This window comes from Heptranchias perlo, unplaced genomic scaffold (assembly GCF_035084215.1).
Source record: "Heptranchias perlo isolate sHepPer1 unplaced genomic scaffold, sHepPer1.hap1 HAP1_SCAFFOLD_552, whole genome shotgun sequence".
Taxonomy (NCBI): Eukaryota; Metazoa; Chordata; class Chondrichthyes; order Hexanchiformes; family Hexanchidae; genus Heptranchias; species Heptranchias perlo.
Genome location: NW_027139573.1, coordinates 76,625 through 148,713, shown reverse-complemented (window position 1 = coordinate 148,713; position 72,089 = coordinate 76,625). Strand labels below are relative to the sequence as shown.

General features: G+C 51.3%; 1 protein-coding gene across 1 annotated transcript; it reads left to right on the top strand.

The window, feature by feature from the left end:
* The first annotated feature begins 23,655 nt into the window (after positions 1-23,655).
* LOC137315668 (major histocompatibility complex class I-related gene protein-like) lies at positions 23,656-47,267 on the top strand. Its single transcript, XM_067980179.1, has 5 exons — positions 23,656-23,744; positions 34,408-34,668; positions 39,306-39,581; positions 42,062-42,334; positions 46,702-47,267. Exons 1-5 carry the CDS (start codon positions 23,693-23,695, stop codon positions 46,890-46,892), a joined length of 1,053 nt encoding a protein of 350 aa, XP_067836280.1. The 5' UTR covers positions 23,656-23,692; the 3' UTR covers positions 46,893-47,267.
* Positions 47,268-72,089: the final 24,822 nt, after the last annotated feature.

The following is a 72,089-nucleotide window of genomic DNA, read 5'->3' as shown; positions in this document are numbered from 1 at the left end:
CCCCCACACCCACCCTCCCTCCACTCCACAACACCCACCCCTCACTCCCCCCACCTCCAACACACTCACTCCCCCCTCTCCCTCCCCCCCCCACTCCACACACACCCACCCCCCCTCCCCACCCTCCCCACACCACACCACCACCCCCTCTCCCTCCCTCCCTCCCACTCTCTCACACACACTCACTCCCCCCTCTCCCTCCCTCCCTCCCACTCTCACACACACACTCACTCCCCCCTCTCCCTCCCTCCCTCCCACTCTCACACACACACTCACTCCCCCCTCTCCCTCCCTCCCTCCCACTCCTCACACACACACACTCCCCCCTCTCCCTCCCTCCCTCCCACTCTCACACACACTCACTCCCCCCTCTCCCACCTCCCTCCCTCCCACTCTCTCATACACACTCACTCCCCCCTCTCCCTCCCTCCCTCCCACTCTCACACACACACTCACTCCCCCCTCTCCCTCCCTCCCTCCCACTCTCTCATACACACTCACCCCCCTCTCCCTCCCTCACCCACTCCACACACACACTCACTCCCCCTCTCCCTCCCTCCCTCCCACTCTCCACACACACTCACTCCCCCCTCTCCCTCCCTCCCTCCCACTCTCTCATACACACTCACTCCCCCCTCTCCCTCCCTCCCCTCCACTCTCACATACACACTCACTCCCCCTCTCCCTCCCTCCCTCCCACTCTCACACACACACTCACTCCCCCCTCTCCCTCCCTCCCTCCCACTCTCTCATACACACTCACTCCCCCCTCTCCCTCCCTCCCTCCCACTCTCACACACACACTCACTCCCCCCCTCTCCCTCCCTCCCTCCCACTCTCCACACACTCACTCCCCACTCCCCCCTCCCTCCACTCCACACCACCACTCCCCCCTCTCCCTCCCTCCCTCCCACCTCACACACACACTCACCCCCACTCCTCCCTCCCTCCCACTCTCACATACACACTCACTCCCCCCTCTCCCTCCCTCCCCCCACCCACACCACACACACCCCCACTCCCACCCACCACCCCACCACACCACCACCCTCCCCCCCACACCACCCACCACCCCACACACCACCCCCCCCACCCCCCCCCCTCCCACTCCCACACACACACCACACCCCCACTCCCTCCCACCCTCCCACCCACACTCACACACACACACACCCCCCCTCCCCACCCCTCCCACCCACACCTCACACACACCACCACCCCCCCTCTCCCACCCTCCACCCACCCCACTCACACACACACTCACTCCCCCCACTCCCTCCACCCACCACTCACACACACCACACCCCCCTCTCCCACCCTCCCTCCCCCACTCTCACACACACACCACTCCCCCACCCTCCCACCCTCCCACCTCCCACACACTCACACCCCCTCCCCACCCTCCCTCCCACTCACACACCACCACTCCCCCCTCTCCCTCCCTCCCTCCCACTCACACACACACACCACTCCCCCCTCTCCCTCCCTCCCTCCCACACTCACACACACACCACTCCCCCCTCTCCCTCCCTCCCTCCCACCCACTCACACACACACACACTCCCCCCTCTCCCTCCCTCCCTCCCACACTCACACACACACTCCCACACCCCCCCCCTCCACCACACCCACACCCACTCCCCCCACCCACCCACCTCCCACCCACACACACCCACACCCCCCCTCACCCTCCCTCCCTCCCACTCACAAACACACTCACTCCCCCCTCTCCTCCCCCCACCCACCCACCCACCACACCCCCACACCACCACCCCCCCACTCCACCCACCCACCCCCACACCACCCACACACCCCCCACTCCCACCCACCCCCTCCCACCCACCTCACACACACACACTCACCCCCCTCTCCCACCCCTCCCTCCCACTCTCACACACACACCACTCCCCCCTCACCCTCCCTCCCTCCCACTCCACACACACACTCACACTCCCCCCTCACCCTCCCTCCCACTCTCACACACACACTCACTCCCCCCCCTCTCCCACCCCCCTCCACTCACACACACACTCACATCCCCCCCACTCCCACCCTCCCTCCCACTCTCAACACACACACTCCCCCCTCTCCCACCCTCCCACCCACTCACAACACACTCACTCCCCCCTCCCACCTCCCTCCCACTCTCACACAACACACTCACCCCCCTCTCCCTCCCTCCCTCCCACTCACACACACACACACTCCCCCCTCTCCCTCCCTCCCTCCCACTCTCACACACACTCACTCCCCCCACCTCCCTCCCTCCCTCCCACTCTCACACACACACCTCACCCCCCCTCTCCCTCCCTCCCACCCACTCACATACACACTCACTCCCCCCTCTCCCCTCCCTCCCTCCCACTCTCACATACACACTCACTCCCCCCTCCCTCCCTCCCTCCCACCTCACACACTCACATCCCCACCTCCCTCCCCCCACTCACTCACACCCTCCCCCCACTCTCCACACACACTCACTCAACCCCCTCCTCCCCCTCCCTCCCTCCTCCCACTCTCACATACACACTCACTCCCCCCTCTCCCTCCCTCCCTCCCACTCTCACATACACACTCACTCCCCCCCTCTCCCTCCCTCCCTCCCACTCTCTCATACACACTCACTCCCCCCCTCTCCCTCCCTCCCTCCCACTCTCTCATACACACTCACTCCCCCTCTCCCTCCCTCCCTCCCTCCCACTCTCTCATACACACTCACTCCCCCCCTCTCCCTCCCTCCCTCCCACTCTCTCATACACACTCACTCCCCCCTCTCCCTCCCTCCCTCCCACTCTCTCATACACACTCACTCCCCCCCTCTCCCTCCCTCCCTCCCACTCTCACATACACACTCACTCCCCCCTCTCCCTCCCTCCCTCCCTCCCACTCTCACATACACACTCACTCCCCCATCTCCCTCGCTCCCTCCCACTCTCACAGACACACTCACTCCCCCCTCTCCCTCCCTCCCTCCCACTCTCACAGACACACTCACTCCCCCCTCTCCCTCCCTCCCTCCCACTCTCTCATACACACTCACTCCCCCCTCTCCCTCCCTCCCTCCCACTCTCTCATACACACTCACTCCCCCCTCTCCCTCCCTCCCTCCCACTCTCACAGACACACTCACTCCCCCCTCTCCCTCCCTCCCTCCCACTCTCTCATACACACTCACTCCCCCCCTCTCCCTCCCTCCCTCCCACTCTCACATACACACTCACTCCCCCCTCTCCCTCCCTCCCTCCCACTCTCACATACACACTCACTCCCCCCTCTCCCTCGCTCCCTCCCACTCTCACAGACACACTCACTCCCCCCTCTCCCTCCCTCCCTCCCACTCTCACAGACACACTCACTCCCCCCTCTCCCTCCCTCCCTCCCACTCTCACATACACACTCACTCCCCCCTCTCCCTCCCTCCCTCCCACTCTCACACACACACTCACTCCCCCCTCTCCCTCCCTCCCTCCCACTCTCACACACACACTCACTCCCCCCTCTCCCTCCCTCCCTCCCACTCTCACATACACACTCACTCCCCCCTCTCCCTCCCTCCCTCCCACTCTCTCATACACACTCACTCCCCCCTCTCCCTCCCTCCCTCCCACTCTCACATACACACTCACTCCCCCCTCTCCCTCCCTCCCTCCCACTCTCTCATACACACTCACTCCCCCCTCTCCCTCCCTCCCTCCCACTCTCATACACACTCACTCCCCCCTCTCCCTCCCTCCCTCCCACTCTCACATACACACTCACTCCCCCCTCTCCCTCCCTCCCTCCCACTCTCACATACACACTCACTCCCCCCTCTCCCTCCCCCCTCCCGCTCTCTCTCCCTCCCTCCCTCCGTCCCGCTCTCTCTCCCTCCCTCCCGCTCTCTCTCCCTCCCTCCCTCCCTCCCGCTCTCTCTCCCTCCCTCCCTCCCCGCTCTCTCTCCCTCCCTCCCTCCCGCTCTCTCTCACTCCCTCCCTCCCACTCTCTCTCCCTCCCTCCCTCCCACTCTCCCACTCCCCCCGCTCGCACACTCACCGTCAGTCTCTCACACACACAATCTCACACTCGCTCAATCTCACACTCACATCCACTGTCACAATCTCACACTGACTCACACACACAGTCGCACACTCACTCGCACACACTCACTCACTCTCTCACACTCAGTCAGTCTCAGACCTTCTCCCTCTGAACAACCGTCTCTCTCCCCCTCACCTGTCCTCCTCTCTCCCCCTCACCTGTCCTCCTCTCTCTCCCTCACCTGTCCTCCTCTCTCCCCCTCACCTGTCCTCCTCTCTCTCCCTCACCTGTCCTCCTCTCTCCCACTCACCTGTCCTCCTCTCTCTCCCTCACCTGTCCTCCTCTCTCTCTCCCTCACCTGTCCTCCTCTCTCTCCCCCTCACCTGCCCTCCTCTCTCCCCCTCACCTGTCCTCCTCTCTCTCCCCCTCACCTTTCCTCCTCTCTCTCCCTCACCTGCCCTCCTCTCTCTCTCCCCCTCACCTGTCCTCCTCTCTCTCCCCCTCACCTTTCCTCCTCTCTCTCTCCCCCTCACCTGTCCTCCTCACCTTTCCTCCTCTCTCTCCCCCTCACCTTTCCTCCTCTCTCTCCCTCACCTGCCCTCCTCTCTCTCCCCCTCACCTGTCCTCCTCTCTCTCCCTCACCTGTCCTCTCTCTCTCCCCCTCACCTGTCCTCCTCTCTCTCCCCCTCACCTTTCCTCCTCTCTCTCGCTCACCTGCCCTCCTCTCTCTCCCCCTCACCTGTCCTCCTCTCTCTCCCCCTCACCTTTCCTCCTCTCTCTCCCCCTCACCTTTCCTCCTCTCTCTCTCCCCCTCACCTGTCCTCCACCCTCTCCCCCTCACCTTTCCTCCTCTCTCTCCCCCTCACCTTTCCTCCTCTCTCTCCCTCACCTGCCCTCCTCTCTCTCCCCCTCACCTTTCCTCCTCTCTCTCCCTCACCTGTCCTCCTCTCTCTCTCCCTCACCTGTCCTCTCTCTCTCTCTCCCTCACCTGTCCTCCTCTCTCTCCCCCTCACCTGCCCTCCTCTCTCTCCCCCTCACCTGTCCTCCTCTCTCTCCCTCACCTGTCCTCTCTCTCTCCCCCTCACCTGTCCTCCTCTCTCTCCCCCTTACCTTTCCTCCTCTCTCTCGCTCACCTGCCCTCCTCTCTCTCCCCCTCACCTGTCCTCCTCTCTCTCCCCCTCACCTTTCCTCCTCTCTCTCCCCCTCACCTTTCCTCCTCTCTCTCTCCCCCTCACCTGTCCTCCTCCCTCTCCCCCTCACCTTTCCTCCTCTCTCTCCCCCTCACCTTTCCTCCTCTCTCTCCCTCACCTGCCCTCCTCTCTCTCCCCCTCACCTTTCCTCCTCTCTCTCCCTCACCTGTCCTCCTCTCTCTCTCCCTCACCTGTCCTCTCTCTCTCTCTCCCTCACCTGTCCTCCTCTCTCTCCCCCTCACCTGCCCTCCTCTCTCCCCCTCACCTGTCCTCCTCTCTCTCCCCCTCACCTTTCCTCCTCTCTCTCCCTCACCTGCCCTCCTCTCTCTCTCCCCCTCACCTGTCCTCCTCTCTCTCCCCCTCACCTTTCCTCCTCTCTCTCTCCCCCTCACCTGTCCTCCTCTCTCTCCCCCTCACCTTTCCTCCTCTCTCTCCCCCTCACCTTTCCTCCTCTCTCTCCCCCTCACCTGTCCTCCTCTCTCTCCCCCTCACCTGTCCTCCTCTCTCTCCCCCTCACCTTTCCTCCTCTCTCTCCCTCACCTGTCCTCCTCTCTCTCTCCCTCACCTGTCCTCTCTCTCTCCCCCTCACCTGTCCTCCTCTCTCTCCCCCTCACCTGTCCCCCTCACCTTTCCTCCTCTCTCCCCCTCACCTGTCCTCCTCTCTCCCCCTCACCTGTCCTCCTCTCTCCCCCTCACCTGTCCTCCTCTCTCCCCCTCACCTGTCCTCCTCTCTCTCCCCCTCACCTGTCCTCCTCTCTCTCCCCCTCACCTGTCCTCCTCTCTCTCCCCCCTCACCTGTCCTCCTCTCTCTCCACCTCACCTGTCCTCCTCTCTCTCCCCCTCACCTGTCCTCCTCTCTCTCCCCCTCAACCTGTCCCCCTCACCTTTCCTCCTCTCTCCCCCTCACCTGTCCTCCTCTCTCTCCCCCTCACCTGTCCCCCTCACCTTTCCTCCTCTCTCCCCCTCACCTGTCCTCCTCTCTCCCCCTCATCTGTCCTCCTCTCTCTACCTCACCTGTCCTCCTCTCCCTCCCCCCTCACCTGTCCTCCACTCTCTCCCCCTCACCTGTCCTCCTCTCTCTCTCCCCCTCATCTGTCCTCCTCTCTCCTCCTCACCTGTCCTCCTCTCTCTCCCCCTCACCTGTCCTCCTCTCTCTCCCCCTCACCTGTCCCCCTCACCTTTCCTCCTCTCTCCCCCTCACCTGTCCTCCTCTCTCTCCCCCTCACCTGTCCCCCTCACCTTTCCTCCTCTCTCCCCCTCACCTGTCCTCCTCTCTCTCCCCCTCACCTGTCCCCCTCACCTGTCCTCCTCTCTCCCCCTCATCTGTCCTCCTCTCTCCACCTCACCTGTCCTCCTCTCTCTCCCCCTCACCTGTCCTCCTCTCTCTCCCCCTCACCTGTCCCCCTCACCTTTCCTCCTCTCTCCCCCTCACCTGTCCTCCTCTCTCTCCCCCTCACCTGTCCCCCTCACCTTTCCTCCTCTCTCCCCCTCACCTGTCCTCCTCTCTCTCCCCCTCACCTGTCCCCCTCACCTGTCCTCCTCTCTCCCCCTCATCTGTCCTCCTCTCTCCACCTCACCTGTCCTCCTCTCTCTCCCCCTCACCTGTCCTCCTCTCTCTCCCCGTCACCTGTCCTCCTCTCTCCCCCTCATCTGTCCTCCTCTCTCTACCTCACCTGTCCTCCTCTCTCTCCCCCTCACCTGTCCTCCTCTCTCTCCCCCTCACCTGTCCTCCTCTCTCTCCCCCTCACCTGTACTCCTCTCTCTCCCCCTCACCTGTCCTCCTCTCTCCCCCTCACCTGTCCTCCTCTCTCTCCCCCTCACCTGTCCTCCTCTCTCTCCCCCTCACCTGTCCTCCTCTCTCTCCCCCTCACCTGTCCTCCTCTCTCTCCCCCTCACCTGTCCTCCTCTCTCTCCCCCTCACCTGTCCTCCTCTCTCTCTCCCTCACCTGTCCTCCTCTCTCTCCTCCTCACCTGTCCTCGTCTCTCTCCCCCTCACCTGTCCTCCTCTCTCTCTCCCCCTCACCTGTCCTCCTCTCTCTCCCCCTCACCTGTCCTCCTCTCTCTCTCCCCCTCACCTGTCCTCCTCTCTCTCCCCCTCACCTGTCCTCCTCTCTCTCCCCCTCACCTGTCCTCCTCTCTCTCCCCCTCACCTGTCCTCCTCTCTCTCCCCCTCACCTGTCCTCCTCTCTCTCCCCCTCACCTGTCCTCCTCTCTCTCCCCCTCACCTGTCCTCCTCTCTCTCCCCCCTCACCTGTCCTCCTCTCTCTCCCCCTCACCTGTCCTCCTCTCTCTCCCCCTCACCTGTCCTCCTCTCTCTCTCTCCCTCACCTGTCCTCCTCTCTCTCCCCCTCACCTGTCCTCCTCTCTCTCTCCCCCTCACCTGTCCTCCTCTCTCTCCCCCCTCACCTGTCCTCCTCTCTCTCCCCCTCACCTGTCCTCCTCTCTCTCCCCTCACCTGTCCTCCTCTCTCTCTCCCTCACCTGTCCTCCTCTCTCTCCCCCTCACCTGTCCTCCTCTCTCTCCCTCTCACCTGTCCTCCTCTCTCTCCCCCTCACCTGTCCTCCTCTCTCTCTCCCTCACCTGTCCTCCTCTCTCTCCCCCTCACCTGTCCTCCTCTCTCTCTCCCCCTCACCTGTCCTCCTCTCTCTCCCCCTCACCTGTCCTCCTCTCTCTCCCCCTCACCTGTCCTCCTCTCTCTCTCCCTCACCTGTCCTCCTCTCTCTCCCCCTCACCTGTCCTCCTCTCTCTCTCTCCTCACCTGTCCTCCTCTCTCTCCCCCTCACCTGTCCTCCTCTCTCTCTCTCTCCTCTCTCTCTCCCTCACCTGTCCTCCTCTCTCTCCCCCTCACCTGTCCTCCTCTCTCTCTCTCCTCACCTGTCCTCCTCTCTCTCCCCCTCACCTGTCCTCTCTCTCTCTCTCTCCCCCTCACCTGTCCGCCTCTCTCTCTCCTCACCAGTCCTCCTCTCTCTCCCCCTCACCTGTCCTCTCTCTCTCTCCCCCTCACCTGTCCTCCTCTCTCTCCCCCTCACCTGTCCTCCTCTCCCTCCCCCTCACCTGTCCTCCTCTCTCTCCCCCTCACCTGTCCTCCTCTCTCTCCCCCTCACCTGTCCTCCTCTCTCTCCCCCTCACCTGTCCTCCTCTCCCCCCCTCACCTGTCCTCCTCTCTCTCCCCCTCACCTGTCCTCCTCTCTCTCCCCCTCACCTGTCCTCCTCTCTCTCCCCCTCACCTGTCCTCCTCTCTCTCCCCCTCACCTGTCCTCCTCTCCCCCCCTCACCTGTCCTCCTCTCTCTCCCCCTCAACTGTCCTCCTCTCTCTCCCCCTCACCTGTCCTCCTCTCCCCCCCTCACCTGTCCTCCTCTCTCTCCCCCTCACCTGTCCTCCTCTCTCTCCCCCTCACCTGTGCTCCTCTCTCTCCCCCTCACCTGTCCTCCTCTCTCTCCCCCTCACCTGTCCTCCTCTCTCTCTCTCTTCTCTCTCTCTCCCCCTCACCTGTCCTCCTCTCTCTCCCCCTCACCTGTCCTCCTCTCTCTCCCCCTCACCTGTCCTCCTCTCTCTCCCCCTCACCTGTCCTCCTCTCTCTCCCCCTCACCTATCCTCCTCTCTCTCCCCCTCACCTGTCCTCCTCTCTCTCCCCCTCACCTGTCCTCCTCTCTCCCCCTCACCTGTCCTCCTCTCTCTCCCCCTCACCTGTCCTCCTCTCTCTCCCCCTCACCTGTCCTCCTCTCTCTCTCCCTCACCTGTCCTCCTCTCTCTCCTCCTCACCTGTCCTCGTCTCTCTCCCCCTCACCTGTCCTCCTCTCTCTCCCCCTCACCTGTCCTCCTCTCTCTCTCCCCCTCACCTGTCCTCCTCTCTCTCCCCCTCACCTGTCCTCCTCTCTCTCTCCCTCACCTGTCCTCCTCTCTCTCCCCCTCACCTGTCCTCCTCTCTCTCCCCCTCACCTGTCCTCCTCTCTCTCCCCCTCACCTGTCCTCCTCTCTCTCCCCCTCACCTGTCCTCCTCTCTCTCCCCCTCACCTGTCCTCCTCCTCTCTCTCTCTCTCCTCTCTCTCTTTCTCCTTCTCTCTCTCTCCGTGACGGAGCCTCTGACCGTCTCCCCAGAGTGCACCGGGGCCGCGGGCGGACCGCTTTCCGAGCCGCGCGGCCTTGTGGGTAATGAGCACCGCCATTGCTGCTCCCAGACTGACCAAAACACCAGACAGACAGAGGGGAATCTCACCATCAGTCACCGCTGTAAGCAATAATCTGTGTTGAGTATGATGCAATGAGACACCCTAGAGTGTCATGAACTGTAATTATGTCCAATGTGTTCATTGAACTGTACTTGACGTAACCTGCAAATTGTATAATCTGTATTGTGTACATTTGGAAAGCGATATGACAACTGTTTTGTATGTACTGCTGCAAATTTTTATGAATAAAGTATATTTTTTGAAAAAAAAAAAAAAAAAAATCAGTCACCGCTCCCAGACTGACCAAAACACCAGACAGACAGGGGGGAATCTCACCATCAATCACCACTCCCAGACTGACCAAAACACCAGACAGACAGGGGGGAATCTCACCATCAGTGACCGCTCCCAGACTGACCAAAACACCAGACAGACAGAGGGGAATCTCACCATCAGTCACCGCTCACAGACTGACCAAAACACCAGACAGACAGGGGGGAATCTCACCATCAGTCACCGCTCCCAGACTGACCAAAACACCAGACAGACAGGGGGGAATCTCACCATCAGTCACCGCTCCCAGACTGACCAAAACACCAGACAGACAGGGGGGAATCTCACCATCAGTGACCGCTCCCAGACTGACGAAAACACCAGACAGACAGGGGGAATCTCACCATCAGTGACCGCTCCCAGACTGACCAAAACACCAGACAGACAGGGGGGAATCTCACCATCAGTGACCGCTCCCAGACTGACCAAAACACCAGACAGACAGGGGGGAATCTCACCGTCAATCACCGCTCCCAGACTGACCAAAACACCCGACAGACAGAGGGGAAGCTCACCATCAGTGACCGCTCCCAGACTGACCAAAACACCAGACAGACAGGGGGGAATCTCACCATCAGTGACCGCTCCCAGACTGACCAAAACACCAGACAGACAGGGGGGAATCTCACCGTCAATCACCGCTCCCAGACTGACCAAAACACCCGACAGACAGAGGGGGAATCTCACCATCAGTGACCGCTCCCAGACTGACCAAAACACCAGACAGACAGAGGGGAATCTCACCATCAGTGACCGCTCCCAGACTGACCAAAACACCAGACAGACAGGGGGGAATCTCACCATCAGTGACCGCTCCCAGACTGACCAAAACACCAGACAGACAGGGGGGAATCTCACCATCAATCACCGCTCCCAGACTGACCAAAACACCAGACAGACAGAGGGGAATCTCACCATCAGTGACCGCTCCCAGACTGACCAAAACACCAGACAGACAGGGGGGAATCTCACCATCAATCACCGCTCCCAGACTGACCAAAACACCAGACAGACAGGGGGGAATCTCACCATCAATCACCGCTCCCAGACTGACCAAAACACCAGACAGACAGGGGGGGAATCCCACCATCAGTGACCGCTCCCAGACTGACCAAAAAACCAGACAGACAGGGGGGAATCTCACCATCAATCACCGCTCCCAGACTGACCAAAACACCAGACAGACAGGGGGGAATCTCACCATCAGTCACCGCTCCCAGACTGACCAAAACAGCAGACAGACAGGGGGGAATCTCACCATCAATCACCGCTCCCAGACTGACCAAAACACCAGACAGACAGGGGGGAATCTCACCATCAGTCACCGCTCCCAGACTGACCAAAACACCAGACAGACAGGGGGGAATCTCACCATCAGTGATCGCTCCCAGACTGACCAAAACACCAGACAGACAGAGGGGGAATCTCACCTTCAATCACCGCTCCCAGACTGACCAAAACACCAGACAGACAGAGGGGAATCTCACCATCAGTGACCGCTCCCAGACTGACCAAAACACCAGACAGACAGAGGGGAATCTCACCATCAATCACCGCTCCCAGACTGACCAAAACACCAGACAGACATGGGGGAATCTCACCATCAATCACCGCTCCCAGACTGACCAAAACACCAGACAGACAGAGGGGAATCCCACCATCAATCACCGCTCCCAGACTGACCAAAACACCAGACAGACATGGGGGAATCCCACCATCAATCACCGCTCCCAGACTGACCAAAACACCAGACAGACAGGGGGGAATCTCACCATCAATCACCGCTCCCAGACTGACCAAAACACCAGACAGACAGAGGGGAATCTCACCATCAGTCACCGCTCCCAGACTGACCAAAACACCAGACAGACATGGGGGAATCTCACCATCAATCCCCGCTCCCAGACTGACCAAAACACCAGACAGACAGGGGGGAATCTCACCATCAATCACCGCTCCCAGACTGACCAAAACACCAGACAGACATGGGGGAATCTCACCATCAATCACCGCTCCCAGACTGACCAAAACACCAGACAGACAGGGGGGAATCTCACCATCAATCACCGCTCCCAGACTGACCAAAACACCAGACAGACAGAGGGGAATCCCACCATCAATCACCGCTCCCAGACTGACCAAAACACCAGACAGACATGGGGGAATCTCACCATCAATCACCGCTCCCAGACTGACCAAAACACCAGACAGACAGGGGGGAATCTCACCATCAATCACCGCTCCCAGACTGACCAAAACACCAGACAGACAGAGGGGAATCTCACCATCAGTCACCGCTCCCAGACTGACCAAAACACCAGACAGACATGGGGGAATCTCACCATCAATCACCGCTCCCAGACTGACCAAAACACCAGACAGACAGGGGGGAATCTCACCATCAATCACCGCTCCCAGACTGACCAAAACACCAGACAGACATGGAGGAATCTCACCATCAATCACCGCTCCCAGACTGACCAAAACACCAGACAGACAGGGGGGAATCCCACCATCAATCACCGCTCCCAGACTGACCAAAACATCAGACAGACAGGGCGGAATCTCACCATCAATCACCACTCCCAGACTGACCAAAACACCAGACAGACAGAGGGGAAACTCACCATCAATCACCGCTCCCAGACTGACCAAAACACCAGACAGACAGAGGGGAATCTCACCATCAATCACCGCTCCCAGACTGACCAAAACACCAGACAGACAAGGGGGAATCTCACCATCAGTGACCGCTCCCAGACTGACCAAAACACCAGACAGACAGAGGGGGAATCTCACCATCAGTGACCGCTCCCAGACTGACCAAAACACCAGACAGACAGAGGGGAATCTCACGATCAGTGACCGCTCCCAGACTGACCAAAACACCAGACAGACAGAGGGGAATCTCACCATTAGTCACCGCTCCCAGACTGACCAAAACACCAGACAGACAGGGGGGAATCCCACCATCAATCACCGCTCCCAGACTGACCAAAACACCAGACAGACAGGGGGGAATCTCACCATCAATCACCGCTCCCAGACTGACCAAAACACCAGACAGACAGAGGGGAATCTCACCATCAGTCACCGCTCCCAGACTGACCAAAACACCAGACAGACAGAGGGGAATCTCACCATCAGTCACCGCTCCCAGACTGACCAAAACACCAGACAGACAGAGGGGAATCTCACCATCAGTCACCGCTCCCAGACTGACCAAAACACCAGACAGACAGAGGGGGAATCTCACCATCAGTCACCGCTCCCAGACTGACCAAAACACCAGACAGACAGAGGGGAATCTCACCATCAGTGACCGCTCCCAGACTGACCAAAACACCAGACAGACAGGGGGGGAATCTCACCATCAGACACCGCTCCCAGACTGACCAAAACGCCAGACAGGGGGGAATCCCACCATCAATCACCGCTCCCAGACTGAGCAAAACACCAGACAGACAGAGGGGAATCTCACCATCAGTGACCGCTCCCAGACTGACCAAAACACCAGACAGACAGAGGGGAATCTCACCATTAGTCACCGCTCCCAGACTGACCAAAACACCAGACAGACAGGGGGGAATCCCACCATCAATCACCGCTCCCAGACTGACCAAAACACCAGACAGACAGGGGGGAATCTCACCATCAATCACCGCTCCCAGACTGACCAAAACACCAGACAGATAGAGGGGAATCTCACCATCAATCACCACTCCCAGACTGACCAAAACACCAGACAGACACGGGGGGGAATCTCACCATCAGTGACCGCTCCCAGACTGACCAAAACACCAGACAGACAGAGGGGGAATCTCACCATCAGTGACCGCTCCCAGACTGACCAAAACACCAGACAGACAGAGGGGAATCTCATCATCAGTGACCGCTCCCAGACTGACCAAAACACCAGACAGACAGAGGGGAATCTCACCATCAGTCACCGCTCCCAGACTGACCAAAACACCAGACAGACAGAGGGGAATCTCACCATCAGTCACCGCTCCCAGACTGACCAAAACACCAGACAGACAGAGGGGAATCTCACCATCAGTCACCGCTCCCAGACTGACCAAAACACCAGACAGACAGAGGGGGATCTCACCATCAGTCACCGCTCCCAGACTGACCAAAACACCAGACAGACAGAGGGGAATCTCACCATCAGTGACCGCTCCCAGACTGAACAAAACACCAGACAGACAGAGGGGAATCCCACCATCAGTCACCGCTCCCAGACTGACCAAAACACCAGACAGACAGGGGGGAATCTCACCATCAGTGACCGCTCCCAGACTGACCAAAACACCAGACAGACAGAGGGGAATCTCACCATCAGTGACCGCTCCCAGACTGACCAAAACACCAGACAGACAGAGGGGAATCCCACCATCAGTCACCGCTCCCAGACTGACCAAAACACCAGACAGACAGGGGGGGAATCTCACCATCAGACACCGCTCCCAGACTGACCAAAACACCAGACAGGGGGGAATCCCACCATCAATCACCGCTCCCAGACTGACCAAAACACCAGACAGACAGGGGAGAATCCCACCATCAATCACCGCTCCCAGACTGACCAAAACACCAGACAGACAGGGGGGAATCTCACCATCAATCACCGCTCCCAGACTGACCAAAACACCAGACAGACAGGGGAGAATCCCACCATCAATCACCGCTCCCAGACTGACCAAAACACCAGACAGACAGAGGGGAATCTCACCATGAATCACCGCTCCCAGACTGACCAAAACACCAGACAGACAGGGGAGAATCCCACCATCAATCACCGCTCCCAGACTGACCAAAACACCAGACAGACAGGGGGGAATCTCACCATTAATCACCGCTCCCAGACTGAGCAAAACACCAGACAGACAGGGGGGAATCCCACCATCAGTCACCGCTCCCAGACTGACCAAAACACCAGACAGACAGGGGGGAATCTCACCATCAATCACCGCTCCCAGACTGACCAAAACACCAGACAGACAGAGGGGAATCTCACAATCAATCACCGCTCCCAGACTGACCAAAACACCAGACAGACAGAGGGGAATCTCACCATGAATCACCGCTCCCAGACTGACCAAAACACCAGACAGACAGAGGGGAATCTCTCCATTAATCACCGCTCCCAGACTGACCAAAACACCAGACAGACAGGGGGGAATCTCACCATCAGTCACCGCTCCCAGACTGACAAAAACACCAGACAGACAGGGGGGAATCTCACCATCAGTCACCGCTCCCAGACTGACCAAAACACCAGACAGACAGGGGGGAATCCCACCATCAATCACCGCTCCCAGACTGACCAAAACACCAGACAGACAGAGGGGAATCTCACCATCAATCACCGCTCCCAGACTGACCAAAACACCAGACAGACAGGGGGGAATCCCACCATCAGTCACCGCTCCCAGACTGACCAAAACACCAGACAGACAGGGGAGAATCCCACCATCAATCACCGCTCCCAGACTGACCAAAACACCAGACAGACAGAGGGGAATCTCACCATGAATCACCGCTCCCAGACTGACCAAAACACCAGACAGACAGGGGAGAATCCCACCATCAATCACCGCTCCCAGACTGACCAAAACACCAGACAGACAGGGGGGAATCTCACCATTAATCACCGCTCCCAGACTGAGCAAAACACCAGACAGACAGGGGGGAATCCCACCATCAGTCACCGCTCCCAGACTGACCAAAACACCAGACAGACAGGGGGGAATCTCACCATCAATCACCGCTCCCAGACTGACCAAAACACCAGACAGACAGAGGGGAATCTCACAATCAATCACCGCTCCCAGACTGACCAAAACACCAGACAGACAGAGGGGAATCTCACCATGAATCACCGCTCCCAGACTGACCAAAACACCAGACAGACAGAGGGGAATCTCTCCATTAATCACCGCTCCCAGACTGACCAAAACACCAGACAGACAGGGGGGAATCTCACCATCAGTCACCGCTCCCAGACTGACCAAAACACCAGACAGACAGGGGGGAATCTCACCATCAATCACCGCTCCCAGACTGACCAAAACACCAGACAGACAGGGGGGAATCTCACCATCAGTCACCGCTCCCAGACTGACCAAAACACCAGACAGACAGAGGGGAATCTCACCATCAATCACCGCTCCCAGACTGACCAAAACACCAGACAGACAGGGGGGAATCTCACCATCAGTGACCGCTCCCAGACTGACCAAAACACCAGACAGACAGAGGGGAATCTCACCATCAATCACCGCTCCCAGACTGACCAAAACACCAGACAGACAGGGGGGAATCTCACCATCAATCACCGCTCCCAGACTGACCAAAACACCAGACAGACAGGGGGGAATCTCACCATCAATCACCGCTCCCAGACTGACCAAAACACCAGACAGACAGGGGGGAATCTCACCATCAATCACCGCTCCCAGACTGACCAAAACACCAGACAGACAGGGGGGAATCTCACCATCAGTCACCGCTCCCAGACTGACCAAAACACCAGACAGACAGGGGGGAATCTCACCATCAGTCACCGCTCCCAGACTGACCAAAACACCAGACAGACAGGGGGGAATCTCACCATCAATCACCGCTCCCAGACTGACCAAAACACCAGACAGACAGGGGGGTATCTCACCATCAATCACCTGTCCCAGACTGACCAAAACACCAGACAGACAGGGGGGAATCTCACCATCAATCACCGCTCCCAGACTGACCAAAACACCAGACAGACAGGGGGAATCCCACCATTGATCAGCCGGGATGCGCTGTGAAGCTGGATCGCTTTCATGCCTCGATCTTCCGTGAATATCCAAGTGGAATTGGATGAGAGAGAAAAGAGAATCCAGTTCCCGATCAAGAGACATTATTATCCGGGAAGTGTCCAGTTCCCCATCGATTCCCCGTTACATTTGAGACTGATGGGCTTCCATGAGGAATTGTCACTTGGCCCAGGTTGTTCTTCAGCAGCTCGAATTCCATTCCACGCAGAGATTCTTTTTACAGAGAAAACTGTAAAATACTTTTAGTTTCAGGAAAATCAACAAGTTCCCACAAAGTAAATGCGCGACCCACAGGGCTGATTGGAGAGGAATCAGTGGGTGATTGAAACTCACAGCTCAGCAAGGAGTCTTTCCCCTTCTGAGTGTCAGAGAATTGTCCCCCAACAGCCCGTGACTTTCCATCTATTTCAATTAACGATCATAAAATCATGGACTGGAATGTGTAATTTCCTAATGTGCCCCCTCTCCCCACACAACCTGCTTCCCCCCCAGTCCAGGGGCGCTGATCGCCGAGGGACACAGGACACAGGAACAGGAATCGGCCATTTCGCCTCTCAAGCCTGTTCTGCCATTCATTGAGATCCTGGCTGATCTGTGAGCTGACTCCAGACACCAGCCTTATCCCCACATCCCTTTATATCTTTGGTTACCACAAATCTATCAAACTCAGATTTAAAACCAATGGAGCTCGCATTAACTGCCGATTGCGGAAGAGAGTTCCAAACTTCTACCGCCCTTTGCGTCACTCCTGAAAGTCCTGGCTCTGATTTTTAGGCTGTGTCCCCTCGTCCTGGACTCCCCAACCAGCGGAAATAGTTTCTCTCTATCGACCCGATCAGTTCCCCTTAATATCTTGAAAACTTCGATCAAATCACCCCTTAATCTTCTAAATTCCACAGAATACAATTCTAGTTTGTGTAATCACTCCTCGTAATTTAACCCTTGGAGCCCAGGTATCATTCTAGTAAATCTGCACTGCTCTCCCTTCCTAAGGTGCGGTGCCCAGAACAGTACTCCAGGTGTGGTCTAACCAGGGCTTTGTACAGCTGTATAACTTCTACCCTCTTGTATTCTAGTCCTCTAGATATAAAGGCCAGCATCCCATTAGCCTTTTTGATTATTTTCTGCACCTGTCCATAACATTTTAATGATCTATGTACATGGGCCCTTAAGTCTCTTTGGACCTCCACTGTTTCCAGCTTTTCACCATTTAGAAAGTACTTTGATCTCTCCTTTTTAGGTCCAAAGTGGATGACCTCACACTTGCCTACACTGAAATCCATTTGCCACAGTTTTGCCCATTCACATAATCTGTTCATATCTCTGTAATTTTATGCTTCCATCTACACTGCTTACAATGCTGTCTTTCTTTCTGTCATCATAAATACAGTGAATAGTTGAGGTCCCAACACAGATCCCTGTGGGACACCACTAGTCACATCCTGCCTATTTGAGTACCTGCCCATTATCCCTACTCCCTGTCTCCTGCCGCTCAGCCAATTTCCTAACCAAGTCAATAATTTGCCCTCAATTGCATGAGCTTCAACTTTAGCTAACAGTCTCTTCTGAGGGACTTTATCGATTGCCTTCTGGAAGTCCATCTAAACAACATCCATAGACATTCCCCCATCCATTACTTTAGTCACCTCTTCAACGCATGACCCTTTACAAATCCATGATGGCTCTCTCTGATCAGCTGAAAATTCTCGAGGTGTTCAGTCACTCGATCCTTAATTATAGACTCTAGTAATTTCCCAACAACAGATGTTAGGCTAACTGGTCTATAATTCCCTGGTTTCTCTCTCTCACCTTTCTGAAATAGCGGAGTGACGTGTGCAATTTTCCAATCTAAAGGAACGGTTCCTGAATCGAGAGAACTTTGGAAGATTCTCGTTAGGGCTTCTGGAATGTTCTCACCCACTTCCTTTAAAACCCTGGGATGGAAACCATCTGGTCCTGGGGATTTGTCACTCTTTAGTGCCATTATTTTCTTCATTACTGTTAATTATGGTAAGTCCCCGTCCCTGATTCAGAATTAGTTTCCGACATAATTAGATGGAGAATACTGTTGGGAAAATAAAAATGGTCTCTTTCATCCATTAAAAAAAGCCCGGTGCCCGGACGCTGAGGTTCTGCACGAGACTGTAATGCAAGACTTCTGGCTTGGCACTTGAATTTAAAAGCTCCTTCCTAGGCCCATGATCTGCTTGCCACTCCCTCCCTCTTCAGGCCTCTGTTCTGCTGCTGCTCCCTACCTCTACCCCAGGGCCCCATTCTTTACTGGTCTCTCCGTCTCTCACACTGCTCCTCATTTGATTTTTCCCGACTGCTCCCGCTTCTGTTTGCTCTCCTATGCTGTACGATCCTTGGCTGCCCCGCTGCCCCCATCTCTCTCCAGGCGGACACCCTCCCCAACCTCTCCCTCTCTCAAGTCCCTGCTTTCCTCACAAAATCTGGGCCCGAAATTCCTTTGGGGAGTGGGGTGGTGGCAGAGGCAATGTAATCGGGGCTGGATTCTGGAACTGGACCCGGCTGCTCCAGGTCTCCATCCCTTTTTTCCCAAAGTTGGGAAATTTCACCGAGAGTGTGAGGGGTCACCTCTTGTGTCCTTTCCACCCCCCTCCACCCCCACTCCATGCGGACATCATTGGAAGAGATGGGACTGTAAACATGGCACCATCCATCAGAACTCCCTCAGTTCCGCTCCCCAGTGCCCCCCAACACTAAGTACTCCTGTAGGGTCCGTATCAGGACTAGATCCCCGTGGAAGTGACCAAAAGCACTTTACAGTGAAGGATTTTGGACTTTTAAATACCAGTTTTAAGGATTAATTACCTGCTAAAGGAGCTGAGTTTGGTTAAAAGTATTAATTCAACATCGGAACTGTTGAACTGACTGTTCAAGGCGGCATGCTGGGCAGGTTGGCCACGTTGGAAAAGTGTTATTCGAACTGCCTGGAAGGCTGGAGATAAGGAGGCCTTGAAATATTGTGGGAGACCATCGTAAACACCAGGTGATGTTTTTGTAGTCTCAGTCCCCTCAGATAATGAAGCAGTCCGTGCCCGCATGCAGCTCGACCTGGACAACATCCAGGCTTGGGCTGATAAGTGGCAAGTAACATTCGCACCAGACAAGTGCCAGGCAATGACTATCTCCAACAAGAGAGAGTCTAACCACCTCCCCTTGACATTCAACGGCATTACCATCGCCGAATCCCCCACCATCAACATCCTGGGGCTCGCCATTGACCAGAAACTGAACTGGACCAGCCATATAAATACCGTGGCTACGAGAGCAGGTCAGAGGCTGGGTATTCTGCAGCGAGTGACTCACCTCCTGACTCCCCAAAGCCTTTCCACCATCTACAAGGCACAAGTCTGGAGTGTGATGGAATCCTCTCCACTTGCCTGGATGAGTGCAGCTCCAACAACACTCAAGAAGCTCGACTCCATCCAAGGCAAAGCAGCCCGCTTGATTGGCACCCCATCCACCACCCTAAACATTCACTCCCTTCATGGCATGCTGTGACGACGACGACGACGACAACAACAACAACAATAACAACAACCTGCATTTATATAGCGCCTTTAACGTCCCAAGGCACTTCACAGGAGCGATTATCAAACAAGACTTGACACTGAGCCACGTAAGGAGATGTTAGGACAGGTGACCAAAAGCTTGGTCAAAGAGGTAGGTTTGAAAGAGCATCTTCAAGGAGGAGAGAGAGGTGGAGAGGCGGAGAGGTTCAGGGAGGGAATTCCTGAGCTGAGGGCCGAGGCAGCTGAAGGCACGGCCGCCAATGGTGGAGAGATTAAAATTGGGGATGCGCAAGAGGCCAGAATTGGAGGAGTGCAGAGATCTCGGAGCGTTGTAGGGTTGGAGGAGGTCACAGGGATAGGGAAGGGCGAGACCAGGGAGGGATTTGAACACATGGAGGAATTTTAAAATCGAGGTGTTCCCGGATCGGGAGCCAATGTAGGTCAGCTAGCACGGGGTGGGAGGGGAACGGGTGACAGGGAGGGAAGGGAACACCACATTTTCTGGATGCTATTAGGTAGTTTCTGGGTCATATTTTATAGTCGCCTGAGCAAGAGTAAGTGGGCTTGAGCAATCGAATGATGCTCCAGTACCTGTGGCCAGTGGGGTGACTCGGCTGGTATCTCAGGATTGGAGGTAGACTGGACTGTAACTCAAAGAGACTGTGCACAGAGGGTCACCAGTCACTGTTTTAGACACTCTCTGTGCTGGGTGGTTAAAAGCCACTTTAAACTGACCTCAACTGGGGTGATGGTAGTAGGGCCGCTACATGTGGCCTCAGGGCCCCTGGGTTAGGGAGGGGACTGTTATCCCCACTCTCAATCAAACAGTGTTGGAACTGTGCGTGTCTGGACATCGGACGGGCCAGGATCTGGCCAGGCTGTGTTGAAAAGCCTATTGATGCTTAGTGTCAAGGCTCACAGGTGTTTAATGGTCACTGGGGCGATATACTGGAGAGTGACCCCTGTCTGTGGAACCCTATCCAGCAAGAGGTTAATGGATTCAAGAGAGGAGGAGGAGGAGAGAAGGGAGTTGGTGAGGGAAGGAGTGTCGAGAATTTGCTTTCGATTCAGTGCTTGAAATCCGTATTCTAACTCGCACCAAGTCCCGTTCTCCCATCACCCCCTGCGTTCGCTGACCTACACTGGCCCCCGGTCCGGGAACACCTCGATTTTAAAATTCTCATCCTTGTTTTAAATCCTCCCGTGGCCTCGCCCCTCCTTATCCCTGTAACCTCCTCCAGCCCTACAACCCTCCGAGATCTCTGCACTCCTCCAATTCTGGCCTCTAGCGCAGCCCCGATTTTAATCGCTCCACCATTGGCGGCCGTGCCTTCAGCTGCCTCGGCGTTAAGCTCTGGAATTCCGTCCCTAAACCTCTCTGGTTCTCCAGCAGTCTCCCTCAGGATTCCTGTCTTGTTCCTTCCTGTCTCCACACAGTTCCTGAATCCCCTTCTGTCCGTGATTCTGGCTCCTCTTAAATCCTCTCTTTGGTCTCCTTCCTCCTGCTCTGTGCTCTGAGGTGTCTCCCTGTACACTGTTTTATTGTAAGTTGCTGCACACAGTCAAAGCACCTCATTGGAACATAGGAACAGGAGGAGGCCATTCAGCCCCTCGATCCTGTTCCGCCATTCAATTAGATCATGGCCAATCTGAATCTTAACTCCATCCTTGGTGCCATATCCCTTAATAACCTTGCCGAACAAAAATCGATCAATCTCAGTTGTGAAATTTTCAATTGACCCCCAGCCTCAACAGTTTTTTGGGGGAGAGAGTTCCAGGTTTCCACTCCCCTTTGTGTGAAGAAACGCTTCCTGACATCACCCCTGAACGGCCTGGCTCTAATTTTAAGGTGACGCCTCCTTGTTCTGGACTCTCCCACCGGAGGAAATAGTTTCTCTCTATCTACCCTATCAAATCCTTCAGTGATCTTAATTACAGCACCCGTTAATCTTCTGCAGTCAAGGGAATACAAGCCTCGTCTGTGCAACCTGTCCTCATAATTTAACCCTTTCAGCCCCCGGTATGAAAGTACTTCTCATAATGAATGGCGTTTCCGACATTACAACAGTGATGACACTTTCACATTACTTCACTTTCTGTGAAGCACTTTGGGACATCCTGAGGTTGTGAAAGGTGATGTATAAAAAGATCTTTTGTTCTTTCCGAACCTTCTTGTGCTGCTTCAGCAGGGTGACACTGAAATCGAAGCAGATTCGAAGCCTGGCCCCCCGTTCCCACCTTCACCTCACAGCAACACAATGGACTTTGGACTGTCCGATGTCCGATGTGTTGCTCAGGCCCACGACTGACTTTTATTTCTGAGCAAACACTGCCCGTTTATTATAGTCTCTGAGCGGGTCAAGGCCAAAGTGAACTCTGTGTGTCCGATTGTGGGGAGAATGAGCTGCTGACTCTTCAATAATCAACTGGTGCTCGACGCAAAAATACTCACAGTGATGTTGATCTGGGTGAATTAGAATAAATTGGCATCGAAACAAATTCACAGACAGATTTTTATGTTAATTTTCAATGCACCGTCTTCGAGTCGCGCTTAACATGAGGCTCCTCAGAACAGCAATCCATGAGGATAACAGAACATTGAACAATGTCACCAAATCCAGTCAGTGGACGTCATGCTCAAACTGAGGGGGAGGGGGAAAGGGAGGGAGAGGGATAGTGGGAGGGAGATGGAGAGGGAGAAGGGGAGGGGGAGTCGGAGGGAGAGTGGGAGGCAGAGGCTGAGGGGGAGGGGAGTGAGAGTGGAGGGGAGGGAGAGTGGACGGGAGGGAGTGGGTGGGGGAGCTAGAGGGAGAGAGGGAGGGTGATGGGGAAGGGACAGAGAAGGGGATCGAGAGGGAGAGGTGCAGGAGGGGGTGTGAGTGAAGAGAGAGGGTAAAGGTGGGGAGATGGGGAAGGAGAGGGGGAGTCAGACAAAGAGAGGGAGAGGAAAGGGAAGAGGACAAGGCAGATGGGGAGGGGGAGGGAGAGGGAGAGGGTGGGAGAGGCAGAGAGGGATTGTGGGAGGGAGAGGGGTATGAGGAGGGAGAGTGGAGGGAGAGGGAGTGGGCAGGGAGAGGGTGGGAGATTATCTGGCTATTATCTCATTGCTATTTGTGGGATCTTGCTGTGTGCAAATTGGCTGCCGTGTTTCCTACATTAAAACAGTGACTACACTTCACTAACACTTCACTGTCTGTAAAACTCTTTGGGAGGTCCTGAGGTGGTGAAATCACAATAGGAATGTGAGTCTCTCTTTTCTTTGTGGTCCCATTGCCAGTGAGAGTCGGTGCATTGGGAAGAGAATGGGAGGGGTGAAAGTGGGAGTCTGGAATAGACCATTGAAATACAGGGGGATGTAAACAGATGCGATGGTTCGGTGTTAATACTGGGCTGGGCCTCAGTGTGAACCCCTGCTGTAAGATGCAGGCTCAGACTCCACTCCCTGGGACCCAGTGACCAGAACAAGTCCCTCCATTCTAACTGGATCTGGTTATCAGACCTGCTGCACACAAGCACCAATAAGTAGCTTCAGACTCGAGTGGTGTTGAAAAGCGCAAGAGATTAAGTTCCTGTTACAGCAGCTTCTCTCCTGGTTAATCAGCGCCTCGGGTGACTTTACAACATGCTGCTTGTTACTTTACTGAACGTTTACTGTGTGCCCAACGTCTCCTCTGGTAAGCAAATCAAACAGCTTCTATCTGTGGACAGTATTTGAGGGGACACCGAGATTGAACCCATCTTCCATCACAAGATGCTCTCGAGCGGCCCCTGGGTTTGGACTATCTCATTGCCTTGGGTGTGTGAGCGATTCAGGTTAAGGATGATCCCTGTTCTGGGGAGGGGTCACTGGGAGAGGTTGTGTCACTGATCTGTTTGCAAAGTGTTTGATCGAGGCACTTTTCTTCAATTATTGTCAAGGCTCACAGACAAATAACAGCCATTTTGGGGGGTGAGGTATTAGAGCTGTACCTCGGAAGCAGTGGAAGGGAAGGGGATGGAGGGAATGGGAAGGGACAGGAAAGAAAAGGAAGGGAAAGGGAAGGGAAGGAATCGGAAAGGAAGGGAAAGGGAATGGAAGGGGAGGGAAGGAAAACCCTTTCCCTCGGATGGTGTTTGAAGGAGGATTCCATTATCTCCTTTCACATAACGGGCTCGATTGTGGTTTTAGCTCCGAGACATTAGGCATCACCTGGGCTGAGTTCAGAACGGAAATCTGGCCGGGCGGGGGGGGATTTCAATAGATGGAAAATGCTCCAGGTTCTGTTCCTGCCGTGTGATCCTCCTCTCCAGATTTTGCTCTCTCTCTGCCCCGCCCAGTTGATGCTGAACACCCAGGTGGTAAAGGTGAAAATCGACCTCAATATTACTGGACCACAGACACGTGTGAACCTTTCAGAGATTGTGTTCTGATCGATGTGTTCTGCCTCCTCCCTCTCACCCCCATCCCTTGTTCGTGCCAAAACCCCATCGGCTCCTCCAACTCCACAGAATTGACTCGAAGGTTCATTTCTTCACCTTTAAAGCCTTCTCTGTCCTCCTCCCTTCCCACCTCCGCAATCTCCCCACAATCTCATGCCCCCACATGCCCCCTCCGCTCCTCCCACACCGGCCTAACCCCTCCTTCTCCACTGCCTCTGTTCCACCACTGGGAGCCGATCCTTCAGTCTCTCCTGTCCCTGCCCTCTCCAGCAATCTCCCTCAGGATTCCTGCCTTGTCCCTTCCCGGCCTCTCCACTGTTCCGGAATCAACTTCTGAGTGTGATTCTGGCTCCTCTTAAATCCTCTCTTTGGGCTCCTCCCTCCTGCTCTGTGCTCTGAGGCGTCTCCCTGTTCACGAGGGCTGCTGTAGTAATGTAAGCTGCTGCACACAGTCAAAGCATCTCATCGGAACATGGGAACAGGAGGAGGCCATTCAGCCCCTCAAGCCTGTTCCGCCATTCAATTAGATCATGGCCGACCTGTTTCTTATCTCCACCCACCCGCATTGGTGCCATATCCCATAATAACCTTGCCGAACAAAAATCGATCAATCTCAGTTGTGAAATTTTCAATTGACCCCCAGCCTCAACAGCATTTTGGGGGAGAGAGTTCCAGATTTCCACTCCCCTTTGTGTGAAGAAAAGCTTCCTGACATCACCCCTGAACGGCCTGGCTCTAATTTTAAGGTGACGCCCCCTTGTTCTGGACTCTCCCACCAGAGGAAATAGTTTCTCTCTATCTACCCTATCAAATCCTTCAATGATCTTAATTACAGCACCCGTTAATCTTCTGCACTCAAGGGAATACAAGCCTCGTCTGTGCAACCTGTCCTCATAATTTAACCCTTTCAGCCCCCGGTATGAAAGTACTTCTCATAATGAATGGCGTTTCCCACATTACAACAGTGATGACACTTTCACATTACTTCACTTTCTGTGAAGCGCTTTGGGACATCCTGAGGTTGTGAAAGGTGATCTATAAAAAGATCTTTTGTTCTTTCCGAACCTTCTTGTGCTGCTTCAGCAGGGTGACACTGAAATCGAAGCAGATTCGAAGCCTGTCCCCCCGTTCCCACCTTCACCTCACAGCAACACAATGGACTTTGGACTGTCCGATGTCCGATGTGTTGCTCAGGCCCACGACTGACTTTTATTTCTGAGCAAACACTGCCCGTTTATTATAGTCTCTGAGCGGGTCAAGGCCAAAGTGAACTCTGTGTGTCCGATTGTGGGGAGAATGAGCTGCTGACTCTTCAATAATCAACTGGTGCTCGAGGAAAAAATACTCACAGTGATGTTGATCTGGGTGAATTAGAATAAATTGGCATCGAAACAAATTCACAGACAGATTTTTATGTTAATTTTCAATGCACCGTCTTCGAGTCGCGCTTAACATGAGGCTCCTCAGAACAGCAATCTATGAGGATAACAGAACATTGAACGATGTCAACAAATCCAGTCAGTGGACGTCATGCTCAAACTGAGGGGGAGGGGGAAAGGGGAAGGGGGAGAGGGATAGTGGGAGGTAGATGGAGAGGGTTAGGGACTCGGAGAGAGGGGGGGGAGGAGATGGGAGTGGGAGATAGTGAGGGTTAGGGAGATGGGAGGGAAAGGGATGGGGAGGGAGAGGGGACGGGGAGGGAGAGGGGACGGGGATGGAGAAGGAGAAAGAGAGGTGGAGGATTGGGTGGAATTGTGCAGGGAGAGGGGGAAGGAGGGGATATGAGGAGGGAGGGGGGAATTGGATGAAGAGAGGGAGAGGAAGGGAAAGGAGATGGGGAGTGGAAGAGGACAAGAAGGGAGATGAGGAGGGGGAGGGAGAGTGAGAGGGGAGTGAGAGGGAGAGGGTGGGACAGGGAGAGAGGGATGGTGGGCGGGAGAGGAGGAGGAGGGGACGGGGAGGGAGAGCGAGTAGTGAGATTATCTGGCCATTAACTCGTTGCTATTGGTGGGATCTTGCTGTGCGCAAATTGGCTGCCGTGTTTCCTACATTAAAACAGTGACTACACTTCACTAATACTTCACTGTCTGTAAAACTCTTTGGGAGGTCCTGAGGTGGTGAAATCACAATAGGAATGTGAGTCTCTCTTTTCTTTGTGGTCCCATTGCCAGTGAGAGTCGGTGCATTGGGAAGAGAATGGGAGGGGTGAAAGTGGGAGTCTGGAATAGACCATTGAAATACAGGGGGTGTAACCAGATGCGATGGTTCGGTGTTAATACTGGGCTGGGCCTCAGTGTGAACCCCTGCTGTAAGATGCAGGCTCAGACTCCACTCCCTGGGACCCAGTGACCAGAACAAGTCCCTCCATTCTAACTGGATCTGGTTATCAGACCTGCTGCACACAAGCACCAATAAGTAGCTTCAGACTCGAGTGGTGTTGAAAAGTGCAAGAGATTAAGTTACTGTTACAGCAGCTTCTCTCCTGTTTAATCCGTGTCCATGACTGACGTTTATTTCTGGGCAAACACTGCCTGTTTATTGTAGTCTCTGAGCACGTCAAGGCCAAGGTGAACTCTAAGGGGTCGATTTTAACCCCATGAACGGGTGGGTTTGGGTGCAGGTGGGAAGGTAAAAATTGTAAAAATCTAAAACCCGCCTTCAAACCGACCCCTTCCGGTTTTAACGGCATGGAACCATACAAAAGATACAGCACAGAAGGGGCCATTCGGCCCATCGTGTCCGTGCCGGCTCGAAGAACAACCAGGTGCCCATTCTAATCCCACCTTCCAGCACCCGGTCCGTAGCCCTGCAGCTTACAGCACTTTAGATGCAGGTCCAGGTACTTTTTAAAAGAGTTGCCGGTCCCTGCCTCTACCACCAATTCGGGCAGCGAATTCCATACACCCACCACCCTCTGGGTAAAAGTGTTTTTCCTCATGTCCCCTCTAATCCTTCCGCCAATCAGCTTAAAGCTATGTCCTCTAGTTCTTGAACTCTCCGCTAGGGGAAACAGGTATTTCCTGTCTACTCTATCTGGGCCCCTCATAATTTTGTACACCTCAATCAAGTCTCCCCTCAGCCTCCTCTGCTCCAAGGAAAACAACCCCAGCCTATCCAATCTCTCCTCCGAGCTGCAATTTTCAAGCCCTGGCAACATTCTTGTAAATCTTCTCTGCACTCTCTCCAGAGCAATTACGTCCTTCCTGTAATGTGGTGACCAGAACTGCGCACAATACTCCAGCTGTGGCCTTACCAGCATTTTATACAGTTCCATCATTACATCCCTGATTTATTATTCTATGCCTCTGCTAATAACGGTGGGCATTCCGTATGCCTTCTTCACAACCTTATCTACCTGTACTGCCACCTTCAGGGACCTGTGCACATGCACTCCAAGGTCTCTCACTTCCTCTCCCTCTCTCAATATATTCCCGTTTACTGCGTATTCCCTTTTACTGTTTGCCCTCCCTAAGTGCATTACCTCACACTTCTCCAGGTTGAACTCCATTTGCCACTTTTCCGCCCACTCCACCAACCCATTGATATCTTCTTGGAGTCTACAGCTATCCTCTTCACTATCAACTGCATGGCCAATTTTTGTCGTCTATAAATTTGCCAATCATGCCCCCGACATTCAAGTCCAAATCATTAATATATACCACAAACAGCAAGGGACCCAACACTGAGCCTTGTGGCACACCACTGGAAACGGATTTCCATTCTCAAAGACATCCATCGACTTTTACCATTTGTTTCCTGTTACTGAGCCAATTTTGGATCCAATTCACCACATTTCCCTGTATCCCATGGGCTTTTACCTTTCTGACCAGTCTGCCATGTGGGACCTTGTCAAATGCCTTACTAAAATCCATGTAGACATCACTCTCATCAATCCTCCTTGTCACTTCCTCAAAGAGTTTAATCAGATTTGTAAGGCATGACCTTCCCTGAACAAATCCATGCTGACTATCCCTGATTAAACCATGCCTTTCCAAGTGACAGTTTATCCTATCTCTCAGTATTGATTCTAATAGTTTGCCCACCACCGAGCCTATAATTGTTCGGCCTTTCCCTCGTACCCTTTTTAAACAACGGTACTACGTTTGCTGTCTTCCAGTCCTCCGGTACCTCCCCTGTATCTAGTGAGGATTGGAAAATGATCCTCAGAGCATCCGCTATTTCCTCCCTGGCTTCCTTCAATAGCCTGGGAAACAATCCATCCGGTTCTGGTGACTTATCAAATTTCAAGGATTCCAGTCCCTCTAGTACTTCCTCTCTCGTTATGTTTATTTTATCCAATATTTCACACCTCTCCTCTTTAACGACTACGTCCAGATCATCCCTTTCCCTTATGAATACGAAGACAAAATATTCATTTAAAACCCTACCCACATTCTCTGCTTCTACACACAAGTTACCCTTATCATCCCTGATAGGTCCCACCTTTTCCTCAGCTATCCTCTTGTTCTTAATGTACTGATAAAACATCTTTGGGTTTTCTTTAATCTTACTCGTTAATATTTCTTCATGCCTGCTCTTTGCTTTCCTTATTTCCTTTTTTACGTCATCCCTGTACTTTCTATACTCCTCCAGGCTTTCAGCAGTATTTAGTTTTCTGTGACAGTCATAAGCTTTCTTTTTCTGCTTTATCTTGCCCCGTATACTTCTAGACAACCAGGGGGCTCTAAATTTGGCAGTGCCACCCTTTTTCTTTGAGGGGACGTGTCTGCATTGTACCCGTAGAATTTCACTTTTTAGTGCCTCCCACTGGCTTGCCACTGATTTCTCCTCAAGGAGTTGTGTCCAGTCCACTTCTGCCAAATCACCTCTAAGTTCTGTAAAATTTGCCTTCCCCCAATTTAAAACATTTACTCCTGATTTAACACTGTCCTTTTCCATAATAATGCTAAAACTAACTGAATTGTGGTCACTATCCCCATTATGGTCACCCACTGTCACTTCACCCACTTGCCCATCTTCATTTCCCAGGACTAAATCTAAAATTGCATCCCCTCTTGTTGGGCTTATCACGTACTGGCTAAAAAAGTTCTCCTGGACACCAATCAAGAATTTTGCGCCCTCTGTGCCCCTCACACTGTTTGAATCCCAGTTGATGTTAGGGTGGTTGAAGTCCCCTACTATTATTGCCCTCTTATTTTTGCACTCAGAAATTTGCCTACATATTTGTTCTTCTATCTCCCTTTCGCTATTCGGGGGTCTAGAGTACACTCCTAGTAGTGTGACTGCCCCTTTTTTATTCCTTAGCTCAACCCATACGGCCTCGATTGATGATCCATTTAGCACATCATCCCTTCTCACAACTCTAATTGATTATTTAACCAATAATGCTACCCCCCTCCTTTTATATCACCCACTCTATCCTGCTTGAACACTCTATATCCAGGGATATTGAGCTGCCAGTTATCCCCCTCTTTAAGCCAGGTTTCCATTATAGCAATGATATCATGCTGCCACGTGTCTATCTGTGCCCTTACATTGAAGTATATACCCTTTAACCCCGTCAAATTCCTGCGCTGAACACTATTTAACCTTTGCTTTTTTGCATTTCTGAGTCGCTAACTACGTCACTAACTGCTTTTCTACTTTGCGTTTCCTGGTCTGAATTTGTCCTATCTGTACCTGCCCTTTGGTTCCCATCCCCCACCATACTAGTTTAAACCCTCCCCAACACAACGAGCAAATGTCCCCACGAGGATACTGGTCCTGGTTCTGCTTGGGTGCAATCCTTTCATCTTGTACAGGTCCCGCCTTTCCCAGAATCGGTCTCAATGCCTCAGGAATTTAAACCCCTCCCTCCGACACCATCTCTCAAGCCACGCATTCATCTGGTCTATTCTCCTATTTTCTGCTCTCGCTGGCATGTGGCACTGGGAGTAATCCTGAGATTACTACTTTAGAGGTCCTGCTTTTTAATTTATTTCCTATCTCCCGATATTCTGCTTGCAGGACCTCATCCGTTTTTTTTTTACAATACTTCACACTAAATTGTGGGAGTACGACTTAGGTTCAAACTAGTAAAAGGCGACTTGGGACAGACGTCAGGATGATATCTTCCTCATGCTAAAGCCTCGATTTTAACCTAACCTGTCCAGAGGGAATGGGATGGATTTGGTTCAGCTTCAATGGAGCGTAAAATCGGGCAGGGTATAAATAGGGCGCACCATGTGACCTGTTACTAAACGGGGAACAGAGAGGAGACAATAGGAGGGAGTCCACAGTTAAAGTCAGAGGTCCTGTGGTGGGATAAAGTTGATGTAGATAGGGTGGAGTCAGCTTGGAGCATCAACCAACTGATGTCCAGGTTCGGTGACAGGGTGTGGAGGGTGAGTGAGTCCAGAAGCTATTTGAAGGGTAGATTATCGGAGGACGCACTGCTGGGGGGGATTTCCGTGGGGATGAAGAGCCAGGAGGTTTGGAGAATCGATCGCAGAGCAGAAGAACAATGGTGAAGTTGGAGGTCACTGTAAGATCCAGAAGCAGCGGAGGAATGGACTTCGGCCCAGGGGAGTGAATTTCTGGCCAGGAACCAGACTGTAGAAAAATAAAGCTGAAAAACCAGTAGTACAGTCATAAACTCAGCAGGTAATAGCTGGGGGATGGGCTGTGGGCTGGACAAAGTTACCTTAACTCTTAAGCAGCTGAGTCTTCCAGTGGAGTAGCGTAGTGTTGAGAAGTCGAGGAATTTAGAAGCCAAATTTGAGCAAAGATCCAGTTTTCACTGATGTAAACAAAGAGCAGGCCCGGTCGGGGAATGGGCAGTGGGCCCAGGTAAGTTTAAACTTGCAGCTTGAACTTGTGGGTAGGGGTAAAATGCACCCACTATTAGAGCCAGGGAACTTAAACAGTGGAAGAGAGGAGATTGGGGGAGAAAGGGCAAAGGATGGCAACGGATGACCAAGGATAGGATTGTCCAGCAAAGGAGCTCCCGAGGGAGCAGCCAGCCCAGGAGCCATCTTGTTAACAGTAGGAATCGTAGGAACATAACATTGTACAGCACAGAAGAAGGCCATTTGGCCCATCATGCTATGCTGGCTCTCTGAAAGCACTACCCACTTTCTCCTGACCTTTGCCCAGACTCTTTTAAAAAGAAAAATTTAAAAAAATATTTATCCACTTTCCTTTGAGCAGCTATTGTGGGACCTGTTCTGCCCTCTGGTCGGGCAGTCTGACCAATGCTTTCCTGCTCCAGAACTCCTGGGAGCTCCAAACGGAAGCTGCCACTTCACAAAGCTCTGAACTTCTAGCCAGTAAAATGAATGGTGGGAGAATCACGGCTGAGGAATTTTCCAACGTGGGCTAGTGGTGTCCGCTTGGAGCACTGAAGCAGGAAATCCCAGCCTCCGTCTCCGAACATCCCTCTCCATTAACAAAATTCCCCCTAATCTCTCCCTTTGCTCTTGATCTTAAATTTATGCCCTCTAGTTTCCGACTTACTGACCAACGGAAAGTGTTTATTCTCTTTATTTTACCAAACCCCTGATAGTTTGGACCCCTCCATCAGATCCCCTTGACCATTAGCAATTAGGAAGGCAAATGGTATGTCGGCCTTTATTACAAGAGGATTTGAGTGCAGGAGTAAAGATGTCTTACTGCAATTATATAGGGCCTTGGTGAGACCACACCTGGAGTATTGTGTGCAGTTTTGGTCTCCAAGAAAGGATATACTTGTCATAGAGGGAGTGCAACAAAGGTTCACCAGACTGATTCCTGGGATGGCGGGATTGTCGTATGAGGAGGGATTGAGTAGACTGGGCCTGTATTCTCTAGAGTTTGGAAGAATGAGAGGTGATCTCATTGAAACATACAAAATTCTTACAGGGCTCGACAGGGCAGACGCAGGGAGGATGTTTCCCTTGGCTGGGGCGTCTAGGACCAGGGGTCACAGTCTCAGAATAAGGGGTAGGTCATTTAGGACTGAGATGAGGAGAAATTTCTTCACTCAGAGGGTGGTGAATCTTTGGAATTCTCTACCCCAGAGGGCTGTGGAGGCTCAGTCATTGAGTACATTCAAAACAGAGATCGATAGATTTCCAGATATTAAAGGCATCAAGGGATATGGGGATAGTGCAGGAAAATGGCGTTGAGGTAGGAGATCAGCCATGATCTTGTTGAATGGTGGAGCAGGCTCGAGGGGCCGGATGGCCTACTCCTGTTCCTGTTTCTTATGTTCTTATCTCTGTACCAGTGAAAAGAATCCCAGTCTGTTCTCATAACTGAAGCCTCTCATCGGAACCTCGGTATAGGAGGAGGCCATTCAGCCCCTCGAGCCTGTTCTGCCATTCAATTACATCATGGCTTGATGCATATCTTAACTCCATCTACCAGCCTTGATTCCGTATCCCTTAATACCCTTACCTGACAGAAATCCATCAATCTCAGTTTTGAAATTTTCAATTGACCCCCAGCCTCAACAGCTTTTTGGGGGAGAGAGTTCCAGATTTCCACTCCCCTTTGTGTGTGGAAGAGTTTCCTGACATCACCCCTGAACGGCCTAGCTCTAATTTTAAGGTTACGCCCCCTTATTCTGGACTCCCCCCACCAGAGGAAATAGTTTCTCTCTATCTCCCCTATCAAATCCTTTAATCATCTCAAACACCTCAATTGGATCACCCCTTAATCTTCCACACTCAAGGGAATACAAGCCTCGTCGATGCAACCTGTCCTCATAATTTAACCCTCTAAGCCCCGGTATCATTCTGCTAAATCTCCAAGGCCAATCTATCCTTCCTGAGGTGCGGTTCCCAGAACTGAACACAGTATCTCCAGATGTGGTCTGACCAGAGCTCTGAACAGCTGGAACATAACTTCCTCCCCTTTGTATTCCAGCCCCCGAGATAAAGGCCAACGTTCCATTCGCCATTCCATTTTTGTAGCTGTCCACCAGATTCCCTGGGATCGCCCGAGCAAATCTCTTCCCGACCTTCTCCGTGAGCTTGACATCCTCTTCAACACATGGTATCCAAAATCGGACGCAACGTCCTCACTGTGGCCTAATATGGGAAAATGTGAAGTCATCCACTTTGGGAGGAAAAATAAAAAAGCAAAATATTATTTGAATGGAGAAATAATACAAAATGCTGCGGTACAGAGGGATCCGGGTGTCCTCCTACATGAAACACAAAAAGTCAACATACAGGTGCAGCAGGTAATCCGGAAGGCAAACGGAATATTGGCCTTTATTTCCAGGGGGATGGAGTATAAAAGCAGGGAAGTCATGCTACAACTGTACAGGGTGCTGGTGAGACCACACCTGGAGCACTGCGTACAGTTCTGGTGACCTTATTTAAGGAAGGACATACTTGCATTGGAGGCAGTTCAGAGAAGGTTCACGAGGTTGATTCCGGGTATGGAAGGGTTGTCTTATGAGGAAAGATTGAACAGGTTGGGTCTATACTCATTGGAGTTTAGAAGAATGAGAGGAGATCTTAAGAAAAATACAAGATTCTGAGGGGACTCGATAGGGTAGATGCTGAGAGGACGTTACCCCTCATGGGGGAATCTAAAACTAGGGGGCATAGTCTCAGAATAAGGGGTTGCCCGTTTCAGACGGAAATGAGGAGGAATTTCTTCTCCCAGAGGGTTGTGAATCTTTGGAATTCTTTATCCCAAAAAGCTGTGGAGTCATTGAACACATTCAAGGCTGAGTGAGACAAATTTTTGATCAGCAAGGGAGTCAAACGATATGGGGAAAAGGCGGGAAAGTGGAGTTGAGGTAAAAATCAGATCAGCCATGATCTCATTGAATGGCGGAGCAGGCTCGAGGGGCTGAATGGCCTATTCCTGCTGCTATCTCTTATGGTCTTATGGTCTAACCAGGCTCAGCATTAGCCGTTTCCACTTTGAGTTACTTATGATTAACGTCATTTTTGAGACTGGTTTCTGTCTGTGATCCTGCAGATTTCCACATCCTCGCATTTTACTACATACTGAGCCGTGGCGGGGCCGAGATGCCCGAGTACAGCTTGGTCGCGATGCTCGATGACTATGAGATAGTGTATTTCGACAGCACCCTGCAGCGGACTGTGCCCAGACAGCAGTGGATGGCCGACTCCTTCGACAACCATCACTGGGACGCCATCGCCATCACAATGGCGGGGTTCCATGGTCTGGTCAGAGGAAACGCCGAGATATTTTACCGACAGCAACACGGTGCCTCGAGTGAGTATCCTCACAGAGCCGGTGCAGCTATCGACTGACAGGAGGAAAGGATTTGTATCCATATAGAGCCTTATCCTGTCTCGGAGAAATGTCCCGAACCACTTTACACCCATTAAATGACTTGGGATGACCTGGTCATTGGCACTATCTGGGAGTAACATGGCAGCCATTTTCAGCACAGCAAATGGCAATGAGATGATTGATTTGTTCATCTGTTTTTATTGGTGTGGATTGAGGGAGAAATGGGAGCAATTGGTTCTTTTTATGTTCATTTGAACAGGAAGACGGGGCCTCGATTTAACGTCTCATCTGAAGGACGGCATCTCCGACAGTGCAGCACTCCCTCAGTACTGTCCCTCCGACAGTGCAGCACTCCCTCAGTACTGCCCCTCCAACAATGCATCACTCCCTCAGTACTGCCCCTCCGACAGTGCATCACTCCCTCAGTACTGCCCCTCCGACAATGCATCACTCCCTCAGTACTGCCCCTCCGACAATGCATCACTCCCTCAGTACTGCCCCTCCGACAGTGCATCACTCCCTCAGTACTGCCTCTCCGACAATGCATCACTCCCTCAGTACTGCCCCTCCGACAATGCATCACTCCCTCAGTACTGCCCCTCCGACAATGCAGCACTCCCTCAGTACTGCCTCTCCGACAGTGCAGCACTCCCTCAGTACTGCCTCTCTGACAGTGCAGCGCTCCCTCACTACTGCCCCTCCGACAGTGCAGCACTCCTTCAGTACTGCCTCTCCGACAATGCATCACTCCCTCAGTACTGCTCCTCCGACAGTGCAGCACTCCCTCAGTACTGCCCCTCCGACAGTGCAGCACTCCCTCAGTACTGCCCCTCCGACAGTGCAGCGCTCCCTCAGTACTGCCCCTCCGACAATGCATCACTCCCTCAGTACTGCCCCTCCAACAATGCATCACTCCCTCAGTACTGCCCCTCCGACAGTGCATCACTCCCTCAGTACTGCCTCTCCGACAATGCATCACTCCCTCAGTACTGCCCCTCCGACAATGCATCACTCCCTCAGTACTGCCCCTCCGACAATGCAGCGCTCCCTCAGTACTGCCCCTCCGACAGTGCAGCACTCCCTCAGTACTGCCCCTCCGACAGTGCAGCACTCCCTCAGTACTGCCCCTCCGACAGTGCAGCGCTCCCTCAGTACTGCCCCTCCGACAGTGCAGCGCTCCCTCAGTACTGCCCCTCCGACAGTGCAGCGCTCCCTCAGTACTGCCCCTCCGACAGTGCAGCGCTCCCTCAGTACTGCCCCTCCGACAGTGCAGCACTCCCTCAGTACTGCCCCTCCGACAGTGCAGCACTCCCTCAGTCCTGCACTGGAGTGTCAGCCCAGATTATGCGCTGAAATCTCTGGAGTGGGGCCTGAAACCACGACCTTCTTACTCTCACCTCCAGTTCAGAAGGTTGTGGGTTCAAGACCCACTCCAGAGACTGGAGCACAAAATCTCGGCTGGCACTCCCAGTGCAGCACTGAGGGAGGGGCAGCACTGAGGGAGGGGCAGCACTGTGGGAGGGGCAGCACTGAGGGAGGGGCAGCACTGTGGGAGGGGCAGCACTGAGGGAGTGCAGCACTGAGGGAGGGGCAGCACTGTGGGAGGGGCAGCACTGTGGGAGGGGCAGCACTGAGGGAGGGGCAGCACTGAGGGAGGGGCAGCACTGAGGGAGGGGCAGCACTGAGGGAGGGGCAGCACTGAGGGAGGGGCAGCACTGAGGGAGGGGCAGCACTGTGGGAGGGGCAGCACTGTGGGAGGGGCAGCACTGAGGGAGGGGCAGCACTGAGGGAGGGGCAGCACTGAGGGAGGGGCAGCACTGAGGGAGGGGCAGCACTGTGGGAGGGGCAGCACTGAGGGAGGGGCAGCACTGAGGGGAGGGAGGGGCAGCACTGTGGGAGGGGATTACTGAGGGAGGGGCAGCACTGTGGGAGGGGCAGCACTGAGGGAGGGGCAGCACTGAGGGAGGGGCAGCACTGTGGGAGGGGCAGCACTGAGGGAGGGGCAGCACTGAGGGGAGGGAGGGGCAGCACTGTGGGAGGGGATTACTGAGGGAGGGGCAGCACTGAGGGAGGGGCAGCACTGAGGGAGGGGCAGCACTGTGGGAGGGGCAGCACTGAGGGAGGGGCAGCACTGTGGGAGGGGCAGCACTGAGGGAGGAGCAGCACTGAGGGAGGGGCAGCACTGAGGGAGGGGCAGCACTGAGGGATTTGATGTGAGCACCTTGAACGTTGGAATGAAATCATCGCTGCCACTTGTTTCTCCTCTTCTAAAGCTGCGTTGCCAGGGTTACTAACAAACAGATGAAATCAGGACAGGCGGGTCCATCAAGCCTGTCCTGTCTTGGCACGGTGAAACAACACACACACACACACCATCAGCACCCTCTCCCTCCCACAGTCACACAATCTCCTGGGAGAGGCCAAAGAAAGAGGATGAAACTGAGGCCAAGTTAGGAAAGCAAACACTCTGGGAGATTCCTCTGCGACCCCCCCCCCAGGGAATCGAGGAAGGTGCAGGAGATCACAGTGTCTGATATCACTGGTCCCCATTAACCCCACACACCTCCTATAACTCGAGATACTTTCTATTGGTCGCCAGTCCCCTTTCCAACACTTGCAGTCCACCCACACACACTGTGCATGCAGGCAACTTGTTCATCGAATCACAGAAAGGTGACAGCACGGAAGGAGGCCATTCGGCCCATCGAGTCCGTGCTGGTTCTATGCAAGTGCAATCCAGCTAGTCCCACTCCCCTGCCCTATCCCCGTAGCCCTGCAAATTTTTTCCTTTCATTACTTATCCAGTTCCCTTTTGAAGGCCACGATTGAATCTGCCTCCACCACCCCCTCGGGCCGTGCATTCCAGATCCTAACCACTCGCTGTGTAAAAAAGTTTTTCCTCAAGTCACCTTTGGTTCTTTTGCCAATCACCTTAAATCTATGACTTCTGGTTTTTAACCCTTCCACCAATGGGAATAGTTTCTTCATGATTTTAAACACCTCTATCAAATCTCCTCGCAACCATCTCTGTTCCAAGGAGAACAACCCCAGCTTCTCCAGTCTATCCACATAACTAAAGTCCCTCATCCCTGGAATCATTCTGGTAAATCTATTCTGCACCCTCTCTAAGGCCTTCATATCCTTCCTAAAGTGCGGTGCCCAGAACTGGACACAATACTCCAGTTGTGGCCGAACCAGTGTTTTATAAAGGTTCATCATGACTTCCATACTCTTGTACTCTATGCCTCTATTTAAAAAGCCCAGGATCCAGGATGCTTTTTTAACCGCTTTCTCAACCTGCCCTGCTACCTTGAATGATTTGTGCACATATACCCCCAGATCTCTCTGTTCCTGTACCCTTTTAGAATTGTGCCCTCTAGTACCTCTTCTATATCAATTTTTAGCCCATCCAGGATCTCAACTATATCTTCCTTTACCGAGACTCTGGCAGCATCTTCTTCCTTGGTGAAGACAGATGCAAATTACTCATTTAGGACCTCAGCCATCTCCTCTGCCTCCATGTGTAGATCTCCTTTATGGTCCCTAATCGGCCCCACCCCTCCTCTTACTACCCATTTACTGTTTAGATGCCTATAGAAGACTTTTGGATTCCCTTTTATGTTGGCCGCCAGTCTGTTCTCAGACTCTCTCTTTGCCCCTCTTATTTCCTTTTTCACTTCCCCTCTGAACTTTCTATATTCTGCCTGGTCCTCACTTGTATTATCAACCTGATATCTGTCATATGCCCCTTTTTCCTGTTTCATCTTACTCTCTATCTCTTTTGTCATCCAGGGAGCTCTGGCTTTAGTTGCCCTCCCTTTCCCCCTCGTGGAGACTGTACCCGAACCATCTCCTCCTTAAAGGCCGCCCGCTGTTCAATTACAGTTTTGCCTGACAATCTTTGATTCCGATTTACCCGGGACCAGATCTGTTCTCATCCCGTTGAAATTCCAGAGATCGATGACTCTTTGTGACAATCTAACCTATTGCTAAGGTTAAAGTTCAAGACAGCAGGACATAAATGGAACCTCAACGTAACACAGCTGCTTAGGAGCATCGAAAGAGGAAGAGGCCATTCAGCCCCTCGAGCCTGCTCCACCATTCATTTATATCATGGCTAATCTGCACCGTAACTCCATTTTCCAGCCTTTGCTTCCTATCCATCGATACCCTTACCTAACAAAAATTTAACAATCTCAGTCTTGAAAGCTCCAATGGGCCGCCAGCATCCCACAGCCTTTTGGGGGAGAGAGTTCCTGATTCCCACTCCCCTTTGTGTGATAAAGTGCTTCCTGATTTCACTCCTAAATGGCCTGGCTCTAAATCTAAGATCTTGATTCCCCCACCTGAGGAAATAGTCCCTCTGGAATTCCCTCCCTAAACCTCTCCGCCTCTCTCTCCTCCTTTAAGATGCTCCTTCAAACCTACCTCTTTGTCCAAGCTTTTGGTCACCTGTCCTAATATCTCCTTATGTGGCTCGGTGTCAAATTTTGTTTGTCAAGTGCCTTGTGATGTTTTACTCCGTGAAAGGCGCTATATAAATGCAAGTTGTTGTTGTTGTATGTACCCGATCGAACCCTTTTCACATTTTCAATTGACTTGAGTTGTTTTTCCAGGTGTTTTCTTTGTCCAGGGAATGTGTGGCTGCGAACTGAACAGCGACAACTCCACGGAGGGGTTTATAAAGTTCGGATATGACGGGGAGGACGCGTATGTTTTTGACAAGGACAGATTGAGTTGGATTGCGGTGAATCCAGAGTTCCAGACTTTAGCAGACCGGTGGAATGCGAACACCTTCATGAACAAATACTTCAAGACCCTGTTGGAAAAGGACTGTGTGAAGTGGCTGCTGATATACCTTCGGGCTGGGCGAGAAGCACTACAGAGGAAAGGTACCTCGAGCGAGCGGGAACTGGAGGTGCCGGACAGGCAAAGTTTATATTCCCAGTCTGCACCTGGCCTCAGTACCCCTTGGGGTGGGTGGGGTCGGGATGGGGGAGATAATCGGGCAGGTGACCTAAATCCGATGACCTACTCAGTCTCCCCGGCTGGAAAGCCCGTGCGTGTTGACATCGGGTGAGAACGGGGTTCAACTAAGTTGTAATACCCCCATGGTTGAATAGCGTCCTGGTCCTCACTGTGAAGGCTCACTCGTGAACACTGGGTGCTTGTGAGCGTTACCGGAACATGACCCGTTACATGGAATTTACAACACAGAAACAGGCCATTCGGCCCAACAGGTCTATGCCAGTGTTATTGCTGCACCCTCCCTACTTCATCTCCCCCTATCAGCATATCCTTCTATTCCTTTCTCCCTCATGTGTTTATCCAGCTTCCCCTTAAAGGCATCTGTGCTATTCGCCTCAACTACTCCTTGTGAGAGCGAGCTCCACATTCAAACCACTCTCTGAGTTTCTCCTGAATTCCCCATTGGATTTATTAGTGACTCTCTTATATTTATGGCCCCTCGTTCTGGCCTCTGCCACAAGTGGAAACATCGGGGGAAAAATTTGGATGTGGCCGTTTTTGGGCGGGGGCAGCGTGATGTGCTTTACCCCGTGTCCAATGACCCCGGCGCAGGCAGGATGCAAGTTTCGACCCACCCGAGGACCGACCTGCGATCAGCGTTCCATCCCAGGCCTTGCACCTGGAATCAATGCAATTCACACTTTCCACCACCAGAGGGAGTCCAATCTCTTAAAGGGAGGATGTTTGTTGGAAATCTCTTAAAGGTAGCTGGTACCTGTTATTTGCTGAAAATAACAGTCTGCACAGAGTCTGAACGGAGATCAGACATCACATACGTAAAACACAATGCAGGTCCCATCCCTATGTTTACACACTGATGAGTTATGTTAAAACATTGAATAAAGGTTGCGCACTACTAAATCCCACATCCTCCAATCTGCACAACAGACCTCACCAATCTGCCGATCTGAGTTGGTACCAGCCCTGTGAGAGTGCGTGCACCAAGGTTCTCTGCTGATGCACTAGAGGCCTTGGTGCAAGAGGTGGACAGAAGGGGGGACATCCTATATCCACAGTGGGGGGAAGGGAGGGGGGGGGGCAGAGACCCTCCAGACATATCCTCAAAAGGCAGTGGGAGGCAGCGGGGGACGAAGTCAATGCCAGGCTCACAGCATCATGAACATGGATGCAGTGCAGGAAGAAGTTCAATGCTTTGACATGAGTGGTCAAGGTGAGTGAGGTCAACTGTCAAGTGGTGTCTCCAACCAACTGCTCCACACACGACACCCCCATCACCCACATACCAACAAACTCTTTCCATCAGTACTCAACTCTTCCCATCAGATGCTTCCTCTCACCCTCACACATTACCACTGTTTCAAGCCGCCCACCCACAACTCACAGGCCACACGCACTGGCAGCTATTCAACCATGACAGGCACATCACCCAGACACAGGAGAAGGTGGCGCAAATCAAGAGGCAGCAAGTGGCAGTGACATTTAGCCCCTCGAGCCTGTTCCACCATTCAGTGAGATCATGGTGGACCTGTGACCTAACTCCATATACCCACCTTAGCCCCATATCCCTTAATACCCTTGGTTCACAGAAATCTATCAATCTCAGATTTAACATTCACAAGTGAGCTAGCATCAACTGCCGTCTGTAGAAGAGTGTTCCAAACGTCTCCCACCCTTTGTGTGAAGAAGCATTTCCTAACTTCACACCTGCACATCCTGGCTCTAAATGTTTCGCGATGTCCCCGCGTCCTAGTATTCAAATGTAGGAGACCTCCGAAAACAGTTATGAATGTTTCGGCAGCCAGAAGCAATAATCCAGCCACTAACCTGTAAATCCTGCATGGTCCCTTTAAATAGAGCCGGTGGGGGGTCCTCCAGGAACTGTAAGACACGTTCAGATGGTCGGGGTTAAGATTGTGCGTTGAGTTGAGCGTTAAGTCCCGAAATGGTGTCTGTCACTTTAAATCAGCGTTGCACACTGATTGAAGCCATTTTCTCCCTACTTTACATGATTCCAGTGTTCGTTATCTGCGCCTGCACTAACTCCTATACCAAGATGGCGTCTGGCGCACGTCACGCTGGAAATGTGCGTGCGCATCCAAGACGTCATCTTGGATGTCGGAGAGGCCGTCTAGCGCCGAAACAACGGGCGCTACACGGCCCTATTTAGCGCCCATCTTCCCTACGTCTATCCTATCAAACCCTTTCATAATCTTAACGACCTGTATCAGGTGACCCCTCAGCTGAACTCCGGTGAACTCCAGCTGTCTCTCAGCATCAGTCATCTGCCTTCAGGCCGAGAAAATTGATGGTGGTGGGCGGGGAAGAAATGAAGGCAAAAGAAGAGAACTTGTCACCGATTGTACTCTTTGTTTAAATCTCTCAGTCGCCCCTGAGGTGTTTATTGGGAAGAGGAGTGACGGGGACAGAGTGCTAAGGGTCTCCTGCCTTGTGTCGGGGTTCTACCCCTGGGCCATCGAGGTGACTTGGTTGGGGAATGGCGAGGAGGTCGCTGACATTGAATCCAGTGACGTGCTGCCCAACCAGGATATGACCTATCGGGTACTGAAAACGATCGAGCTGAGTGGAGACGACAGGAAGAGCTACTCCTGTCATATCGAGCACGCCAGCCTCCTGCGGGGGATCAACGTACCCTGGGGTGAGTGGCAAATCGGGGGGGGGTCCTCAGGGCTTTTCCCCGTGTCTTGGGGGCCCACAGGGTCCATCCCCATGCCTCTGGGTCATTCCCCGTGCCTCTGGGTCATTCCCCGTGCCTCTGGGTCCTTCCCCGTGCCTCTGGGTCATTCCCCGTGCCTCTGGGTCATTCCCTGTGCCTCTGGGTCATTCCCTGTGCCTCTGGGTCCTTCCCCGTGCCTCTGGGTCCTTCCCCATTCCTCTGCATTCTTCCCCATGCCTCTGGGTCATTCCCTGTGCCTCTGGATCATTCCCCGTTCCTCTGCATCCTTCCCTGTGCCTCTGGGTCATTCCCTGTGCCTCTGGATCATTCCCCGTGCCTGTGGGTCCTTCCCCGTGCCTGTGGGTCCTTCCCCGTGCCTGTGGGTCCTTCCCTGTGACTCTGGATCATTCCCTGTGCCTCTGGATCATTCCCTGTGCCTCTGGGTCCTTCCCCGTGCCTCTGGATCATTCCCTGTGCCTCTGCATCCTTCCCTCTGCCTCTGGGTCCTTCCCTGTGCCTCTGGATCATTCCTCGTGCCTCTGCATCCTTCCCTGTGCCTCTGGGTCCTTCCCCGTGCCTCTGGATCATTCCCCGTGCCTCTGCATCCTTCCCTGTGCCTCTGGGTCCTTCCCTGTGCCTCTGGATCATTCCTCGTGCCTCTGCATCCTTCCCTGTGCCTCTGGGTCATTCCCCGTGCCTCTGCGTCCTTCCCTGTGCCTCTGGGTCATTCCCCGTGCCTCTGGGTCATTCCCCTTGCCTCTGGGTCCTTCCCTGTGCCTCTGGGTCATTCCCCGTGCCTCTGGATCATTCCCCGTTCCTCTGCATCCTTCCTCATGTCTCTGCATCCTTCCCTGTGCCTCTGGGTCATTCCCTGTGCCTCTGGATCATTCCCTGTGCCTCTGGGTCATTCCCCGTGCCTCTGGGTCCTTCCCCGTGCCTCTGGGTCCTTCCCTGTGCCTCTGGATCATTCCTCGTACCTCTGCATCCTTCCCTGTGCCTCTGGATCCTTCCCCGTGCCTCTGGGTCCTTCCCCGTGCCTCTGGGTCATTCCCCGTGCCTCTGCATCATTCCCCGTGTCTCAGGGTCCTTCCCCGTGCCTCTGGATCATTCCCCGTTCCTCTGCATCCTTCCCTGTGCCTCTGGGTCCTTCCCTGTGTCTCAGGGTCATTCCCTGTGCCTCTGCATCCTTCCCCGTGCCTCTGGGTCATTGCTGTGCCTCAGGGTCCTTTCTTGTGTCTCTGCGTCCTTCCCCACTTCTCTGGATCCTCCCATGTGACTCTAGGTCATTCCCTGTGACTCGAGGTCATTCCCTGTGCCTCAAGGTCATTCCCTGTGCCTCAAGGTCATTCCCTGTGCCGCAGGGTCCTTCCCCATGTCTCTGCATCCTTCGGGGGAGCGCTGCACTGTCAAAGGGGCAGTACTGAGGGAGTGCGGTACTGTCGGAGGGTCAGTACTGAGGGAGAGCTGCACTGTCGGAGGGTCAGTACTGAGGGAGAGCTGCACTGTGGGAGGTGCCATCTTTCGGATGAGATGTTAAGTCAAGGCCCCAACTGCCATCTCAGGTGGAGGTAAAACATCCCATGACATTATTTCGAGGATGAGCAGGAGAGTTATCCCCAGTGTCCTGGCCAATATTTATCCCTCAATAAACATGAATATAAAAAAAGTGATCTGATCATTATCACATTGCTGGTCGTGGGATCTTGCTGTGCGCAAATTGGCTGCCGGGTTTTCCACATCACAACAGTGACTGCACTTCAAAATAGTTTAATTGGCTGTAAAGTGCTTTGAGACATCCTGAGCTCATGAAAGGTGTTATATAAATACACCTCTTCCTTTTCTCTTTCAATAGCACATGCCCACCTTTCACGGTGTTACACTGAGCAAAATCCCCTTCAATTTACCCAATAGCACAATTGGTAAATGACCTGCCCAATGTGGAACAAAGACGGACAGACCAGAGGGTCCCAGATTTAACCCCTGGCCTCTGCTGAGTGGGAGGATTTCAATTGGAGAGACTGCCCTTTCCCCATAGCCCTGACTCAATTCCAAACTAACCCCACTGCCCCACTCTCTCCCCATAGCCGTGTATCAATCCCAAACTAATCCCACTGCCCCACTCTCTCCCCATAGCCCTGTATCAATCCCAAACTAATCCCACTGCCCCACTCTCTCCCCATAGCCGTGTATCAATCCCAAACTAATCCCACTGCCCCACTCTCTCCCCATAGCCCTGTATCAATCCCAAACTAATCCCACTGCCCCACTCTCTCCCCATAGCCGTGTAACAATCCCAAACTAATCCCACTGCCCCGCGCCCTCCCCATAGCCCTGTATCAATCCCAAACTAATCCCACTGCCCCACTCTCTCCCCATCGCCCTGTATCAATCCCAAACTAATCCCACTGCCCCACTCTCTCCCCATAGCCCTGTATCAATCCCAAACTAATCCCACTGCCCCACTCTCTCCCCATCGCCCTTTATCAATCCCAAACTAATCCCACTGTCCCGCTCTCTCCACACAGCCCTGTATCAATCCCAAACTAATCCCACTGCCTCACTCTCTCCCCATAGCCCTGTATCAATCCCAAACTAATCCCACTGCCCCACTCTCTCCCCATCGCCCTGTATCAATCCCAAACTAATCCCACTGCCCCACTCTCTCCCCATAGCCGTGTAACAATCCCAAACTAATCCCACTGCCCCGCGCCCTCCCCATAGCCCTGTATCAATCCCAAACTAATCCCACTGCCCCACTCTCTCCCCATCGCCCTGTATCAATCCCAAACTAATCCCACTGCCCCACTCTCTCCCCATAGCCCTGTATCAATCCCAAACTAATCCCACTGCCCCACTCTCTCCCCATCGCCCTTTATCAATCCCAAACTAATCCCACTGTCCCGCTCTCTCCACACAGCCCTGTATCAATCCCAAACTAATCCCACTGCCTCACTCTCTCCCCATAGCCCTGTATCAATCCCAAACTAATCCCACTGCCCTACTCTCTCCCCATAGCCCTGCATTAATCCCAAACTAATCCCACTGCCTCACTCTCTCCCCATCGCCCTGTATCAATGCAAAACTAATCCCACTGCCCCACTCTCTCACCATAGCCCTGTGTCAATCCCAAACTAATCCCACTGTCCCACTCTCTCCCCATAGCCCTGTATCATTCCCAAACTAATCCCACTGCCCCACACTCTCCCCATAGCCCTGTATCAATCCAAAACTAATCCCACTGTCCCACTCTCTCCCCATAGCCCTTTATCAATCCCAAACTAATCCCACTGTCCCGCTCTCTCCACATAGCCCTGTATCAATCCCAAACTAATCCCACTGCCTCACTCTCTCCCCATAGCCCTGTATCAATCCCAAACTAATCCCACTGCCCCAATCTCACCAAAGCCCTGTATCATTCCCAAACTAATCCCACTGCCCCACTCTCTCCCCATCGCCCTGTATCAATCCAAAACTAATCCCACTGTCCCACTCTCTCCCCATAGCCCTGTATCAATCCCAAACTAATCCCACTGTCCCACTCTCTCCCCATAGCCCCGTATCAATCCCAAACTAATCCACTGTCCCGCTCTCTCCCCATAGCCCTGTATCAATCCCAAACTAATGCCACTGTCCCACTCTCTCCCCTTAGCCCTGTATCAATCCCAATCTAATCCCACTGTCCCACTCTCTCCCCATAGCCCTGTATCAATCCCAAACTAATCCCACTGCCCCACTCTCTCCCCATAGCCCTGTATCAATCCCAAACTAATCCCACTGCCCCACTCTCTCCCCATAGCCCTGTATCAATCCCAAACTAATCCCACTGCCCCACTCTCTCCCCACAGTCCTGTATCAATCCCAAACTAACCTCACTGCCCTGTATCTCCCTGAGCTTCGAATGTTTAGCCACCCTTCCCTTAAAACATACAATGGTCTCTGTCTCAACCACTCCCTGTGGCCAAACATTGCAATGTGCAACCATCATCTGTGTAAAGAAATGGCCAATAGTTTCCCCTCCTTGGCATTGCACTGTTATTTTACAGTGTGTAATTCTGCAGCCTCTATCCCTGATATCAGATGGTTCGTGTGTTGATTTAATCTGCTGACTACAGAATTGCACTTTAAACTCTGTAACGAGTCAGGAACTGCCCTGTTTCTGAGATTAATGAATGGTAACTAGTTGTATTCTGCTTATTATTTGTAATGGAGCCAGTTAGGCATGTTTCAATCCATTTTAAATTGTTCATTACCCTATCAGACATGTACTGTACCAGTGTGCAGCTTAATGAAGCACCTAATGAAATCATTAGGAAATAATTATTGATCAACATCATTTTAAAATTCAATAGAGAGGGCGACAGAAGGAGGCACGAATGTCGGGATTGGGACTGGAGCAGCAGCCGTCTCACTCACTCTTCTTGGCATCATCGTCGGAATTGGCTTCTGGAGCAAGAGGCAAAACAGGAGAGACCAGCAGAGCCCATCAGAGACCAGCAAAGCCCATCAGAGACCAGTAGAAACTGGCAGAGTCCTGCCGTGATGAGCAGAGACCGGCAGAGTCCTGCAGTGACCGGCAGAGACCAGTAAGACCAGCAGAGTTCTGCAGTGACCAGCAGAGAATATCAGAGACCAGAAGGGACTGGCAGAGACCAGCAGAAAGCGACAGAGTCCAGCAGAGACAGACAATGTCAGAGACGAGCAGAGAACAGCAGGTTCCTCACCTGCTGACCAACAAGATCCATTTTCAGTAGTTAATTCCACGAACGATATATTTTCTTCCATTCTCCTCCCATATTCTCCTGAAGTTGCAAACTCTTAAATGGTGTACGTGCCAGGACCACCCAGAATATCACCCGTGCTCCATCTTCAGATGTTTGATGGGACAGTGTAGAGGGAGCTTTACTCTGTATCTAATCCATGCTGCACCTGCCCTGGGAGTGTTTGATGGGACAGTGTAGAGGGAGATTTACTCTGCATCTAACCCGTGCTGTACCTGCCCTGGGAGTGTTTGATGGGACAGTGTAGAGGAAGCTTTACTCTGTATCTAACCCATGCTGTATCTGCCCTGGGAGTGTTTGATGGGACAGTGTAGAGGGAGCTTTACTCTGTATCTAACCCGTGCTGTACCTGCCCTGGGAGTGTTTGATGGGACAGTGTAGAGGGAGCTTTACTCTGTATCTAACCTATGCTGTACCTGCCCTGGGAGTGTTTGATGGGACAGTGTAGAGGGAGATTTACTCTGTATCTAACCCATGCTGTACCTGCCCTGGGAGTGTTTGATGGGACAGTGTAGAGGGAGCTTTACTCTGTATCTAACCCGTGCTGTACCTGCCCTGGGAGTGTTTGATGGGACAGTGTAGAGGGAGCTTTACCCTGTATCTAACCCATGCTGTACCTGCCCTGGGAGTGTTTGATGGGACAGTGTAGAGGGAGATTCACTCTATCTAGCCCATGGTGTACCTGGCCATACCCATGTTTATACCAGCTGTGGTTTGTCCTATACAGCAAAAGTTCCCACAACCCACACCCACACACCAGAGGCAAGTATTCTGCTAGATGTCAACCCAGAATTCAGGGTGAGTCTCCACTCGCTGGGACTGGGGCTCAAACCCTGCCCTTTCTGACTCAGGGGCAAGAATTCTACAGTTAAGCCAAAGGTTCGCTCCCACCGAGAGGGGACAATTGGATTGAAAGAAAGTACTTGCATTTATATAGCGCCTTTCACGACCATAGGTCGTCCCAAACCTTTACAGCCAATGAAGTACTTTTGAAGTGTTGTCACTGTTGTCATGTAGTAAACATGGCAGCCGATTTACACTCAGCAAGATCCCACAAACAGCAACGTGATAATGAGCAGATCATCTGTTTTTCAGTGATGTTGGTTGAGGGATAAATATTGGCCAGGACACCAGGGAGAACTCCCCTGCTCTTCTTCGAAATAGTGCTATGGGATCTTTTACGTCTGCCAGAGAGGTTAGACAGGGCCTCGGTTTAACATCTCATCCGAAAGATGGCACCCCGTCAGTGCAGCACTCCCTCAGTACTGTCCCTGAGATAGTACAGCACTCCCTCAGTACTGACCCTCTGACAGTGCAGCACTCCCTCAGTACTGCCCCTCCGACAGTGCAGCGCTCCCTCAGTACTGACCCTCCGACAGTGCAGCGCTCCCTCAGTACTGACCGTCCGACAGTGCAGCACTCTCTCAGTACTGACCGTCCGACAGTGCAGCACTCTCTCAGTACTGCCCTCCGACTGTGCAGCACTCCCTCAGTACTGCCCTCCGACTGTGCAGCACTCTCTCAGTACTGCCCCTCCGACTGTGCAGCACTCTCTCAGTACTGCCCCTCCGACAATGCAGCGCTCCCTCAGTCCTGACCGTCCGACAGTGCAGCACTCTCTCAGTACTGCCCCTCTGACTGTGCAGCACTCCCTCAGTACTGTCCCTCCGACAGCGCAGCGCTCCCTCAGTACTGCCTCTCTGACAGCGCAGTGCTCCCTCAGTACTGCCCTCCGACTGTGCAGCACTCCCTCAGTACTGCCCCTCCGACAGTGCAGCACTCCCTCAGTACTGTCCCTCCGACAGCGCAGCGCTCCCTCAGTACTGCCTCTCTGACAGCGCAGTGCTCCCTCAGTACTGCCCTCCGACTGTGCAGCACTCCCTCAGTACTGCCCCTCCGACAGTGCAGCACTCCCTCAGTACTGCCCCTCCGACAGCGCATCACTCCCTCAGTACTGCCCCTCCGACAGCGCAGCGCTCCCTCAGTACTGCCCCTCTGACAGTGCAGCACTCCCTCAGTACTGCCCCTCCGACTGTGCAGCACTCCCTCAGTACTGTCCCTCCGACAGTGCAGAGCTCCCTCACTACTGCACTCGGTGTGTCAGGCTAGATTTTGTGCTCAAGTCTCTGAAGTGGGACTTGATCCCATGACCTTGTGACTGAGAGAGGAGAGTGCTGCCCACTGAGCCATAGCTGACACCGTTGGGTGGTGGTCGAGTCCCCACCACTTATAATAGACGGGTTCGTGCGAGGGGGATTCACCTGCTATTCGCGGTGGACGATGTGACCTGATGGCCGAGCCCCTGGAGGTGGTGGGAAGCATGGCGAGGGTTTGTGCTGTATCCTCACACTGATCAGGGTCAGGCCTCTTGAAACCTGTTGGTATTTTCGAGATATATTTTGTAAACTCACTTCACTCAAGTTTAGATTTAAACACTGGCGACAGCATCAATTTTTGGTTTGTGATTGGCCGTTGCCATGCTGTGAGTGTGACCCTTTACTCTACTCTCGCCATTGCAGCCGGGGTGGGTTTCCTGGTGAAGTTTCTAAAGTAGCCGATTAATGTAAGATTCATTACTCGTGATGAGAGTTTACTCTGCGTATCTACTGCTCCGAGTGGGGACACGGGGAGCGTTCTGCTAAAGAGGTTCTGGAGTTCGGGCTGAAACACGCAGCGGTCCTGGCCAGTTTCATCTCCGGCCCACTCCACCACCACAGCAGGTCAATATTTGTGAGAAGTAATCGCAGGAGTTCTAGCGGCCATGGAGGGGGGCGGGATGGGGGGGTGACAGATGGCAGCGGGGGCTGCCTGGAAGGACATAATGACAGGTGATCGCCCTTTACAGATGTGCGAACAGCTGTTTGAACTGCCCGAAATGGTCGGCCTACTTAATACGGTTTAAGTGGGCAACATATAATTGATGCTTATGGTGATGGGAGATGGTTACAGAGGCCGAGTGTGAAAAGACTTAACGATAACCCCATACTGGATATCACCTCGTGTACAGTTAACTTTCTGGAAGTGCGAGCTGATAACGGGCACGGAGAGGGCAACGGGGAATCTGGGACCTCAGTGACCGTCGAGACCAAAAGTCCATCACCTTAACCATTGAGATTTAAGAACATAACATAAGAACATAAGAAATAGGAGCAGGAGTAGGCCAATTGGCCCCTCGAGCCTGCTCCGCCATTCAATAAGATCATGGCTGATCTGATCCTAACCTCAAATCTAAATTCATGTCCAATTTGGATTGAGAAAGAATCAGAGGAACGACAGAGAAGGAGGGTGAATTAGTGTCAAATCAGGTACTGAAAGAGAAATAAAGAGGGAAGAAAAGATTGGATTAAAAAGAGACAGAAAGGAAAAGTAAGGTAAAAAAAGTAAAATTTTAAATTTTAAAAATCTCGAAGAAGAATTTACTACCTGCCGGGTGAGATTCACTTGTTTAAATCGTCCCCTTTCTGGGCTGGAGAGATTGATTAGCATTAACAATTATCACATTGTTAAGAGGGTATTTACGATGTTAAGTTCCAGCCCTGACTTTGAGGCGAGTTTAACGGGCGATTAATGTGCAAATCCAGCAAGTTCTTAAAAATAACGGAGGTTGAGGTCGTGAGAAGCAAATGGTGGAACGGCGTAAATCGACCAGCAAATTCCGGAGATTTGCATCTCACGGTGTGTCTCTTAATCCCCTGACCTTGCTGGCCGATTTGTGCATTAATAACGACGTGTGTCGTGAGCCCCCCGTTACCTCTCCAGGAGAATTCGGCCCCGTTAACTCATTACAGTTTCAAATGACGCCGTTTAAAAGAGGTTCCGTGTTTCTCCTACTTTTGTTCAACCAAGGATTAAAGAAAGGGAACAGTTTGTCTTTGAACGTGTGAGTGAAAAAGTGCAGAGATGGAACATGTCATCAGCATTGTAAAAGGACACCTGTCCTCCCTCATAGACCCTGATCTTCCTGGGCTTGGTTGTTAGTTTGAGGACAGTGGAGGGTGAGGTCAGAGCCCCTTAGATGTGCTCGTACCTCTGACAGATGGTCCACTACCCAATCGAGGGTCAGCGTGATCTGCCCCTTCCTGTTGGCCGTCTCCTGGGCCAGTCCCAAGTCCCAGTCGGTCTTGTTGGCCGCCTCCATCTCCCAGTAGTGATTCCCTGAGGTGAATCCCTGGCTGCTCAGAACGCAGGTGCACTGCTCATACCCCTGGCAGACGTTGTTTAGGTTATTGGCTCAGATCATTGGCGTCCACCATGGTCAGGTCCTCAGGTACTACAAGCCTGGACTGCCCGGTTCTGGGATCGAGAGTGATCAGAGCCAGCACTTTTAATAATAGACAGGGAGAACGTTATAAACATTCGACAATTATAACTGGAACATGAAAATACTGAAATCCAAGGTGATATATCGAGAAGGTGTTATCGGCTTTGCATACAGTACACAATTCCTTCTGGGGACACGTTCCCCCCTCATATCTTGCCGATAACACCCCTCTTTACGAAACAGTATATCCTCTGACTCGCCCCCTCCACAATCCCGCAGGGGAATCGTTCACCTTTATCAACATTTCCCCTTCTCTCGACACAGGGGTATTGATACCTTGCTCTGATCTGATTCCAATAGAGCCCGAGTACCTTCAGTATCTTTCCCACACGGCCGACCTTCATATATCAGCCTGCACGGGGACTGCTGGCAAGCTATTATTCGACTGTGGAAGGCATCACAGCTCAGCCTGACCCGGGCCCCACCGGATTCCCACACGGGCGAGGGATCAGGACCAGGAACCATAGCTCAGAGTCTGACTCACCCCCAGCCCAGGGAGAGCCGAGAATGATTGGTGCTCAGGTCAGCTAACTTGGCCCAGGCGAGAAATGCCACAGGAGATAGAGGATCCACAAAGAAAATCACATCAATTGGGGAATATTTTCCTCTGTGTGTAAAGTTACAGAAAGATTCTTCTATTACTAAACTGGGGAGGTTTAGAAGAAAATCTGTCTTTCACCTGAGTTCAAATAAAACCCAGATGAAAGGTCGATAAAGGTTTCATGTGAGGAGAGTTTAGGGCCGTCTCAAGCAATTCTTGTTATTTGTGGGTCCATAGGGGATAGGAATTAATTGGGGAGTGGGCCTCAGTCGGGTCAGAGTGGGGAGTGGGATTCAGTCGGGTCTGAGTGGGGAGTGGGATTCAGTCGGGTCTGAGTGGGGAGTGGGGCTCAGTCGGGTCAGAGTGGGGAGTGGGCCTCAGTCGGGTTAGAGTGGGGAGTGGGATTCAGTCGGGTCAGAGTGGGGAGTGGGGCTCAGTCGGGTCAGAGTGGGGAGTGGGGCTCTGTCGGGTCAGAGTGGGGAGTGGGACTCAGTCGGGTCAGAGTGGGGAGTGGGACTCAGTCGGGTCAGAGTGGGGAGTGGGATTCAGTCGGGTCAGAGTGGGGAGTGGGGCTCTGTCGGGTCAGAGTGGGGAGTGGGGCTCTGTCGGGTCAGAGTGGGGAGTGGGGCTCTGTCGGGTCAGAGTGGGGAGTGGGGCTCAGTCGGGTCAGAGTGGGGAGTGGGACTCAGTCGGGTCAGAGTGGGGAGTGGGGCTCAGTCGGGTCAGAGTGGGGAGTGGGACTCAGTCGGGTCAGAGTGGGAGACTTGTTTTTATGTTCACTGTAATGACCTCACGTATTAGATACACATTGAATGAATGATTTCACTTCATCCTTAAAGGAGATCATGTCCGGCTTTATAATAAAAATACAAATGAGTCTCCGTGTGCAGAGTTTATCGAAGTTTGATCCTTGTGCATGTCTCTCCAGTTGGTTGCGGCATTGAAGGGGGGTGGGGGCGGTGGTATTTTCGGACTCCCTGCTCCAGCGATGGGACCTCACCCCCAGAGGGCAGTTTAGCAGTAAATAGTCGGCCCACTGCCCGTGATTTTCCATTCATTAATGGCAATGGACCAAGAATTGTGGACACCTCCGATGATCCACACACTGTGTGCAAGGCTCTGCCAGTGGCCCAGGGCCCCGATAATCTCAGCTCAACAGGTCTACGTTCCTTCAGAGCGTTGGGTAGCTCAGCTGGTTGAGAGCTGGACGAAGGGGTTAAGGGTCCCAGGTTTGAATCCCAACAACGTCCACTCAGCCTTTCAACTGTCTGAGGTTCATGAAGTGAATACCATATTGCAGGGCGTAGGGAGAAATCCAGAGACTGCTCGCAGTCCTTCCCATTGCTAATGGGGCTGCCCCAGACGGCCCTGACTCCTCAGTAATAGGTATGGGGATGACCAGCTGATTAAAACAGACCAAGGATGGAACCTGCAATCTTCCTCTGGGGCTCAACCACCTATTTCATAAACTCACTGTGTCATCAGAACAGCTGCAGACAACAGAGATAACATCAAACCTCACATGGTAAATCTATCGGTGTTCACCGAGAGAGGGGATTAGGGTAAATCTATCGGTGTTCACCGAGAGAGGGGATTAGGGTAAATCTTTCGGTGTTCACCGAGAGAGGGGATTGGGGTAAATCTATCGGTGTTCACCGAGAGAGGGGATCAGGGTAAATCTATCGGTGTTTACCGAGAGAGGGGATTAGGGTAAATCTATCGGTGTTTACCGAGAGAGGGGATTAGGGTAACTCTATCGGTGTTCACCGAGAGAGGGGATTAGGGTAAATCTATCGGTGTTCACCGAGAGAGGGGATTAGGGTAAATCTATCGGTGTTCACCGAGAGAGGGGATTAGGGTAAATCTATCGGTGTTCACCGAGAGAGGGGATTAGGGTCAATCTATCGGTGTTCACCGAGAGAGGGGATTAGGGTAAATCTATTGGTGTTTACCAGGAGAGAGGGGATTAGTGTAAATCTATCGGTGTTCACCGAGAGAGGGGATTAGGGTAAATCTATCGGTGTTCACCGAGAGAGGGGATTAGGGTAAATCTATCGGTGTTCACCGAGAGAGGGGATTAGGGTAAATCTATCGGTGTTCAGCGAGAGAGGGGATTAGGGTAAATCTATCGGTGTTTAACAGGAGAGAGGGGATTAGGGTAAATCTATCGGTGTTCAGCGAGAGAGGGGATTAGGGTAAATCTATTGGTGTTTACCGAGAGAGTGGATTAGGGTAAATCTATCGGTGTTTACCAGGAGAGGGGATTAGGGTAAATCTATCGGTGTTCACCGAGAGAGGGGATTAGGGTAAATCTATCGGTGTTCAGCGAGAGAGGGGATTAGGGTAAATCTATTGGCGTTTACCGAGAGAGGGGATTAGGGTAAATCTAATGGTGTTCACCGAGAGAGTGGATTAGGGTAAATCTATCGGTGTTTACCAGGAGAGGGGATTAGGGTAAATCTATCGGTGTTCACCAGGAGAGAGGGGATTGGGGTAAATCTATCGGTGTTCACCAGGAGAGAGGGTATTAGGGTAAATCAATCGGTGTTTACTGAGAGAGGGGATTAGGGTAAATCTATCGGTGTTCACCGAGAGAGGGGATTAGGGTAAATCTATCGGTGTTCACCGAGAGAGGGGATTAGGGTAAATCTATCGGTGTTTACCGAGAGAGGGGATGAGGGTAAATCTATCGGTGTTCACCAGGAGAGAGGGGATTAGTGTAAATCTATCGGTGTTTACCGAGAGAGGGGATTAGAATCTATCGGTGTTTACCGAGAGAGGGGATTAGGGTAAATCTATCGGTGTTTACCGAGAGAGGGGATTAGGGTAAATCTATCGGTGTTTACCAGGAGAGAGGGGATTAGGGTAAATCTATCGGTGTTTACCGAGAGAGGGGATTGGGGTAAATCTATCGGTGTTTACCGAGAGAGGGGATTAGAATCTATCGGTGTTTACCGAGAGAGGGGATTAGGGTAAATCTATCGGTGTTTACCGAGCGAGGGGATTAGAATCTATCGGTGTTTACCGAGAGAGGGGATTAGGGTAAATCTATCGGTGTTTACCGAGAGAGGGGATTAGGGTAAATTATCGGTGTTTACCAGGAGAGAGGGGATTAGGGTAAATCTATTGGTGTTTACCGAGAGAGGGGATTGGGGTTAATCTATCGGTGTTTACCAGGAGAGAGGGGATGAGGGTAAATCTATCGGTGTTTACCGAGAGAGGGGATTAGGGTAAATCTATCGGTGTTTACTGAGAGAGGGGATTAGGGTAAATCTATCAGTGTTCACCGAGAGAGGGGGTTAGGGTAAATCTATCGGTGTTTACCGAGAGAGGGGATTAGGGTAAATCTATCGGTGTTTACTGAGAGAGGGGATTAGGGTAAATCTATCGGTGTTCACCGAGAGAGGGGATTAGGGTAAATCTATCGGTGTTTACCGAGAGAGGGGATTGGGGTAAATCTATCGGTGTTCACCGAGAGAGGGGATTGGGGTAAATCTATCGGTGTTTACCGAGAGAGGGGATTAGGGTAAATCTATCGGTGTTTACCGAGAGAGGGGATTGGGGTAAATCTATCGGTGTTTACCGAGAGAGGGGATTAGGGTAAATCTATCGGTGTTTACCGAGAGAGGGGATTAGGGTAAATCTATCGGTGTTTACCAGGAGAGGGGATTAGGGTAAATCTATCGGTGTTTACCGAGAGAGGGGATTAGGGTAAATCTATCGGTGTTTACCAGGAGAGGGGATTAGGGTAAATCTATCGGTGTTTACCGAGAGAGGGGATTAGGATAAATCTATCGGTGTTTACCAGGAGAGAGGGGATTAGGGTAAATCTATCGGTGTTCACCGAGAGAGGGGATTCGGGTAAATCTGTCGGTGTTTACCGAGAGAGGGGATTACGGTAAATCTATCGGTGTTCACCGAGAGAGGGGATTAGGGTAAATCTATCGGTGTTCACCAGGAGAGAGGGGATTAGGGTAAATCTATCGGTGTTTACCGAGAGAGGGGATTGGGGTAAATCTATCGGTGTTTACCGAGAGAGGGGATTGGGGTAAATCTATCGGTGTTTACCAGGAGAGAGGGGATTAGGGTAAATCTATCGGTGTTTACCGAGAGAGGGGATTCGGTTAAATCTATCGGTGTTTACCGAGAGAGGGGATTAGGGTAAATCTATCGGTGTTTACCAGGAGAGAGGGGATTGGGGTAAATCTATCAGTGTTTACCAGGAGAGAGGGGATTTGGGTCAATCTATCGGTGTTTACCGAGAGAGGGGATTAGGGTAAATCTATCAATGTTTACCGAGAGAGGGGAATGGCGTAAATCTATCAGTGTTTACCGAGAGAGGGGATTGGGGTAAATCTACCGGTGTTCACCGAGAGAGGGGATTAGGGTAAATCTATCAGTGTTTACCAAGAGAGGGGATTAGGGTAAAACTATCAGTGTTTACCGAGAGAGGGGATTAGGGTAAATCTATCGGTGTTCACCGAGAGAGGGGATTGGGGTAAATCTATCGGTGTTCACTGAGAGAGGGGATTAGGGTAAATCTATCGGTGTTCACTGAGAGAGGGGATTAGGTTAAATCTATCGGTGTTTACCGAGAGAGGGGATAAGGTAAATCTATCGGTGTTCACCGAGAGAGGGGATTAGGGTAACTCTATCGGTGTTCACCGAGAGAGGGGATTAGGGTAAATCTATCGGTGTTCACCGAGAGAGGGGATTAGGGTAAATCTATCAGTGTTCACCGAGAGAGGGGATTAGGGTAAATCTATCGGTGTTCACCGAGAGAGGGGATTAGGGTCAATCTATCGGTGTTCACCGAGAGAGGGGATTAGGGTCAATCTATCGGTGTTCACCGAGAGAGGGGATTAGGGTAAATCTATCGGTGTTTACTGAGAGAGGGGATTAGGGTAAATCTATCGGTGTTCAGCGAGAGAGGGGATTAGGGTAAATCCTTTGGTGTTTACCGAGAGAGGGGATTAGGGTAAATCTAATGGTGTTCACCGAGAGAGTGGATTAGGGTAAATCTATCGGTGTTTACCAGGAAAGGGGATTAGGGTAAATCTATCGGTGTTCACCAGGAGAGAGGGGATTGGGGTAAATCTATCGGTGTTCACCAGGAGAGAGGGGATTAGGGTAAATCAATCGGTGTTTACTGAGAGAGGGGATTAGGGTAAATCTATCGGTGTTCACCGAGAGAGGGGATTAGGGTAAATCTATCGGTGTTCACCGAGAGAGGGGATTAGGGTAAATCTATCGGTGTTCACCAGGAGAGAGGGGATTAGTGTAAATCTATCGGTGTTTACCGAGAGAGGGGATTCGGGTAAATCTATCGGTGTTTACCGAGAGAGGGGATTAGGGTAAATCTATCGGTGTTTACCAGGAGAGAGGGGATTAGGGTAAATCTATCGGTGTTTACCGAGAGAGGGGATTGGGGTAAATCTATCGGTGTTTACTGAGAGAGGGGATTAGAGTAAATCTATCGGTGTACACCGAGAGAGGGGATTAGGGTAAATCTATTGGTGTTTACCGAGAGAGGGGATTAGGGTAAATCTATCGGTGTTTACCAGGAGAGAGGGGATTAGGGTAAATCTATCGGTGTTTACCGAGAGAGGGGATTGGGGTAAATCTATCGGTGTTTACCAGGAGAGAGGGGATTAGCGTAAATCTATCGGTGTTTACCGAGAGAGGGGATTAGGGTAAATCTATCAGTGTTCACCGAGAGAGGGGATTAGGGTAAATCTATCGGTGTTTACCGAGAGAGGGGATTAGGGTAAATCTATCGGTATTTACTGAGAGAGGGGATTAGGGTAAATCTATCGGTGTTCACCGAGAGAGGGGATTAGGGTCAATCTATCGGTGTTTACCGAGAGAGGGGATTGGGGTAAATCTATCGGTGTTCACCGAGAGAGGAGATTAGGGTAAATCTATCGGTGTTTACCGAGAGAGGGGATTAGGGTAAATCTATCGGTGTTTACCAGGAGAGGGGATTAGGGTAAATCTATCGATGTTTACCGAGAGAGGGGATTAGGGTAAATCTATCGGTGTTTACCAGGAGAGGGGATTAGGGTAAATCTATCGATGTTTACTGAGAGAGGGGATTAGGGTAAATCTATCAGTGTTTACCGAGAGAGGGGATTAGGGTAAATCTATCGGTGTTTACCGAGAGAGGGGATTAGGGTAAATCTATCGGTGTTTACCCGGAGAGGGGATTAGGGTAAATCTATCGATCTTTACCGAGAGAGGGGATTAGGGTAAATCTATCGGTGTTTACCAGGAGAGGGGATTAGGGTAAATCTATCGGTGTTTACCGAGAGAGGGGATTAGGGTAAATCTATCGGTGTTCACCGAGAGAGGGGATTAGGGTAAATCTGTCGGTGTTTACCGAGAGAGGGGATTACGGTAAATCTATCGGTGTTTACCGAGAGAGGGGATTAGGGTAAATCTATCGGTGTTCACCGAGAGAGGGGATTAGGGTAAATCTATCGGTGTTCACCAGGAGAGAGGGGATTAGGGTAAATCTATCGGTGTTTACCAGGAGAGAGGGGATTAGGGTAAATCTATCAGTGTTTACCGAGAGAGGGGATTGGGGTAAATCTATCGGTGTTTACCGATAGAGGGGATTAGGGTCAATCTATCGGTGTTTAACAGGAGAGAGGGGATTAGGTTAAATCTATCGGTGTTTACCGAGAGAGGGGATTAGGGTCAATCTATCGGTGTTTACCGAGAGAGGGGATTAGGGTAAATCTATCAATGTTTACCGAGAGGGGATTGGGGTAAATCTATCGGTGTTTAACAGGAGAGAGGGGATTAGGGTAAATCTATCGGTGTTTACCGAGAGAGGGGATTAGGGTCAATCTATCGGTGTTTACCGAGAGAGGGGATTAGGGTAAATCTATCAATGTTTACCGAGAGAGGGGATTGGGGTAAATCTATCGGTGTTTACCGAGGGAGGGGATTGGGGTAAATCTACCGGTGCTTACCGAGAGAGGGGATTGGGGTAAATCCATCGGTGTTTACCGAGAGAGGGGATTCGGGTAAATCTATCGGTGTTTACCGAGAGAGGGGATTAGGGTAAATCTATCGGTGTTTACCAGGAGAGAGGGGATTGGGGTAAATCTATCGGTGTTTACCGAGAGAGGGGATTAGAATCTATCGGTGTTTACCGAGAGAGGGGATTAGGGTAAATCTATCGGTGTTTACCGAGAGAGGGGATTAGGGTAAATCTATTGGTGTTTACCGAGAGAGGGGATTAGGGTAAATCTATCGGTGTTTACCAGGAGAGAGGGGATTAGGGTAAATCTATCGGTGTTTACCGAGAGAGGGGATTGGGGTAAATCTATCGGTGTTTACCAGGAGAGAGGGGATTAGCGTAAATCTATCGGTGTTTACCGAGAGAGGGGATTAGGGTAAATCTATCGGTGTTTACCGAGAGAGGGGATTAGGGTAAATCTATCAGTGTTCACCGAGAGAGGGGATTAGGGTAAATCTATCGGTGTTTACCGAGAGAGGGGATTAGGGTAAATCTATCGGTATTTACTGAGAGAGGGGATTAGGGTAAATCTATCGGTGTTCACCGAGAGAGGGGATTAGGGTCAATCTATCGGTGTTTACCGAGAGAGGGGATTGGGGTAAATCTATCGGTGTTCACCGAGAGAGGAGATTAGGGTAAATCTATCGGTGTTTACCGAGAGAGGGGATTAGGGTAAATCTATCGGTGTTTACCAGGAGAGGGGATTAGGGTAAATCTATCGATGTTTACCGAGAGAGGGGATTAGGGTAAATCTATCGGTGTTTACCAGGAGAGGGGATAAGGGTAAATCTATCGATGTTTACTGAGAGAGGGGATTAGGGTAAATCTATCAGTGTTTACCGAGAGAGGGGATTAGGGTAAATCTATCGGTGTTTACCGAGAGAGGGGATTAGGGTAAATCTATCGGTGTTTACCCGGAGAGGGGATTAGGGTAAATCTATCGATCTTTACCGAGAGAGGGGATTAGGGTAAATCTATCGGTGTTTACCAGGAGAGGGGATTAGGGTAAATCTATCGGTGTTTACCGAGAGAGGGGATTAGGGTAAATCTATCGGTGTTCACCGAGAGAGGGGATTAGGGTAAATCTGTCGGTGTTTACCGAGAGAGGGGATTACGGTAAATCTATCGGTGTTTACCGAGAGAGGGGATTAGGGTAAATATATCGGTGTTCACCGAGAGAGGGGATTAGGGTAAATCTATCGGTGTTCACCAGGAGAGAGGGGATTAGGGTAAATCTATCGGTGTTTACCAGGAGAGAGGGGATTAGGGTAAATCTATCAGTGTTTACCGAGAGAGGGGATTGGGGTAAATCTATCGGTGTTTACCGATAGAGGGGATTAGGGTCAATCTATCGGTGTTTAACAGGAGAGAGGGGATTAGGGTAAATCTATCGGTGTTTACCGAGAGAGGGGATTAGGGTCAATCTATCGGTGTTTACCGAGAGAGGGGATTAGGGTAAATCTATCAATGTTTACCGAGAGAGGGGATTGGGGTAAATCTATCGGTGTTTAACAGGAGAGAGGGGATTAGGGTAAATCTATCGGTGTTTACCGAGAGAGGGGATTAGGGTCAATCTATCGGTGTTTACCGAGAGAGGGGATTAGGGTAAATCTATCAATGTTTACCGAGAGAGGGGATTGGGGTAAATCTATCGGTGTTTACCGAGGGAGGGGATTGGGGTAAATCTACCGGTGCTTACCGAGAGAGGGGATTGGGGTAAATCTATCGGTGTTTACCGAGAGAGGGGATTCGGGTAAATCTATCGGTGTTTACCGAGAGAGGGGATTCGGGTAAATCTATCGGTGTTTACCAGGAGATAGGGGATTGGGGTAAATCTATCGGTGTTTACCAGGAGAGAGGGGATTTTGGTCAATCTATCGGTGTTTACCGAGAGAGGGGATTAGGGTAAATCTATCAATGTTTACCGAGAGAGGGGAATGGGGTAAATCTATCAGTGTTTACCAAGAGAGGGGATTGGGGTAAATCTACCGGTGTTCACCGAGAGAGGAGATTAGGGTAAATCTATCAGTGTTTACCGAGAGAGGGGATTAGGGTAAAACTATCAGTGTTTACCGAGAGAGGGGATTAGGGTGAATCTATCAGTGTTTACCGAGAGAGGGGATTAGGGTAAAACTATCAGTGTTTACCGAGAGAGGGGATTAGGGTAAATCTATCAGTGTTTACCGAGAGAGGGGATTGGGGTAAATCTATCGGTGTTTACCGAGAGAGGGGATTCTGGTAAATCTATCGGTGTTTACCGAGAGAGGGGATTAGGGTAAATCTATCGGTGTTTACCAGGAGAGAAGGGATTAGGGTAAATCTATCGGTGTTTACCGAGAGAGGGGATTAGGGTAAATCTATCAGTGTTCACCGAGAGAGGGGATTAGGGTAAATCTATCGGTGTTTACCGAGAGAGGGGATTAGGGTAAATCTATCGGTGTTTACTGAGAGAGGGGATTAGGGTAAATCTATCGGTGTTCACCGAGAGAGGGGATTAGGGTAAATCTATCGGTGTTTACCGAGAGAGGGGATTGGGGTAAATCTATCGGTGTTCACCGAGAGAGGGGATCGGGGTAAATCTATCGGTGTTTACCGAGAGAGGGGATCAGGGTAAATCTATCGGTGTTTACCGAGAGAGGGGATTAGGGTAAATCTATCGGTGTTTACCGAGAGAGGGGATTAGGGTAAATCTATCGGTGTTTACCGAGAGAGGGGATTAGGGTAAATCTATCGGTGTTTACCTGGAGAGGGGATTAGGGTAAATCTATCGATGTTTACCGAGAGAGGGGATTAGGGTAAATCTATCGGTGTTTACCAGGAGAGGGGATTAGGGTAAATCTATCGGTGTTTACCGAGAGAGGGGATTAGGGTAAATCTATCGGTGTTTACCAGGAGAGAGGGGATTAGGGTAAATCTATCGGTGTTCACCGAGAGAGGGGATTAGGGTAAATCTGTCGGTGTTTACCGAGAGCGGGGATTACGGTAAATCTATCGGTGTTCACCGAGAGAGGGGATTAGGGTAAATCTATCGGAGTTCACCAGGAGAGAGGGGATTAGGGTAAATCTATCGGTGTTTACCGAGAGAGGGGATTGGGGTAAATCTATCGGTGTTTACCGAGAGAGGGGATTGGGGTAAATCTATCGTTGTTTACCAGGAGAGAGGGGATTAGGGTAAATCTATCGGTGTTTACCGAGAGAGGGGATTCGGGTAAATCTATCGGTGTTCACCGAGAGAGGGGATTAGGGTAAATCTATCAGTGTTCACCAGGAGAGAGGGGATTAGGGTAAATCTATCGGTGTTTACCGAGAGAGGTGTTTGGGGTAAATCTATCGGTGTTTACCGAGAGAGGGGATTAGGGTAAATCTATTGGTGTTCACCGAGAGAGGGGATGAGGGTAAATCTATCGGTGTTCACCAGGAGAGAGGGGATTCGGGTAAATCTATCGGTGTTTACCGAGAGAGGGGTTTGGGGTAAATCTATCGGTGTTTACCGAGAGAGGGGATTGGGGTAAATCTATCGGTGTTTACCAGGAGAGAGGGGATTTGGGTCAATCTATCGGTGTTTACCGAGAGAGGGGATTAGGGTAAATCTATCAATGTTTACCGAGAGAGGGGAATGGGGTAAATCTATCAGTGTTTACCGAGAGAGGGGATTGGGGTAAATCTACCGGTGTTCACCGAGAGAGGGGATTAGGGTAAATCTATCAGTGTTTACCGAGAGAGGGGATTAGGGTAAAACTATCAGTGTTTACCGAGAGAGGGGATTAGGGTAAATCTATCGCTGTTCACCGAGAGAGGGGATTGGGGTAAATCTGTCGGTGTTCACTGAGAGAGGGGATTAGGGTAAATCTATCGGTGTTCACCGAGAGAGGGGATTAGGTTAAATTTATCGGTGTTTACCGAGAGAGGGGATTAGGGTAAATCTATCGGTGTTCACCGAGAGAGGGGATTAGGGTAACTCTATCGGTGTTCACCGAGAGAGGGGATTAGGGTAAATCTATCGGTGTTCACCGAGAGAGGGGATTAGGGTAAAACTATCAGTGTTTACCGAGAGAGGGGATTAGGGTAAATCTATCAGTGTTTACCGAGAGAGGGGATTGGGGTAAATCTATCGGTGTTTACCGAGAGAGGGGATTCTGGTAAATCTATCGGTGTTTACCGAGAGAGGGGATTAGGGTAAATCTATCGGTGTTTACCAGGAGAGAAGGGATTAGGGTAAATCTATCGGTGTTTACCGAGAGAGGGGATTAGGGTAAATCTATCAGTGTTCACCGAGAGAGGGGATTAGGGTAAATCTATCGGTGTTTACCGAGAGAGGGGATTAGGGTAAATCTATCGGTGTTTACTGAGAGAGGGGATTAGGGTAAATCTATCGGTGTTCACCGAGAGAGGGGATTAGGGTAAATCTATCGGTGTTTACCGAGAGAGGGGATTGGGGTAAATCTATCGGTGTTCACCGAGAGAGGGGATTGGGGTAAATCTATCGGTGTTTACCGAGAGAGGGGATCAGGGTAAATCTATCAGTGTTTACCGAGAGAGGGGATTAGGGTAAAACTATCAGTGTTTACCGAGAGAGGGGATTAGGGTAAATCTATCGCTGTTCACCGAGAGAGGGGATTGGGGTAAATCTATCGGTGTTCACTGAGAGAGGGGATTAGGGTAAATCTATCGGTGTTCACCGAGAGAGGGGATTAGGTTAAATTTATCGGTGTTTACCGAGAGAGGGGATTAGGGTAAATCTATCGGTGTTCACCGAGAGAGGGGATTAGGGTAACTCTATCGGTGTTCACCGAGAGAGGGGATTAGGGTAAATCTATCGGTGTTCACCGAGAGAGGGGATTAGGGTCAATCTATCGGTGTTCACCGAGAGAGGGGATTAGGGTAAATCTATCGGTGTTCACCGAGAGAGGGGATTAGGGTCAATCTATCGGTGTTCACCGAGAGAGGGGATTAGGGTAAATCTATCGGTGTTTACTGAGAGAGGGGATTAGGGTAAATCTATCGGTGTTCAGCGAGAGAGGGGATTAGGGTAAATCTATTGGTGTTTACCGAGAGAGGGGATTAGGGTAAATCTAATGGTGTTCACCGAGAGGGTGGATTAGGGTAAATCTATCGGTGTTTACCAGGAGAGGGGATTAGGGTAAATCTATCGGTGTTCACCAGGAGAGAGGGGATTGGGGTAAATCTATCGGTGTTCACCAGGAGAGAGGGGATTAGGGTAAATCAATCGGTGTTTACTGAGAGAGGGGATTAGGGTAAATCTATCGGTGTTCACCGAGAGAGGGGATTAGGGTAAATCTATCGGTGTTCACCGAGAGAGGGGATTAGGGTAAATCTATCGGTGTTCACCAGGAGAGAGGGGATTAGTGTAAATCTATCGGTGTTTACCGAGAGAGGGGATTAGGGTAAATCTATCGGTGTTTACCGAGAGAGGGGATTAGGGTAAATCTATCGGTGTTCACCGAGAGAGGGGATTCGGGTAAATCTGTCGGTGTCTACCGAGAGAGGGGATTACGGTAAATCTATCGGTGTTTACCGAGAGAGGGGATTAGGGTAAATCTATCGGTGTTCACCGAGAGAGGGGATTAGGGTAAATCTATCGGTGTTCACCAGGAGAGAGGGGATTAGGGTAAATCTATCGGTGTTTACCAGGAGAGAGGGGATTAGGGTAAATCTATCAGTGTTTACCGAGAGAGGGGATTGGGGTAAATCTATCGGTGTTTACCGATAGAGGGGATTAGGGTCAATCTATCGGTGTTTAACAGGAGAGAGGGGATTAGGGTAAATCTATTGGTGTTTACCGAGAGAGGGGATTAGGGTCAATCTATCGGTGTTCACCGAGAGAGGGGATTAGGGTAAATCTATCGGTGTTCACCGAGAGAGGGGATTAGGGTAAATCTATCAGTGTTTACCAGGAGAGAGGGGATTAGGGTAAATCTATCGGTGTTTACCAGGAGAGAGGGGATTAGGGTAAATCTATCGGTGTTTACCGAGAGAGGGGATTGGGGTAAATCTATCAGTGTTTACCGAGAGAGGGGATTAGAATCTATCGGTGTTTACCGAGAGAGGGGATTAGGGTAAATCTATTGGTGTTTACCGAGAGAGGGGATTAGGGTAAATCTATTGGTGTTTACCGAGAGAGGGGATTAGGGTAAATCTATCGGTGTTTACCAGGAGAAAGGGGATTAGGGTAAATCTATCGGTGTTTACCGAGAGAGAGGATTGGGGTAAATCTATCGGTGTTTACCAGGAGAGAGGGGATTAGGGTAAATCTATCGGTGTTTACCGAGAGAGGGGATTAGGGTAAATCTATCGGTGTTTACCGAGAGAGGGGATTAGGGTAAATCTATCAGTGTTTACCGAGAGAGGGGATTAGGGTAAATCTATCGGTGTTTACCGAGAGAGGGGATTAGGGTAAATCTATCGGTGTTTACCAGGAGAGGGGATTAGGGTAAATCTATCGATGTTTACCGAGAGAGGGGATTAGGGTAAATCTATCGGTGTTTACCAGGAGAGGGGATTAGGGTAAATCTATCGGTGTTTACCGAGAGAGGGGATTAGGGTAAATCTATCGGTGTTCACCGAGAGAGGGGATTAGGGTAAATCTGTCGGTGTTTACCGAGAGAGGGGATTACGGTAAATCTATCGGTGTTTACCGAGAGAGGGGATTAGGGTAAATCTATCGGTGTTCACCGAGAGAGGGGATTAGGGTAAATCTATCGGTGTTCACCAGGAGAGAGGGGATTAGGGTAAATCTATCGGTGTTTACCGATAGAGGGGATTAGGGTCAATCTATCGGTGTTTAACAGGAGAGAGGGGATTAGGGTAAATCTATCGGTGTTTACCGAGAGAGGGGATTAGGGTCAATCTATCGGTGTTTACCGAGAGAGGGGATTAGGGTAAATCCATCAATGTTTACCGAGAGAGGGGATTGGGGTAAATCTATCGGTGTTTAACAGGAGAGAGGGGATTAGGGTAAATCTATCGGTGTTTACCGAGAGAGGGGATTAGGGTCAATCTATCGGTGTTTACCGAGAGAGGGGATTAGGGTAAATCTATCAATGTTTACCGAGAGAGGGGATTGGGGTAAATCTATCGGTGTTTACCGAGAGAGGGGATTGGGGTAAATCTACCGGTGCTTACCGAGAGAGGGGATTAGGGTAAATCTATCGGTGTTTACCGAGAGAGGCGAATCGGGTAAATCTATCGGTGTTTACCGAGAGAGGGGATTAGGGTAAATCTATCGGTGTTTACCAGGAGAGAGGGGATTGGGGTAAATCTATCGGTGTTTACCAGGAGAGAGGGGATTTTGGTCAATCTATCGGTGTTTACCGAGAGAGGGGATTAGGGTAAATCTATCAATGTTTACTGAGAGAGGGGAATGGGGTAAATCTATCAGTGTTTACCGAGAGAGGGGATTGGGGTAAATCTACCGGTGTTCACCGAGAGAGGGGATCAGGGTAAATCTATCAGTGTTTACCGAGAGAGGGGATTAGGGTAAAACTATCAGAGTTTACCGAGAGAGGGGATTAGGGTAAATCTATCAGTGTTTACCGAGAGAGGGGATTAGGGTAAAACTATCAGTGTTTACCGAGAGAGGGGATTAGGGTAAATCTATCAGTGTTTACCGAGAGAGGGGATTCTGGTAAATCTATCGGTGTTTACCGAGAGAGGGGATTAGGGTAAATCTATCGGTGTTTACCAGGAGAGAAGGGATTAGGGTAAATCTATCGGTGTTTACCGAGAGAGGGGATAAGGGCAAATCTATCGGTGTTTACCGAGAGAGGGGATTAGGGCAAATCTATCAGTGTTCACCAGTGGAGAGGTTTATGGTAAATCTACCAGTGTTCACCACGGGAGAGGTTTATGGTAAATCTACTGGTGTTTACCAGGGGAGATGTTTTTAGTAAATCTACCAGTGTTTACCAGGGGAGAGGTTTATGGTAAATCTACCAGTGTTGACCAGGGGAGAGGTTTATGGTATATCTATCGGTGCTAACTAGGAGAGTGTATTGCGGTATATCTATTGGTGTTTACCGGGAGGGTGTATTGCGGCATATCTCTTGGTGCGTACCAGGAGAGTGTATTGCGGTATGTCTATTGGTGTTTACCGGGAGAGTGTATTGCGGTATATCTATCGGTGTTTACCGGGAGAGTGCATTGCGGTATATCTGTTGGTGTTTACCGGGAGAGTGTATTGCGGTATATCTATTGGTGTTTCCCGGGAGAGTGCATTGCGGTATATCTGTTGGTGTTTACCGGGAGAGTGTATTGCGGTATATCTATTGGTGTTTACCGGGAGAGTGTATTGCGGTATATCTATTGGTGTTTACCGGGAGAGCAAATTGCTGTAAATCTATTGGTGTTTACCGGGAGAGTGTATTGCGGTATATCTATCGGTATTTACCGGGAGAGTGCATTGCGGTATATCTGTTGGTGTTTACCGGGAGAGTGCATTGCGGTATATCTGTTGGTGTTTACCGGGAGAGTGTATTGCGGTATATCTATCGGTGTTTACCGGGAGAGTGTATTGCGGTATATCTGTTGGTGTTTACCGGGAGAGTGTATTGCGGTATATCTATTGGTGTTTACCGGGAGAGTGTATTGCGATATATCTGTTGGTGTTTACCGGGAGAGTGTATTGCGATATATCTATCAGTGTTTACCGGGAGAGTGTATTGCGGTATATCTATCGGTGTTTACCGGGAGAGTGTATTGCGGTATATCTATTGGTGTTTACCGGGAGAGTGTATTGCGGTATATCTATTGGTGCTTACCGGGAGAGTGTATTGCGATATATCTATCGGTGTTTACCGGGAGAGTGTATTGCGGTATATCTGTTGGTGTTTACCGGGAGAGTGTATTGCGGTATATCTATTGGTGTTTACCGGGAGAGTGTATTGCGATATATCTATTGGTGTTTACCGGGAGAGTGTATTGCGATATATCTATCGGTGTTTACCGGGAGAGTGTATTGCGGTATATCTATCGGTGTTTACCGGGAGAGTGTATTGCGATATATCTATTGGTGTTTACCGGGAGAGTGTATTGCGATATATCTATCGGTGTTTACCGGGAGAGTGTATTGCGGTATATCTATCGGTGTTTACCGGGAGAGTGTATTGCGGTATATTTATCGGTGTTTACCGGGAGAGTGTATTGCGGTATATTTATCGGTGTTTACCGGGAGAGTGTATTGCGGTATATCTATTGGTGTTTACCGGGAGAGTGTATTGCGGTATATCTATTGGTGTTTACCAGGAGGGTGTATTGCGGTATATCTATCGGTGTTTACCGGGAGAGTGTATTGCGGTATATTTATCGGTGTTTACCGGGAGAGTGTATTGCGGTATATCTATCGGTGTTTACCGGGAGAGTGTATTGCGGTATATCTATCGGTGTTTACCGGGAGAGTGTATTGCGGTATATCTATCGGTGTTTACCGGGAGAGTGTATTGCGGTATATCTATCGGTGTTTACCGGGAGAGTGTATTGCGGTATATTTATCGGTGTTTACCGGGAGAGTGTATTGCGGTATATCTATTGGTGTTTACCGGGAGAGTGTATTGCGGTATATCTATTGGTGTTTACCAGGAGGGTGTATTGCGGTATATCTATCGGTGTTTACTGGGAGAGTGTATTGCGGTATATCTATCGGTGTTTACCGGGAGAGTGTATTGCGGTATATCGACCGGTGTTTACCGGGAGAGTGTATTGCGGTATATCTATCGGTGTTTACCGGGAGAGTGTATTGCGGTATATCTATCGGTGTTTACCGGGAGAGTGTATTGCGGTATATCTATCTGTGTTTACCGGGAGAGTGTATTGCGGTATATCTATCGTTGTTTACCGGGAGACTGTATTGCGGTATATCTATCGGTGTTTACCGGGAGAGTGTATTGGGGTATATCTATCTGTGTTTACCGGGAGAGTGTATTGCGGTATATCTATCGGTGTTTACCGGGAGAGTGTATTGCGGTATATCTATTGGTGCTTACCGGGAGAGTGTATTGCGATATATCTATCGGTGTTTACCGGGAGAGTGTATTGCGGTATATCTGTTGGTGTTTACCGGGAGAGTGTATTGCGGTATATCTATTGGTGTTTACCGGGAGAGTGTATTGCGATATATCTATTGGTGTTTACCGGGAGAGTGTATTGCGATATATCTATCGGTGTTTACCGGGAGAGTGTATTGCGGTATATCTATCGGTGTTTACCGGGAGAGTGCATTGCGGTATATCTGTTGGTGTTTACCGGGAGAGTGTATTGCGGTATATCTATTGGTGTTTCCCGGGAGAGTGCATTGCGGTATATCTGTTGGTGTTTACCGGGAGAGTGTATTGCGGTATATCTATCGGTGTTTACCGGGAGAGTGTATTGCGGTATATCTGTTGGTGTTTACCGGGAGAGTGTATTGCGGTATATCTATTGGTGTTTACCGGGAGAGTGCATTGCGGTATATCTGTTGGTGTTTACCGGGAGAGTGTATTGCGGTATATCTATCGGTGTTTACCGGGAGAGTGTATTGCGGTATATCTATCGGTGTTTACCGGGAGAGTGTATTGCGGTATATCTGTTGGTGTTTACCGGGAGAGTGTATTGCGGTATATCTATCTTTGCTTACCGGGAGAGTGTATTGCGGTATATCTATCGGTGTTTACCGGGAGAGTGTATTGCGGTATATCCATCTGTGTTTACCGGGAGAGTGTATTGCGATATATCTATTGGTGTTTACCGGGAGAGTGTATTGCGGTATATCTATTGGTGCTTACCGGGAGAGTGTATTGCGATATATCTATCGGTGTTTACCGGGAGAGTGTATTGCGGTATATCTGTTGGTGTTTACCGGGAGAGTGTATTGCGGTATATCTATTGGTGTTTACCGGGAGAGTGTATTGCGATATATCTATTGGTGTTTACCGGGAGAGTGTATTGCGATATATCTATCGGTGTTTACCGGGAGAGTGTATTGCGGTATATCTATCGGTGTTTACCGGGAGAGTGTATTGCGGTATATCTATTGGTGTTTACCGGGAGAGTGTATTGCGATATATCTATTGGTGTTTACCGGGAGAGTGTATTGCGATATATCTATCGGTGTTTACCGGGAGAGTGTATTGCGGTATATCTATCGGTGTTTACCGGGAGAGTGTATTGCGGTATATTTATCGGTGTTTACCGGGAGAGTGTATTGCGGTATATTTATCGGTGTTTACCGGGAGAGTGTATTGCGGTATATCTATTGGTGTTTACCGGGAGAGTGTATTGCGGTATATCTATTGGTGTTTACCAGGAGAGTGTATTGCGGTATATCTATCGGTGTTTACCGGGAGAGTGTATTGCGGTATATCTATCGGTGTTTACCGGGAGAGTGTATTGCGGTATATCTATCGGTGTTTACCGGGAGAGTGTATTGCGGTATATCTATCGGTGTTTACCGGGAGAGTGTATTGCGGTATATTTATCGGTGTTTACCGGGAGAGTGTATTGCGGTATATCTATTGGTGTTTACCGGGAGAGTGTATTGCGGTATATCTATTGGTGTTTACCGGGAGGGTGTATTGCGGTATATCTATCGGTGTTTACTGGGAGAGTGTATTGCGGTATATCTATCGGTGTTTACCGGGAGAGTGTATTGCGGTATATCGATCGGTGTTTACCGGGAGAGTGTATTGCGGTATATCTATCGGTGTTTACCGGGAGAGTGTATTGCGGTCTATCTATCGGTGTTTACCGGGAGAATGTATTGCGGTATATCTATCTGTGTTTACCGGGAGAGTGTATTGCGGTATATCTATCGGTGTTTACCGGGAGAGTGTATTGCGGTATATCTATCTGTGTTTACCGGGAGAGTGTATTGCGGTATATCTATCGGTGTTTACCGGGAGACTGTATTGCGGTATATCTATCGGTGTTTACCGGGAGAGTGTATTGGGGTATATCTATCTGTGTTTACCGGGAGAGTGTATTGCGGTATATCTATCGGTGTTTACCGGGAGAGTGTATTGCGGTATATCTATTGGTGTTTACCGGGAGAGTGCATTGCGGTATATCTATCGGTGTTTACCGGGAGAGTGCATTGCGGTATATCTATCGGTGTTTACCGGGAGAGTGTATTGCGGTATATCTATCGGTGTTTACCGGGAGAGTGTATTGCGGTATATCTATCGGTGTTTACCGGGAGAGTGTATTGCGGTATATCCATCTGTGTTTACCGGGAGAGTGTATTGCGATATATCTATTGGTGTTTACCGGGAGAGTGTATTGCGGTATATCTATTGGTGCTTACCGGGAGAGTGTATTGCGATATATCTATCGGTGTTTACCGGGAGAGTGTATTGCGGTATATCTGTTGGTGTTTACCGGGAGAGTGTATTGCGGTATATCTATTGGTGTTTACCGGGAGAGTGTATTGCGATATATCTATTGGTGTTTACCGGGAGAGTGTATTGCGATATATCTATCGGTGTTTACCGGGAGAGTGTATTGCGGTATATCTATCGGTGTTTACCGGGAGAGTGTATTGCGGTATATCTATTGGTGTTTACCGGGAGAGTGTATTGCGATATATCTATTGGTGTTTACCGGGAGAGTGTATTGCGATATATCTATCGGTGTTTACCGGGAGAGTGTATTGCGGTATATCTATCGGTGTTTACCGGGAGAGTGTATTGCGGTATATTTATCGGTGTTTACCGGGAGAGTGTATTGCGGTATATTTATCGGTGTTTACCGGGAGAGTGTATTGCGGTATATCTATTGGTGTTTACCGGGAGAGTGTATTGCGGTATATCTATTGGTGTTTACCAGGAGAGTGTATTGCGGTATATCTATCGGTGTTTACCGGGAGAGTGTATTGCGGTATATCTATCGGTGTTTACCGGGAGAGTGTATTGCGGTATATCTATCGGTGTTTACCGGGAGAGTGTATTGCGGTATATCTATCGGTGTTTACCGGGAGAGTGTATTGCGGTATATTTATCGGTGTTTACCGGGAGAGTGTATTGCGGTATATCTATTGGTGTTTACCGGGAGAGTGTATTGCGGTATATCTATTGGTGTTTACC

What these genes read in the sequence shown, in the direction of transcription:
- LOC137315668 (XM_067980179.1), top strand. Translation starts at nt 23,693, where the DNA reads ATGCTGCTTGTTACTTTACTGAACGTTTACTGTGTGCCCAACGTCTCC. An exon ending in TGTGCCCAACGTCTCCTCTG is followed by an intron (nt 23,745 to 34,407) that starts GTAAGCAAATCA and finishes GTGATCCTGCAG; the next exon opens with ATTTCCACATCCTCGCATTT. An exon ending in ACAGCAACACGGTGCCTCGA is followed by an intron (nt 34,669 to 39,305) that starts GTGAGTATCCTC and finishes TTGTTTTTCCAG; the next exon opens with GTGTTTTCTTTGTCCAGGGA.